At 41.1% G+C, this 72,089-nt stretch overlaps 5 protein-coding genes across 5 annotated transcripts; 4 read left to right on the top strand and 1 right to left on the bottom strand.

Annotated features, from left to right (window-relative positions):
• The first annotated feature begins 26,160 nt into the window (after positions 1-26,160).
• Positions 26,161-27,119, top strand: LOC116758331 (olfactory receptor 51F2-like). Its single transcript, XM_032641158.1, is given in 2 exon segments — positions 26,161-26,371; positions 26,374-27,119. Coding segments are annotated over 2 exon segments (957 nt in total).
• Positions 27,120-33,985: 6,866 nt separating this feature from the next.
• Positions 33,986-35,089, top strand: LOC116758255 (olfactory receptor 51E2). Its single transcript, XM_032641092.1, has one exon. It carries the CDS (start codon positions 34,029-34,031, stop codon positions 34,989-34,991), a length of 963 nt encoding a protein of 320 aa, XP_032496983.1. The 5' UTR covers positions 33,986-34,028; the 3' UTR covers positions 34,992-35,089.
• Positions 35,090-47,126: 12,037 nt separating this feature from the next.
• Positions 47,127-48,074, top strand: LOC116757418 (olfactory receptor 51I2-like). The gene is given in 3 exon segments (XM_032638926.1): positions 47,127-47,194; positions 47,196-47,833; positions 47,836-48,074. Coding segments are annotated over 3 exon segments (945 nt in total).
• Positions 48,075-57,068: 8,994 nt separating this feature from the next.
• Positions 57,069-58,035, top strand: LOC116757428 (olfactory receptor 51I2-like). Its single transcript, XM_032638957.1, is given in 3 exon segments — positions 57,069-57,200; positions 57,203-57,794; positions 57,797-58,035. Coding segments are annotated over 3 exon segments (963 nt in total).
• A 4,407-nt stretch (positions 58,036-62,442) lies between these two features.
• LOC116758460 (olfactory receptor 51E1) lies at positions 62,443-63,396 on the bottom strand. The gene has a single exon (XM_032641282.1). It carries the CDS (start codon positions 63,394-63,396, stop codon positions 62,443-62,445), a length of 954 nt encoding a protein of 317 aa, XP_032497173.1.
• Between the last annotated feature and the right edge of the window lie 8,693 nt (positions 63,397-72,089).

Here is a 72,089-nt window from a genome sequence, read left to right as displayed (position 1 = left end):
TCCTACCTTTAAATTATCCATTTTCAAAACTTTTACTGAACATCCATGAAATTTGAATCATGATATTTGTGCTTTTATTGCTTAGATTTGAATGTGCATTCTGTCACTTCTGTTAAACAGTATATTTCTAGGAGCTAATTTGTCTCATTGGGCTAAGAGTTTCCTGGGTTGATGATTTTCCCTTTATTTCATGCTCTTTCTATAGAAAGAGACCACCAACTGTAACTCCTCTTAATATCTGGTACAATGATGTATACACAGTATCATGAATAAGAAACAACTAGTTAAAATATCAATTTAGATATATATAGTCAGATAGTTACTCCTTAAGAATGGACACCGTGTCTTTGTTGTTCACTGTTTCACCCCAGTGCTTCCCACAGTTTTGCCAAAATGAAGATGTTCAAAATATGTTAGAAGAATATATACAAAGTTATACAAAAATAAATTTAATAAGCATATATTAAGTTAGCTATTATTAATAAAGCATTGAGTTTGGGTCTGTGCAAGATATATCATTCCTCAAAGTATAAAGTATAATGCCTGTTTTCAAAAAGTTTCAAATCAGGTATAGCCCAGATGGAGGAACAGGAAGACCTGGAGCTCACCTCCTATCCCCCCAACACCCCCTCCCCACCACACACCAAAATCACAAAAATTTACAAAGTAACTATCAATGAGAACTACCCGAAGACTAGCAGAAAAGATTTTCTACAACTAAAGATATAAAGAAGGAACCATAGGAGTATAGGAGGGGTGGAGATGTGGTGTAGTCAGGACCCATACCCCTAGATAGGTGACTCACAAACAGGAGGAGAATTACAATTGCAGAAATTCTCCCCAAGGAGCAAGGGGTCTGAGCCCCACATCAGGCTTCCCAGGCCAAGGGTCTTACACTGGGAAGATAAGTCCCCAAAATGTTTAGCTTTGAAGGCCAGTGGGGCTTACTTGGAGTTCCAGAGGGCTGCAGGAAATAGAGACTCCACTCTTAAAGGGCACACACAAAACCTCACAAGTTCCAAGGGCCAGAGTAGAAGCAGTGATTTGAAAGGAGCCTAAGTCAGATCCTCTTGAAAAATCTCCCAGAGAGACAGGAGACAATTGGGACTCACCCTGGGGACATAGATCATGGCAGCAGCCATTTTGGGGAGCTCATCCCACCATGAGGACACTGGTTTTGGCGAGAGCCATTTTGGAATCCTCCATCTTAGCTTGTTAATACTGGGACCCAGCCCTGGCCACTAGACCTGGGACACCTCAGGTCAAGCAGCTAGCTGGGAGGGAAACAGCCTCAACAACAAGCAGGCCCCCAGAACCCCCAGCCACCACAGGATCCAGCCCCACAGACCAGTGGGCGAGCACTAGCCCCAGAATCCCTGGGCCCCATAGCCAGCCATCAGATCCCATCTCACCCACCAGGATGCAGGCACCAGCCCCAAGACCATATGGACCTCTACCCTGCTCACTGCAGGCCAACACCAACTCCAGGACCTCCACGGCCCTGATTCCCAAGACCCTGAGACCCAGCTCCACTCAGCAGTGAGCCAGCAGTAGCCCTGAGACCCGGCCTCACCCACCAGTAGGCAGACACCAGCCCTGGGACCACATGGTCCACAGCCCCACCCACTAGCAGGTAGACACCAGCCTCAAGATTACCAAGGATCTGCAGCCAGCTGTGTATCTAGCCCACTCACCAGTGGAAAGACACCAGCTCCAGGAACCCTGAGCCCCACAGCCTGAGACCCCTGGACCTGGTTCCACTCACCAGTAGGCTGACACTATCGCCAGGACCCAGCATCATCCACCAGTGGGTGGACACTAGCCCCAGGATGCCCTGAGCCCCAGCCCCACCCACCAGATGGTGGACACCAACTCCAGCTTGAGAAAGAAGGACAAAACTGGAAGTATCATGCTCCCTGATTTCAAACTACACTACAAAGCTACAGTAATCTAAATGGCATGTTAGTGGCACAAAACAGACACATAGATCAATGGAACAGAATAGAGAGCTCAGAAATGAACCCACACTTATGTGGGTAATTAATCTATGACAAAGGAGGCAAGAATACACAATGGGGAAAAGATAGTATTTTCAATAAGTGGTGCTGAGAAAACTGGACAGCTACATGCAAAAGACACAAACTGGACTACTTTCTCACACCCTATACAAAAACAAATTCACAATGAATTAAAGACTTCAATGGAAGACCTGAAACCATTAAATTTCTACACAAATCATAGGTATTACACTCTTTGGCATCGGTCTTAGCAATATTTTTGTGGATAAGGCTCCTCAGGCAATAGAAATATAAGGACAAAATAAGCAATTGGTACCACACCAAAATAAAGGCTTTTGCACAGTGAAAAAACCAATACAGAAAAACCTCCTACTGAATGGTAGAAGATATTTTCACACTATATTCAACAAGGGTTTAATATCCAAAAATATATATAATTTATACAACTTACCATCATAAAAACAAACAACCCAATTAAAAAAATGGGCTGAGGTCCTGTATAGACTTTTTTCCAAAGAAGACATACAGGTGAACAGGCAAATGAAATGATGCTCAACATGTCTAATCATCAGGGAAATTCAAATAAAACCACAATGAGATATCACCTCAAACTTGTCAAAATGACTATTATCAAAAAGACAACAAATAACAAGTGTTGGAGAGGATGTGGAAAAAAGGAACCCTCATGCAGTGTTGTTGGAATGTGAATCAGTGCAGCCACTATGGAAAAAAAATATAGAGATTAATTTTTTAAAATTAAAAATAGAACTACCATATGATCTAGCAATTCCACACCTGGTTATTTATCCAAAGAAAACAAAACACTAATTTGAAAAGATACATGTACTCCTATATTTATTGCAGCATTATTAATAATAGCCAAGGTGTGGAAGCAACTTAAATGCCCATCAATGTTTGAGGGAATAAAGATGTAATGTATATAAATGAACATTATTCAGCCATAAAAAAGAATAGAATCTTGCCATTTGCCACACACGGATGGACCCAGAGAATATTATGCTAAGTAAAATAAGTCAGCTAGGGAAAGACAAATACAGTATGATTTCATTTACACGTGGATCTAAGAAACAAAGCAAATGAACAAACATAATGAAACAGAAACAGACACAGAGAACAAACAGGTGGTTGCCAGAGGAAGGCTGTTTGAGGGGAGGAGATAAATAGATGAGGGAGATTTCAGGTATAAAATAAATGAGTCACGTCTGTGATATATACAGAGCAGGGAATATAGTCAATAATTATGTAATATCTTTGTATGGTAACAGATGGTAAGTAGACTTATCATAGTAATTACTTTGAAATCTATGGAAATATCAAATTACTATGCTGTGTAACAGGAACTAACATAGTGTTATAGGTCAAAAAAGTTCCTCTATATTGGTTCTTGTCCTAAGTTTTCTGACGCCCTATTTTTATCTGTAGAAAGAATGCTTGGTTTTTATCGTATGTATGCATCCTCTTTCTCTCATTCATGCATGCATTCTTTCAAGAAATATGTAAATAACTGACAAAATGCCAGTGTGCAATGAACAGAATGAGAATGAGAATGAGAACAGAATGAGACCATCTAGTACTCCAAGATGGTCTATACATGACTTGGGGAAAAAAGCCTCTGAGGGTAAGTTAATTTGATGAGTTTCATTCCAGCCCCTGAATGAACAGGGAGTAGCTTCAACCTGAGTGGGAATAACTGGTTACAGGACTTGTGATGGAGAGGGTGTTTGAGAAGAAAAGAAAAAAATGTTCAATACAGGTAACCTCTTAAGGACTTACTAAAAATAAATAAATAAATAATGGCTGGAAATTTTGAATTAAGAGGGAATGCAGAAAAAACTAAACTCCATGGGTTGTGATTTGGCCCTTGGACCTCAGTTGGAAAAGAGGCCTCATTGTTTTCACTTTTGACTCACAGGAATTAGAATATGTACTAACCTCTGCATTCCCAACAAAGTGACTCCTGCCCTGATAGTAAGGTTTGAGAGTTAAACTGATGCCTGGGTTGAAGTCACAGGAGTGGTGAAAAACATCTTACAGTAATAAAATCTAAGGGGAAGGAGGCCTGAAAAAAAGGACCTGGGGAATAGCGGTATTTAGGGAAAAGACAGAGTAGAACCTACTAATGAGACTGCAGAGGCATGGCCACTGAGGTGCAAATGAACCCCAGGCAAAAGCAAGGACCTCATCAGTTTTCCTCAGACATTTGATCTCAGAGCCAGGAGAAATGCCTGGTACAATAGTGTTCAAGAGTATCTGTTGAATAGATGAACTGAATTGCATCTGTGACAGACCCTAGACACAATATCAGGCATATATTGTGGTTCCTGATATAGAGCCCCTTCAAATTAGAAGTAAAGTTTATGTAAACATACTGGTATATATTAATATAGGAGATAAGCTGACAATTTTCTTGTTAATCTGGTGTTTATCTTGGGTACTAGGACTTTGCTCAAATTTAGATCTGGTGATAAAAACAAATTTTTCTGGATGAAGTTGTAAGGACCCTTAATCGTATCCTCTTTATTTTTTTTTTATTTTTATTTTTTTTGCGGTACACGGGCCTCTCACTCTTGTAGCCTCTCCCGTTGCGGAGCACAAGCTCCAGACGCGCAGGCTCAACGGGCCCAGCCGCTCTGCGGCATGTGGGATCCTCCCGGACCGGGGCACGAACCCGTGTCCCCTGCACCGGCAGGCGGACTCCCAACCGCTGCGCCACCAGGAAAGCCCCATATCCTCTTTATTTTTAAGATGAGGAAGTGGAACCGAGCAGGATCATATGGGGCCTTCCCAGGACAGACCACTCCCCCATATCCTCTGCTTTAGCACCTCTCTGAAATGCCCAGATAACAGTATCTAATGCACATTTCCTGAGTTTTTTGGTTTTTGTTTTTTTTACAGATGCTAAAACCCCCACCAAATGGAAGAACTTAACTACTTGATGACGATGAGCACATAGCCCCCAGACCCACTGGAGCCTGAGGATTGATAATGTTAACACCTGTGACACTGCCCTGCTCCCTCACGGTCAACCAATCAGAGAATTGTGCCCAAGCTGATCACAGACCCTGGGATGCTCCTCCCTCACCTTGCCTTTAAAAATGCTTTCCTGAAACCCACCAGATCTGGGAGTTCATGTGTTTTGAGCACTAGCTGTCCTGAACTTTTCGCGTGGTGCCCTGCGCTAAGTGCTGCATTTTCCTTCACATTGTAAGTAGATGGGCTTTACTGCACATGGGCAAGCAGACCCAAGTTTGGTTCTGTAGCAGAAGCAGGCTCTCAAGTTAATGTTCTTTTTATTATAGTAAATAAATTAAGAGACCTCAATGGATTATCCAAGTGTCCAAACTAGCCTTCTCCTTAATAATAGTGATAATATTTCAGTGTCTCCTGTGGGCCAAACAATTTACGCCATTTTATCTCTTTTTCTGAATCGTTCTTTCCACTGTTCTGTAAGCTTCTCATGGTATCGTTTTTCAACTGATATAATCAAAGGGAAACATAGTAGGGCTATTCTAATTCATGGAACTCCATTAGTAAAACTTGTGGGCAGAAATAGCTTTCCTTTTTTTAAATTCTGTGATTCTTAAACGACCCTTGGGCATCCTTGCACTAAATCTAATGAGCTAATAGTAAATAACTATTCTTGGAAATATATATTTAAATATCTCTCCCCCATGGAGAAATCTTTAAGACAAGGGCTATGACTTAAACATCCTTGTAAGGAGGCCACCAAGAACATGTAAATATTGCCCCCATTACAAAGGTTCAGATCCATCATTATCACAACATGCACTGGGTATTATTAGCTCCTTTTTACAGATGAGAACATTGAGGCTAAGATTAGAAAAACAAGGCTTAGAAGAATCATGTTACTTTCTCACATTTATCCACATGGCAAATCTAATAATTGAACTTTGTTCTCTCTGACTTCACTCTGCTCTCTTCACTTCTTATTTTTAAAAGAACTTAATTTTAAAGAAAAATGTGGAATGAATGATCACATACTCATGTATATATAGATATACTCATGTATATCTGTAATATACAAATCTCTTGAATATGTACTACTGAGTTCACAAATTTCCTCTGAACTGTTAGTTTTATAAACTATCTGAAGATTATACAGTCCCTGATGTATTCAGAAAATACTTTAATGCACTAAAACACTGACCTCATGCAAAGAAGACTTTTTGAGTCTGGAAAGGGAGGTCATTTGACCCTTTGAAAGTCATCCCAGGCAGCAGCAGAGAGTCTTTTAAAGAGAGAGAGAGACAGAGAGAGAGAGAATTATCTCAACCTCATAAAATTACAGGCAGAAATGTCTTCTGTTCTAAGGCTGGAGAAACAGTGCCTGATCAGTCTTGCCCCTTTAAACCATCCCCAAAGAAGTTCTCTTTTGTCAGGAGAACTCACTGGCATTTTCAGGAATGAGGGAACACTCAGATTTGAGAAAGAAAGACTTTATAAGGAGCCCAGGAGCTGCCTGGTGAGAGCCATTTACTCAGCAGGAAAACAACCAATTCCTAGGAGAGAACTCCATACAGCTGTGTCCTGCTAACCATTTATGCCCCAAACCACTGATTATGGAGGGCAATTTCTTTTCAGTCTAACTTCTCTTCTTTCTCCAAAAGAGAATCCTGGAGATTGATTATGATTATAGTTCTCATTTAAGAACAATTTTACCCCTGTACAACTTACAAGACAGCAACTCAGCAAAAAAGCATATGAAAATAAGCTCCACATCATAAGTCATCAGGGAAATGAAATTAAGACAATGAGCTATCACTACACACCTGTCAGAAATACCAAACTCCTTGACACTGATATCCAATCCTGGTGAGGATTTGGAGCAACAGGAACTCCCATTCATTGTTGGTGGGAATTCAAATTGGTACAGCCACTTTAGAAGACAGTTTGGTGGTTTCTTACAAAAGTAAACATACTCATACTACACAATCCAGCAGTTGTACTCCTTAGTAGGAACCCAAAAGAGTTGAAAACCTATGTCTACACAAAGATTACACATGGCTGTTTATAGCAGCTTTATTCATAATTGCCAAAACTTGGAAATAACCAAGAGACCCTTCAGTAGGTGAATGGATAAATAAACTGATATATGCAAACAATGGAATATTTTCAGTGCTAAAAAGAAATTAGCTGCTAAGCCATGAAAAAACATGAAGAAAACCTAAATGCATATTTACTTAGTGAAAGAAGTCAGTCAGAGGGGAGAGGGGAGGGGAGGATAAATTACTCTAACTGTATGATTCCAACTATATGACATTCTGGAAAAGCTGAACTATTGGAGTTAATAAAAAGATCAGTGATTACCAGGGTTTGGGGGTAGGAAGGAATAGGTGGGGCATTGAGGATTTTTAGGACAGTGAAAATACTCTGTATGATACTATAATGTTGGATACATGTCATTATACATTTGTCCATAACCATAGACTACACAACACCGAGTGAACCTCAATGTAAACTATGGACTTCGGGTGATAATGATGTATCAATTTAGGTTCATCAGTTGTAACAAATGAAGGACTCTGTGGGGGGTGGGTGATAATGAAGAGGATACACAGGTGTAGGGACAAGAAATATATGGGAAATCTCTGTACCTTCCTCTCAATTTGCTGTGAATAAAGCCTATTTTTTTTAAAGAAAAAAACTAAAGAGGACTACAAAACTTTGAGTCCCTTGTGTGTCCCTTGCTAGCTTACAAAGGCACTAGACTGTTCTGATAACTGGTCTGAAATTGACACCAGTATAGTTATCTCTGGTGGATATATTAACCATGTTTGACAGACAGCCTCTGTCAAAACTGTGAAAACACGTAAGTGGCTTTCAGCCTTTGTCCACTTAATACAGTTTTCGACAATTTGTGATGAACTGAGAGGGTTGGTAAGTTTTAAGAACACTAATTAATTAAACATGCTTCTTGGCATAAAAGGCTATGCCAAGTGGACATTACCTTGCAAAGAGGTCTTCTATATGGAAGAAGAGGATGAGGTAACTATTTCCATTAGAGTTACTGAAGAGCAGAGACCTTACTTATACTGTTTAACTTTTTTCCCTTTGTCAAAAGATTCTAGATCCCCAGGAAAGTCTGGAAAGACACGTTTCTTTTCAGGAATTCATCAAGAACCTGATAAAATATGCTGTTGTTTTGGATATCTTCTGGACTAATAGAAGCATTGTCTTCCTACAGAAAGCACTTCAGCAGATGGGGGAGACATTTTCACAGCCCTGGATAAGTTTGCCAGGAAATGTTTGAGACTCGGGGTGGGGGGTGGGGGGGAATTCAAATAGAAGCTTCCAAGGTATAGAAGAAAAAGGAGTTGGCCAGGCTGTTATAGGGATATAAATGGGAAAATCCTGCTGGCCATACTAAGGATTCCATTCTGAACAGTGCTGGCCCATGAGCAGGGCTGCAGGAGATGGTACACAGTTAGCAGAACCTCAGGCTCTTCTTGAGCACAAACCCAAGGGATTTAAATTATTCATCAGCCCAGGTCTAATAATCAGTGGATACACAAAGGGTAAAATGACCAGTGTCCCTTCTGATGGGGAGAGTGTCTTTTCTAATTGACCTGTCCCAGGACTTGAATACTTTGAATAACTTCTCTGCACTCACCTACCCATTTAGAGTTCTATCCTGAAAGCACTGTCTTTCTACTCTTTCTGCTTCAACTCTACTGAACACATCTTCAATTCCATGAATATGACATGCTTTTCTCGTTCTCCTCTGAGCCTTGTCTCATTCTGTCCTCCAAGGCAGTATTAAGGTGTTTTCTTTTCCAAAATTCTGCCTCAAATGCAACTCAAAAGAGATTTTATTTTCTATGGACACAAAATTTATTTATTTATTTACTTGTTTATTTGCTTGATATTCAGATTTCCTTTTAGTTTGAAAATTAACTGTAAGTTTAGTCACATGAAAAAGGTATTATTGATTATGAAAAGAAGGATTTTCTGAAGTTACTACTTTTTCTTTTTTTATTAATTTTTATTGGAGTATAGTTGCTTTACAATATTGCGTTACTTTCTGCTATACAGCAAAGCAAATCAGTTATACATATACATATATCCACTCTTTTTTAGATATCCTTTCCACTTAGGTGACCACAGAGCACTGAGTGGAGTTCCCTGTGCTATACAGTAGGTTCTCATTAGTTATCTATTTTATACATAGTAGTGTATATATATCAATCCCAATCTCCCAATTCATCCCACCTCCCCTTCTGCCTTGGTAACCATAAGTTTGTTCTCTATATCTGTGACTCTGCTTTTGCTTTGCAAATAAGTTCATCTGTACCATTTTTCTAGATTCCACATATAAGCAATATTATACAATGTTTGTTTTTCTCTTTCTGACTTACTTCAGTCTGTATGACAAGGTCTAGGTCTATCCACATCTCTGTAAATGGCACTATTTTGTTCCTTTTTATGGCTAAGTAATATTCCGTTATATATATGCACCACATCTTTTTATCCATTCCTCTGTTGATGGACATTTAGGTTGCTTCCATGTCCTGGCTATTGTAAATACTGCTGCAGTGAACATCGGGGTGCATGCATACTTTTGAATTATGGTTTTCTCGGGATATATGCCTAGGAATGGAATTGCTGGGTCATACAGTAGCTCTATTTTTAGTTTTTTAAGGAACCTCCATACTGTTCTCCATAGTGGCTGTACCAATTTTCATTCCCACCAACAGTTTAGGAAGGTTCCTTTTTCTCCACACCCTTTCCAGCATTTCCTGTTTGTAGATTTTTTGATGATGGCCATTCTGACTTGTGTGAGGTGATACCTCATTGTAGTTTGGATTTGCATTTCTCTAATAATTAGTAATGTTGAGCATCTTTTCATGTGTTTGTTAGCCATCTTATGTCTTCTTTGGAGAAGTGTCTATTTAGGTCTTCCACCCATTTTTTGATTAGGTTGTTTGTTTTTTTTTGATATTGAGCTTCATTTGTTTATTTTGTTTTTATTTCCATTACTCTAGGAGGTGGATCAAAAAATATCTTGCTGTGATGTATGTCAAAGAGTGTCTGCCTGTGTTTTCCTCTAAGAGTTTTATAGTGTCTGACCTTACATTTAGGTCTTTAATCCATTTTGAGTTTATTTTTGTGTATGGTGTTAGGGAGTGTTCTAATTTCATTGCTTTCATGTAGCTGTCCCATTTCCCCAGCACTGTTTATTGAAGAGGCTGTCTTGTCTCCATTGCATATTCTTGCCTCCTTTGTCATAGATTAGGTGGCTATAGGTGTGGGGGTTTATCTCTTGACTTTCTATCCTGTTCCATTGGTCTATATTTCTGTTTTTTGTTTGTGCCAGTGCTATACTGTTTTGATGACTCTAGCTTTGTAGTATAATCTGAAGTCAGGGCACCTGATTTCTCCAGCTCTGTTCTTGTTTCTCAAGATTGCTTTAGCTATTCAGAGTCTTTTGTGTTTCCATACAAAATGTAAAACTTTTTGTTCTAATTCTGTGAAAAATGCCATTGGTAATTTGATAGGGATTGTATTGAATTGATAGATTGCTTTGGGTAGTATAGTCATTTTACCAATATTGATTCTTCCAATCCATGGACATGGTATATCTTTCCATCTGTTTGTGTCATCTTTGATTTCTTTCATCAGTATCTTATACATTTCTGAGTACAGTCTTTTACCTCCTTACGTAGGTTTATTCCTAGGTATTTTGTTTGTTGCAGTGGTAAATGGGATTGTTTCTTTGATCTCTCTCTCTCTGATCTTTTGTTGTTAGTGTATAGGAATGCAAGAGATTTCTGTGCATTGATTTTTTATCTTACAACATTACCAAATTCATTGATGAAACTCTAGTAGTTTTCTGGTAGCATCTTTAGGATTTTCTATGTATAATATCATGTCATCTGCAAACAGTGACAGTTTTACTTCTTCTTTTCCAATTTGGATTCCTTTTATTTCTTTTTCTTCTCTGATAGCTGTGGCTAGGACTTCCAAAGCTATGTTGAATAAAAGTGATGAAAGTGGACATCCTTGTCTTGTTCCTGATCTTAGAGAAAATGGTTTCATGTTTTCATCATTGAGTATGATGTTAGCTGTAGGTCTGTCATATATGGTCTTTATTATGTTGAGGTAGGCTCCCTCTAAGCCCAATTTCTGGAGAGTTCTTTTTTTTTTTTATCATAAATGAGTGTTGAACTTTGTCAAAAGCTTTTTCTGCATCTATTGATATGATCATATGGTATTTATTCTTCAATTTGTTGATGTGGTGTATCACATTGATCAATTTATGTATATTGAAGAATCCTTGCATCCCTGAGGTAAATTCTGCTTGATCATGGTTTATGATCCTTTCATTGTGTCGTTGGATTTGGTTTGCTAGTATACTGTTGAGGATTTTTGCATCTATGTTCATCAGTGATATTGGCCTGTAATTTTCTTTTTTTGTGATACCTTTGTCTGGTTTTGGTATCAGGGTGATGGTGGCCTCATAGAGTTAGTTTGGGAGTGTTCCTCCCTCTGCCATTTTTTGGAAGAGTTTCAGAAGAGTAGGTGTTAACTCTTTTCTCAATGTTTGATAGAATTCACCTGTGAAGCCATCTGGTCCTCGACTTTTGTTTGTTGGAAGATTTTTCATTACAGTTTCAATTTCAGTATTTGTGATTGATCTGTTCATATTTTCTATTTCTTCCTGGGTCAGTCTTTGAAGATTGTATCTTTCTAAGAATTTGTTCATTTCTTCTAGATTGTCCATTTTATTGGTGTATAGTTGCTTGTAGTAATCTCTTATGATCCTTTGTATTTCTGCAGTGTCTTTGGTAACTTCTCCTTTTTCATTTCTAATTTTATTGATTTGAGTCCTCTCCCTTTTTTTCTTAATGAGTCTGGCTAAGTTTTATTAATTTTGCTTATCTTCTCAAAGATCCAGCTTTTAGTTTCCTTGATCTTTGCTATTGTTTCCTTTGCCTCTATTGCATTTATTTCTGCTCTGATCTTTATGATTTCATTCCATCTACTAACTTTGGGTTATGCTTGTTCTTCTTTCTCTAGTTGCTTTAGGTGTAAGGATAGGTTGTTTATTTGAGATTTTTCTTGTTTCTTAAGGTAGGATTGTATAAACTTCTCTTTTAGAATTGCTTTTGCCACATCCCATAGCTTTTGGATTTTATAGTTTTCATTGTCATTTGTCTCTAGATTTTTTTAATTTCCTCTTTGGTTTCTTCAGTGATACATTGTTTATTTAGTAACATATTGTTTAGTTTCCATGTGTTTGTGTTTTTTACAATTTTTTCCTGTAATTGATTTCTAATCTCATAGCATTGTGGTCGGAAATGATGCTTGATATGATTTCAGTTTTCTTAAATTTACCGAAGCTTGATTTGTGACCAAAGATGTGATCTATCCTGGAGAATGTTCCATATATACTTGAGAAGAAAAGTGTATTCTGATGCTTTCAAATGGAATGTCCTATAAATATCAATTAAGTCTATCTGATCTAATGTGTCATTTAAGGCTTGTGTTTCCTTATTAATTTTCTGTCTGGATGATCTATCCAATGGCGTAAGTGGGGTGTTAAAATCCCCCACTATTATTGTGTTACTCTCGATTTCCCCTTTTATGGCTGTTAGCATTTGCCTTATGTATTCAGGTGCTCCTATGTTGGATGCATATATATTTACAATTGTTATGTCTTCTTCTTGGATTGATCCCTTGATCATTACATAGTGTCCTTCCTTGTCTCTTGTAATAGTCTTTATTTTGAAGTCTCTTTTGTCTGATATGAGTATTGCTACTCTAGCTTTCTTTTGATTTCCATTTACATGGAATATCTTTTTCCACCCTGTCACTTTCAGTCTGTATGTATCCCTAGGTCTGAAGTGGGTCTCCTGTAGACAGCATATATACGGGTCTTGTTTTTGTCTCCATTCAGCCAGTCTGTGTGTTTTGGTTGGAGCATTTAATCCATTTACATTTAAGGTAATTATCAATATGTATGTTCCTATTGCCATTTTCTTAATTGTTTTGGGCTTGCTTTTGTAGGTCTTTTTCTTGTCTTATGTTTCCTGCCTAGAGAAGTTCCTTTAGCATTTGTTGTAAAGCTGGTTTTGTGGTGCTTTATTCTCTTGGCTTTTGCTTGTCTGTAAAGCTTTTGATTTCTCTGTCAAATCTGAATGAGATCCTTGCTGGGTAATCTTGATTGTAGGTTTTTCCCTTTTATTCCTTTAAATATATCATGCCACTCCCTTCTGGCCTGCTGAGTTTCTGCTGAAAAATCAGCCAATAACCTTATGGGGATTCCCTTGTATGTTATTTGTTGTTTTTCCCTTGCTGCTTTTAATATTTTTTCTTTGTATTTAATTTTTGTTAGTTTGATTAATATGAGTCTTGGTGCATTTCTCCTTGGGTTTATCCTGTATGGGACTCTCCATGCTTCCTGGGCTTGGGTGACTTCCTGTCCCATGTTAGGGAAGTTTTCAACTGTAATCCGTTCAAATATTTTCTGACTCTTTCTCTTTCTCTTCTTCTTCTGGGACCCCTATAATTTGAATGTTGGTAAGTTTAATGTTGCCCCAGAGGTCTCTGAGACTGTCCCCATTTCTTTTCATTCTTTTTTCTTTATCGTGTTCCAAGTGTCCTTGCCCCCATGGTGAGCCATAGCCAACCTCTGCCTCTCCAGGAAGCCCTCCAAGACCTCTAAGTAGGTCTCTGGACCCACTGTGGGGGCAGCTCAGACTCTGATCTGGCCCAACTCCCACGTGTACATGTCCCCAAAGTCCATAGCTGTTAAAGCTAGACTAGTCTCAGTTGAAGCACTTCTTGTCTATTCAGATATTCCACAGAAGCTGGGTTTACCAAGCCGATTGCAGGGGATTAGTCCATGGCTTGTATAACTGCACAGAGAGATTTCAGTTCCTTTTCCTTCGTTGCACAGCCATTGGGGGTCTGATTTTTTGGCCTCACCAGTGCATGTAGGCCACCCTCAGGCTTCTGTTCCCTGCCCAGACAAGATGGGATAAAGGTATCGACTGACTGGGGCACGTTTGCTCACTTAGGTGGGAGCAGCAAGAGGCAGCACCTGAATGGGATGTGTGTGCTTCGTCAAGCGGGAGAGGGATAAGAGGGCCATGACTGAGGTATACGCACTCGCCCCGATGGGATCCCCCTCTAGGGCCTGCAGAGGCAGGGGCTGGCAGGAGGCTGCGACAGACTGGTGTACTTGCTCTGGTGGGAGTCCCTCCCAATGCCCATGAAGGCAGGGGCTGGCATGTGGGGAGAGAGTCCACGATGGTGGCCCTGCACCTTGTGCACCACTCAACAATGGCGCCTCGCTTCCAAGGTAAACCGCACCTCTTCCAGGAGCATTACCAGCTGTGGAGCTCCTCGTTCCCTTCCCCTCAGGCTGTCTCCATGCAGTCAACATCAGTCCTTTCCCCAGGTCTGCTCTCCTAACCCCACACTTCAGCACCCAGTGCACACCAGCATTGGTGAACACCCATCTCAGGCTGGGGCACAGACCATTTGTGCAAATCTAGTTCTGTCCTGCCTGCCACAGCTGGCTGCTTCACTTTCTTCCACTAGTCCCTGAAGCCCCCCCCACTTCTATTTCAGCATATCTCACCACCAGTGAGGGGGCCTTCCAGGTGCGGTAACCTCTCCTCTTCTTCAGCTCCCCGCCAGGGGTGTGGGTCCCATCCCATTTCCTCTTTTCTTTTTCTTCCCTTTCTCTGCTTCGTCCTACCTGGTTACACTGGGATCTTTTCTTGTCCTTTTAGGTGTCCGAGGTCCTCTGCTAGTGCTCAGCAGGTGCTCTGTGTGAATTGTTCCACTTGTAGATGTATTCTTGATGTACTTGTGGGGAGAGGTGAATCCCAGGTCCTTCTATTCTGCCATCTTGACCTCAACTCGCCAACATAAAATTTACATATGTGTTAAAATAGCTTTTTTTCCTAGATGCTCAGATTTCAGATTTAAAGATAAATTAATGGAGGCTGAATACTGTGGGTTTTAAAAATTTTTTGCTTTGATTTGGTTTTGTTTGGGGTTTGTTTTTTAGCTCTCCTGCTTCATGGTTCCCTAATATTGTGCTCAGTCTGCCTATGGGATAAAACACCACAGCTGTTGCCTATGTCTGCAAGATTTCTTTAACCTTCTATCATCTCCTCTCCTCACCTCTCTCTACCCCCTACTCTCCTGCTCTCATCCCTAACTCCTTTGGGGAAAATCCTCATTTCCTAAAATCTCATTTTAGCAATTATATTTGGCTAGCCTCCCTTGATCTACCTCCCCTTGGCTACCTAGCCTTGGGGCTAGGTTGTGCCAACACCTATGTGATCTACATCAGTGCTCCTTAAATGTGTGTCACATGACTCTCTTAAAGATCTTGCAAAAATGCAGATTTTGATTCAGTTCATCTGATACTCTGCATTTCTAACAAGCTTCCAGGTGATGCCAATACTATTGTTACCAACCAGGGTTCTTGGACTCTTTAATCAATAGAAACTGATAAGAGGCCAGATGAGAAATTCAGGCAAGGCTTTACTGGGACTCATGCTGCAGCGAGGAGGAAGCAGTGAGCTGGTTGCTTAAATGGGGCGAGGGTAGGGGTGGATGAGTGAGCTGGGCCAGAGTGGGTGCTTAGGTAGTCTGCCCACCCCCATGGTGGTGCTGTGTGCAGGGATCATGGGCAGTGCCCTGCTTTTACTCCTAGCACCTCAGAAAGTGGCAGTTGGTTTGTGGCCTTTTTGTATCTTATTGTTCATAATTGACCCCACCTGTGCATGCAGTTATTTTTAGTCCCTTATAGTTTCTTTGTATTCTGTTGCTTGAGGAGAAGTTTGTCCAGGTGAAAGCTCTGCAGCAGAGGGTCCCAAGTCCCAGATCCCAGCCTGTCTCACTGTTAGTATTTTAGTAGCAAAGATCTCTATCATTTCCCCTTTTAGGATAATTATAACATGATATCATAATTTCCCACATTCTTAACTTATATCCTCCACTAGAGTCTGTAATATCTGGGGCAATGTTACAATCAGATCTTGCTCAATAACAGACATATTGTGCATACAATATTTTTCTGAAGATGAATGAATGAAGAATGTTGATGGAAACACGTACAAGGCATGGTGGGAGCAGAGAGGAATTAAATAAATAGGAATAATAGGAATAGTAGTGTCCTAAATGGAGGGGATATATGTATATGTCTGGCTGATTCATTTTGCTTGCATAGATGCTAACACAACATTGTAAAGCAACTATACTCCAATAAAAATTAATTTTAAAAAAGAGAAAATAGGGGCTTCCCTGGTGGCGCAGTGGTTGAGAGTCCGCCTGCCGATGCAGGGGACGCGGGTTCGTGCCCCGGTCTGGGAGGATCCCACATGCCGCGGAGCGGCTGGGCCCGTGAGCCATGGCCGCTGAGCCTGCGCGTCCGGAGCCTGTCCTCCGCAACGGGAGAGGCCACAACAGTGAGAGGCCCGCGTAACGCATAAAAAAAAAAAAAAAAAAAAAAGAGAGAAAATAGGAAGAGCTATTGATACATTTCTTTATCCTCTAAAATCAAATAGTTAATGTTGGCCAAGTTAGCAAGGGAGGAGAACTGCTACTAATTCAACAGGCTTGAATCGAGGGGAAGAGGAGAATCGGATTTTCACCAGACCATGTAGGGCCAGTGGGCATTGTAGGACCTTAGTATTTTTTGTGAATAGTGGCCCAAACAGAACAATGATTGAGGTAGCAACCAGGTTTTGCTGCTGTTATTATTGTTTGCTTGTTTTTAAGTTTATTTCTACAATTTGGATACATTAACTCTAGACTACCTGATTTGCCTCTGATCTCTTGCTTCTGTCTCAGACTTTCTGTTTCTTTCAGAACCTGTACTGTTTACTGACTTATAAAAACCCACAGCCCTGATTCCTGCTTTCCCATTTCCTGATTCAGGATGACCATCCACAACAGCCACTACATGCATGAATTTTAAAGGTTCTATAACATCCTATGACTGCATATAAATACTTTATTTCTGCAGCATTGAGAATTGCCTACATTTTTTACTAGTGAATAATGCTGCAATAAATGTTCTCCTACATATAAAGTGGCTGGCATCTGATACTTTTCCTTTGAATAAATTTCTAGAGATGGAATATTATGGACATTTTAAAACAATGATGTACTGGAAGATTCACTTCCATAAAGTTTATACAAATATTGTAAAATAGTGCTTAGTATACCCTAACACAGCAACACAACACTGTGTACTATGTTTAAAAAAATTTGCTGATTTGATAGGTAAGAATATTTTACTGTTAACTGTAGTAAAATGTTGATACTCAAAAGTAATATTTATTGCAAGTACCTAAGGCATAGTTTTCTTGTTTTTAGTTCTACTTTTTCTGTTTGGATTAACAAGTTTGAGAAACATTAGTATGGAATCCAATGACATCACAGACTGTGGTACGTTTCTCAGGCTCAATGTTATTGATATTGATGTATCAATAACAGAATATTCCTGTTGCAATTGATTTTCTTGAGAGACATTTTGCTCAGGTTTTTCAGAAGGTTGGATACAATTACCAGCTGCTCTTCTGCTAGGCTGGTGTGAGAGCAGGGCAGTGAGAAGGGCCATATTTTGAAAGTATGTTCACCTGTATGTGGATCAATGCTTCACCAGTACGCACACCAATTCTCTGCGTATGTGCCAAGCTCTGGCACAAAATGCACATGATACTACTATAGTAACTCTACTACCTTGAGAGAAAAGTAACATTCTTTTGTCCAGGCGAAAAGTAACTGTGTTCATTGTCAAGTAGTTTCTGAGACCAGTGAGAAAGCAGTCACTGCTCTAGAATTTGCCCAGCCTGGTAGAGAAAATGTTTTCAAAGGTCCCAAGGAGTTCACTGTGAGGTGACACAACACAACAAAACTTCATATGCATAATATAAGCATACACAAGTGACAACGTGTTAACATCCAGCCTGGCACACAAGCATTCATGCGTGCTATGTGTTTAGAACATCTTGAATTGGAATCAGTGGTGAATGAATGGTCATGTGAAAATTCTCTAGGGAATGTGTTTGAAACCTGAGAGGGTGTCCAATAGCCCAGGCTTTGAATACTGGTTATGCCACTTATTAACTGAGAGACCTAAGTATGTTACTTAAACCCTATAATCCTTGCTAACTGCATAAATCAAAGTAATAATGGATCCTCCTACCAAATGTATTATCTTATAGTTGTGTAGGTCAAAAGTCTGACATGTCTCACTGAGCTAAAATCAAGGCATCATCAAGGCTGTATTCTTTTCTAGAGGGTCTAAGAGAGGTCTAGGGAAGAATCAATACCCTTGCCGTTTCTCCTTCTAGAAGCTGCTCACCTTCGTTAGCTTACTGTATCCCTCTGCCACCTTCAAAGCCAGCAACAGTGGGTCAAGTCCTTCTCATGCTGCCATCTCTCTGTCTCCACTTTTCAGGACTCACATGATTAGACTGGACCTACCCAGATAACCCAGGATAATCTCCCATCTCCAGGGATTCAGCTTTCATCACATCTGCAAAGTCCCTTCTGTCGTGTAAAGGTAACATACTCACAAGTTCCATGCATTAGGACACAGTCATCTTTGGGGGCCTTATTTTGCTTACCAGAAACATTTGGCATTATATCTTGGACAAAGAATGCATAATCAAATATTGCTGTTTTTGTTTTGCTACATTATAAAAAATTAAATACTTCAGGCCAAGACATTTTCTGTGGTGAAACAGACTTGGTGATGGGGATGGAAGCAGGGAGAATGGTTAGGAAACTACTGAAATTATCCAAGTGAGAGATAATTGTGACCTGGATAAGGAAGGCATTTTTGGAGGTGATGGAGAGTGATTAAATTCTGGTTATAGGGCTTCCCTGGTGGTGCAGTGGTTGAGAGTCTGCCTGCCAGTGCAGGGGACACGGGTTCGAGCCCTGGTCTGGGAGGATCCCACATGCCGCGGAGCAGCGGGGCCCGTGAGCCACAGTTACTGAGCCTGCGCGTCTGGAGCCTGTGCTCCGCAACGGGAGAGGCCGCGATAGTGAGAGGCCCGCGCACCGCGATGAAGAGTGGCCTCCGCTTGCCACAAATAGAGAAAGCCCTCGCACAGAAGTGAAGACCCAACACAGCCATAAATAAATTAATTAATTAATTAAAAAAAAATCTTAAAAAAAAAAAAATTCTGGTTATATTTTCAATGATATTGGCATGATTTGCCAATGGTCTGTATACAGAGTGTAAGAGGTAGAAATCAAGGATGAGTCTAAGACCCATCTACCCAACAGTGGTCCAGAAATGGTGGAAATATCTGGGGATCTAAAGGTACCATAAATAGACAAGATGGATAGCCCATAGAAATCTGTGGTTACTATTTACTAAAAACTAAAGAAGACTATTCACCTCACATCAGATGTACTCAGATGTGTAAAAATGGTACAGATGAACCTATTTGCAGGGCAGGAATAGAGACACAGATGTAGAGAATGGACATGTGGACACGGCGGGGGAGAAAGGGAGGGTGGGACGAATTGGGAGATTAGGATTGACATATATACATTACCATGTGCAAAATAGATAGCTAGCGGGAACCTGCTATATAGCACAGGGAGCTCAGCTCAGTGCTCTGTGATGACCTAGATGGGTGGGATGGGTGGGGGTGGGAGGGAGGTCCAAGAGGGAGGGGATACATGTATACATATAGCTGATTCACTTCGTTGTACAGCAGAAACTAGCACAACATTATAAAGCAACTATACTCCAATAAAAAAAAATCCTCCAAATTTGAACACAAGTAGGGAGAACTCCAAATTATTGTGATTACTTTTCTTCCATCTAGTGGCCTGGGACTTTAAAACAGAATACAGGCTGAATTATGAAAAGATAAATAAACTTTATTTTCTGCACACTTAAGTGACGGACTAAGATTATCTACTACATTTACCAACACTTGGTTCAGTCTCTGAGAAAAACTTATCATTGGTTACTGATATTGGTAATTATTGGTTAACCTGTCTGTTTTCTACAGTAAACTAGGAGTCACTGGACAGTAAGAACGATTGTTGTATTATTTCTTTTTTACCTCCAGCCCTTTGCATGATGTTTGGAATACAGGACACTTTTATGAAATATATAGATAAATAAATAATTTTTTCTTAGTTGAAAGAAGAGACTGCTAAAAGCACAGGTAGGTTAATGAAACAGGACTGCTGTTAATGATAGATACTAGGGTTATGGGGTGGAATATGATTTACACTCACAGTAGCAGAGGCCTTTTAGCAGTCAGCTATAAATTTTCATTTTAAAAAATCCTCTTCATGGTGATTGCAAATGGGCATAGGGTTTCTTTCTGGGGTGATGAAAATTGTCTAAAATTAGACTGTGATGATTGTTGTTGCATAACTCTGTGAATTTACTAGAACCTATTAAATAGTACACTTTATTTTTTTTAACATCTTTATTGGAGTATAATTGCCTTACAATGGTGTGTTAGTTTCTGCTTTATAACAAAGTGAATCAGTTCTACATATACATATGTCCCCATATCTCTTCCTTCTTGCATCTCCCTCCCTCCCACCCTCCCTATCCCACCCCTCTAGGTGATCACAAAGCACTGAGTTGATCTCCATGTGCTATGTGGCTGCTTCCCCTTAGCTATCTATTTTACGTTTGGTAGTGTATATATGTCCATGTCACTCTCTCACTTCGTCCCAGCTTACCCTTCCCCCGCCCCATGTCCTCAAGCACATATATACAATGGAATATTACCCAGCCATAAAAAGAAATGAAATTGAGTTATTTGTAGTGAGGTGGGTGGACCTAGAGACTGTCATACAGAGTGAAGTAAGTCAGAAAGAGGAAAATAAATACCGTATGCTAACACATATATATGGAATCTAAAAAAAAAAAAAAAGTACACTTTAAATGGGGGAATTTATGGTGTGCGTCTTCTATCTCCAAACTGTTCTTATAAAAAATCCTTCAATAAAAGGGCTCAGGACAAAAAATTACATCAGCTTATAAAGCACACAGCCACAGAAAGCAATTGCATAATGGAAGATACAAAAATACTGTATGAAGCAAAATAAGCCTTGTGGGAACCTCTAGACCCTGGAGACACAGTGAATGACACCACTGCCAGGAATTGGCCTCTCAGCTCTGTGACTGTCTCCAACCAGGCGGGCAAGAAGTCTCCTCATAAGCTTGGCCCTCCCCTGGATCGAAAGCCTCCTCAGCATTCTGGGTCAGCCTGAGAGGGACAGAAAAATTGCTGCACAGGTCCTGTAAGTAAAATCATTTTGTTCAATGAAAAAGCTCAACTCTAGACAAGCCAAACTTTCTTACCCACAGAGGAGAGTTTCCTCACCCTGTGCAGAATTAGATTAGATAATGGGATGGTGGGCTGAGGCAGATGGTAGAATTTGTAGAATTATTTATTCTTGGGGAATCTATAGAGAAAGGGCATTTTGTTCTGCCAGGTGTGGGTGGGATACCCTGTTGCTCATTAGTCAAATGACTTAATCAGTTGCTAATATATTTATCCCCGTCAGTGGTTTGGTGCTCAAGAAAACCAAAGAGGTCTTCAGGGACTGAAAACCTCATTTCTAAGCCCAGTGATTCTTATTAAAAATGGAAAAATACCAATTTTGAACATCTACTGCATGCCAGGTACTGTACTAGACACAGTGTCTATTTTATCTCATAGATAAGGAAACTGAATCAAAGAAAGTTTACATTACTTGTAGGTTTCAGTGCATGAGCATTGGAATTAAAAAGAAATAGGTCTAGAATCCCAGCTCTGCTCTTCACTAGTTGTATTGATCCTGTATATGTTTCATAACTTCTCTGAACTCAGTTTCTTTAACAGAAAAGTGATTTAATAATACTTGCCACATGGTATTGTAGTAAGAATGAAAAGATAAAATGTTTATAGAGTTCTTGGCAAAGTAACATTCACAGAACAACTTACTAAATGGTAGCTGTTGTTATAATATTTTTTGTTATTGCTGCCATACAAGATCTCAAAACTAGTTGGTTTTTGAGCAAGGATCTAAACCCAGATCAGTCACACAATAGCCGTGCCATTGGCAATGACTTGGACAATACTGATAACGCCATATGTTCTAATTCAGCAGTTAAAGACATAGCCACAAGCTACAGCTCATGGCAGTGCAATGAAAGAAGAGCATCATTGTGATCTAAGTGGACAGGAAAATTAGTGGAGAGACTATAGCTTATTTCTCACGAGAGAAAATGAAGGTTGTGCAGTGATTGGAGAGGATGAATGGGGATGATGTGCAGGGACTGAACAGATTCGATTGTGATGGCTGCAAAAAAGAATAACTTGGGGGAACTTCTGTGCTTCCTCCTAATAATATCCATTAGTCCTCCTTTATTTGTTGATATGAACGGTTTTATGTTCTCAATTTAAGACAATTGCAATGAAATACAGCTTCAAGGTCCCACTACCAACCAGATTGGTATTACTTAGCCTTCATATATAGACCTCCTGAGGCTCCAGTTTTTGACATTTCTGAAGTAGAATCAATACAAATGTAACTACAATTTGTATGTTGAGGATGAGAGAGAGAGGGAGAAGAGTGTGTGGTGTGTGCGTGAGGGAGACAATTCTAAGCCGATGATTTGCTAGAATTTGATGTCATTTACTGATAAATGAAGCACTGGAGAGAGAGCCAGGTTTGGAATTGGACAGGGAGTGAGGTCTTTGTGGCTTACTGAGGTTGAGGTGTCTGAGGATGTATGAGTAGAGATATCCCTCAGGTATAGATAAAACAGTTTATTCACATTTTATTCACTGGCACTAAGCAGTGAGCTTTGATTTGTTCTCCAAACTGATGGAGATTAGTTCTTTTCTAAATTATCAATTTGATCTCCTCACTCTAGTTCCATGATTCATTACTGCCTTCAAGTTTAAGCCTAGAAATCTTGCCACAGCTTCAAAGATTCTATTAACTTTTGAAATACAGAACTCAGGAGAGGCCATAATTAGATTTAAGGTTTGCAAGTCATCTGGATATAAGTGCTATTTAAAACCATGGGAATAACTACTATATCCCAAGGAGAATATATGGAGAGCGAGAAAAAAAAGGAACTCCTTGGAAGAAAAACAGACTCCTAAAGAACAGCAAAATTACAAGACAGAGAACAAAAGTATTATTTGATGGGTTTCCCTGGTGACACAGTGGTTGAGAGTCCGCCTGCTGATGTAGGGGACACTGGTTCGTGCCCCGGTTCGGGAAGATCCCACATGCCGCGGAGCGGCTAGGCCCGTGAGCCGTGGCCGCTGAGCCTGCGCGTCGGGAGCCTGTGCTCCACAACGGGAGAGGCCACAACAGTGAGAGGCCCGCGTACCACAAAAAAAAAAAAAAGATAAGGTTTTCAGCCTTATAAAGATGAGGTCCTGACAACCTCTCTGGTTTCCTCAGGCACCAAACCACCATTATTTTACTTGCTTCCTACCCTTAGTGCTGACACAATACACACTGAGCTCCCAGCTTGATGTTGGAACGAATGAAGTGTTTATGACGGATGATCAAGTGCTTAGGTGGGGTTATTGGCTAGGAAAGGAATAAGGAAACCTCTGTGTCTGAGCCCAGCATGGATGATGAGAGGGTGCAGGGATTTATGGTTGTAGACCAGTGAAAAAGAAGGAATTCAAGGGAGTTCTCTTCTGCCAGGCTCAGCACAGATCAGTTCAACCTGCACTGTGAAAGGGAAGGGAAAAAATGATAAGAGGAATGAAAACGAGCAGTGAATAAATTGAATTAATGAAATAATGTAAGGGGAACCATGAAGATGTTCGGGTGAAAGAGAAATTGTTCAGATAGCAATTTATTGTTTTAAACTGATCTCTTATAAAATTTCCTAGAACTCAATGACAAAAAGTGCAACTCAGTTGTTGCATATCACCGTGAAAATCACTGTGATAGGCAGAATTAATTGACAGAGGCCTTCTGCACTCTCATAGTCGTTTTTATTATTCATCATAATACACTGGATATTGGAGTTATTTATAGACAGCAACATTCATTCTCCCTTACTTGATTATAAACTCTTTAAGAGGGGTTTTGTTTGTATTATATCTTAGCTTCTAACACAGCACTGTGCACAGAGTAGGTGCTCAGAAAATGTCTCTGAGAGTGTAAGGCAAGAGCAAAGGAAGAGATATTACAAGTTCATTCTGGCTCCACATTTTCACATATGCCACTCTAAAAGCCTTGGAATACTTCATCTTGACATACACAAAACATAGAAATCTTTCAAGCACTGATTTTCTTGGAAAGCCTTCTCCACATACCCCAAACCTTTGGTACACAGAATTGAAGTGATCCCTTTTTCATGATTACTCTGCTACCCAGTAACCCCAGGAAGTTGTTAACTTGAAAAACTGAATCCCAGGTTCTGTGAATTCATAATAAATAAACAGGTCAAAGCCTTGTGGAAAATGAGAGGTGAACTCATTCTTTTAAATTATTATAAGTATCATTCATTTGAGAGGTTTTTAGTTTATCTTTCTGATCAAGACATACTTTTTAAAAGTAAAAGCTATAAAAATGTTTTTCAGAAATCAATCTATTTATGAAAAGTACTAATAGAACTTGTTAATCTTTCAAATTTTCAGAGTTAATTGTGAAATGCGTGCCAGTTGGGCAAGACCATATCTACTTCGTTTCTATATGTTTGTCAAATTCATGACACTCAATAAACAATCATTGGAAGTAGTGTCCAAATAAATTCCCTTTTTAAATAAATGTTCCCTTTTTTGTTAACTCTCATTTCCATTATGAGGTTTGCTAACACATTTGACAGTAATTTGATTGGTTCTCTGAGGACACTCTCATTATTCTAAACTGGAAACTCTAAAGTCATAGTTCACTGATTTGGTCAACTCATGTAACTTAACACTCTTTTTTTCTCTAATTTTCCATTAATTTGAATTAAAAATTTCCCATTGTTAAAACTAAGAGCTTTATTTAGGGAATTCTTGAGGTTGCACTTTGGGTGAACTTGTGAGGTCTGGAAACACTTAGGTTCCCCTGAGGAACATTAACATTGGCTACAAGTTCATTCTTGTAAGTACAAGTTCATTCAGACTCAACACTCTCACATATGCCATTCTAAAAGCCTTGGAATAATCTAATAAACTAATCTCTGTTTTCCCCCAGACCCCCTCTTCCAACTCATACAGACCCATTTACCCAGTCTGCAATTCTCTACTCAATGAAAAAAGAAATACAATGTTTGCAACAAAGTTTTATATTCCCCTCCAAAGCGAAACAGTAACATTCTATTAGGTGTCACCTGAGAAGTATGTCTTAACAAAATGGAGAAAATCTGTTCTTTGCTAATGGAGGAAAGCTAGTCTTCAAGCAGATTGAAGAAAGAAATATATTTGAACATGGCAGCACATTATAATAAGTGGGGGCAGAGGCCTCTGTAGGTGATAGGTCTGAGTTCTAACTCTACATCTCTCTCAAATGCAATTCCAGATGCTGTACTGCAAGAGTCACTTGAAAGGTTAGATACTGTAGGCACCTGCTCATGGCTGCACTGATGCCTAAGCCATTTATTATCACTTCATATGTGTTGCTTTGCATTATAAGTATCTCTTTCTCAATATTTTCTGGCTTCCCAAATTGTCTGTAAGCTTCACTGCTTTCTGTTCTCATGGCCAATGTAATATTGCTGCTCCAAAGCCCCAATCTATTTTTCTCTGATGCCAACTATACAGAAAAACATCCCAAAGAAGATGGAATATGATTGGCCAATCTTGGGTAAAGCGTCTTTTCTTAGTCCAGGCATCTTTGGCTAGAGGAAAAGATCACATAGTATAAACCTAGCTACTAGCAAAGGGCCCCAGGGAAGAAAAATCATGGGCTGGGGAAAATACAAAAAAAAAAGAGTACCTATTACAACAGTTGAAATCTTACAATTATTTTATCAATTTAAATGAGCCATTCATACTTACATAATATATAGATATTCCTCTGTGGTTATTTTTTGGTTGAATAAAATTATTTGTAATTGGATTAATTTTTTAAAGGTAGGTTTTTTTTGGTTATTCCAGAATTTCATCTTGGAATTCAGTACTTTTAATCCAGCATGTCAGACTTCCAGAATATCACATCTTTTTCCGTTATTTTCCCGCTAACTGGTGTTCCTGGGCTGGAAGCCTTCCACACCTGGATCTCCATTCCCTTCTGTTTTCTCTATTTAACAGCTCTCTCAGGAAACAGCCTGATTCTATTTGCCACTGTTACTCAGCCCAGCCTTCATGAGCCCATGTATTATTTCCTCTCCATGTTGTCTACCACCTTGGCTTGTCCGTATACACTCTGGTCGCCATGTTGGGTATATTCTGGTTCAATGACAGGGAGATCAGCTTTACTGCCTGCTTGTCACAGATGTTCTTTGTTAAACTCTTCACTGTCATGGAATTGTCAGTGCTGTTGGCCATGGCTTTTGATTGTTTTGTCGCCATCTCTAATCCCATCAGGTATGCCACCATTTTAACTGACTCCAGAATAATTCAAATTGGAGTGGCAATTGTCATCAGGGGGACACTAGTGCTGACACCAATGGTAGCAATTCTTATGAGACTGTCCTTCTGCCTCAGCCACGTGCTCCACTACTCTTACTGCTTCCACCCTCATGCGATGAAGCTCTCATGCACAGACACCAGGATCAACAATGCAATTGGGCTGACTGCCATGACCTCTAATGTTGGTGTGGACTCAATTCTCATCGCCCTTTCTTATGTTTTGATCATTAAGACTATCCTCAGCATCACATCCCCAGAAGAGAGGAAGAAAGCCTTCAGCACCTGTATCTCCCATACTGGGGCTATTGCTATTTTCTATATTCCATTGATCAGTCTCTCCTTTGTTCACAGATTTGGGAAACAAGGCCCAGCCTATGTACATACTATGATTGCTAACACCTACCTGCTGATCCCCCCAGTCATGAACCCCATCATCTATCGTGTGAAGACCAAACAGATACGCAGAGCTGTGATAAAAAAATTCTCCATTCCAAAGGCCCATAGAATCATAGAATTCTAGAGACAGTCTGTGTCAGGTCATATTATCAATAGAAAAGTAAATCTGGTGTTTGTTGAAGCTAAGTGTGCAAATATTTAAAATCAAAGATGAAATATATTTAGAAAATCAGCTTGACTGACCTCTGTATTTTACAAATGAGGAGACAATAGACATAAGAATGGGAGGAATGAAGAGCCTGTCTAGAATTTCTCCTCTGATCACTGTTTGTTCTAAAGAGTTTATCCTGCTTATGCTTGTTTATCCTGCCAGTAGTCTTTCTCTTTTTACTTTAAACATTCACGGCAGTTAGAATGGCACAGTATGAAAAAGTGACTCCTTTTTGAGAAATAGGTAGTATTTTCTAACTGTAATAATAATTGTAACTAGCATTTATTATTTCCTTTGACCAGTCATAGTTCTGTTTTTTACATATATTAACACATTTTTATATTCAAAACATTTACAAGGTAGTTACTTTTACTATCAATGGGAAAGTTGAAGCACAAAAATGTTAAGTAACTTATTTAAACAGCTAGTAAGTGACAAAGCCATATTTCATATCCACATGCAAACTGATTCCAGGGTCCCCCCACTCTTAACTTTAATGCTGTATTGCTGTATATAATATAAACTATATATATATTTATATATCTAGACTATATTTATATATAATATAAACATTTATGTATATTATATATAATATAAACAAGATAATATACATTTATACATGAATTAATTAACTTGTACTGGGGGACATAATTTAATCAAACAAACAAAAAACAAAACTCTGTTCTCTAGAAATTTTCAATCAATTTATGGAAGAAAAGCCCCCCAAAAAACTTCAAGCCTCACAAATGTATTTCTACCTGATGTTCTTCCCCAACTAAGCATATTCTAAAATTTCTTTCTGCCCTCTGTCAACATTCTGCCCCAGCAGAAACTGAAAAGTGACTAGAATTGCAAAGGAATTACAACTTGTGTTATTAGAATTGTTTTAACTTGTAGCATATTTTTATGTAATGGCTTAATCCAGCAAGTTAATTATTTTTTCCAAGCTGGGTATATCCAATAATTCTAGAAATTTTAAAGTACATATTTCAATAGCACATTGGTGTCACTCACTAATGATGGGCCCTATAGCTGGTATCAGATCCAGCAAGGAAGTACAAGTAGTCATTCATATCTACAGGGAATTTATTAAGTGACTACAGTACCAGCTACTAAATAATTAGGATGATGTCAAAATCCTCAGCATATTTGACAATAATATTTTTAGTCTCAATTATTGCTAGTCTTTATCTTCCTGATCTTTGTATGTTGGAATGTCTCAGGACTTTGTTTTCAGACCTGTCTTATTCTTTGTTATATTCTCATTTTTGGTCATCTCACCTAGCATCATGTCTTCAAATACCATCTATATGCTGGCAAATCCCAAATTAATATCTACAGTCCAGACTCATATCTAATTGCCTATGCATCACTGTCTTCACTTGAACATCTAACAATCATCTTAGACTCATCATGTCCAAAACCATATCCTAATATTCACATCAAGGAAAAAACATTCTCAACCACAGTCTTCCATAACTCAGAAACTCTGCCTTTCAAGTTGCTGTGATAGAACCCTTGGAGTTATTCCTGACACCTGTCTGTCTCTCCCATTCCACATCCAACCTTTTAGCAAATGCTGACGACTCTTTCTTCCAGGTATTCCAGATGTTGCTATCTGGAGTACAACTGCTTTCTACTACCTCAACTGCTACCCCCATGATCCAAGCCATCATCATCTTGAACTTGAAATATTATAGTCTCCTGGTGAATCTTCCTTTAATCCACTTTTGCTTTGCAGTACAGTAAAATAAAGTAAAAGTACAGTAAAGTAAACTAATCCCCACCGTAGTTAGATGGATTATTTTAATACACAAGACAAATCATGTCGCTTCCTCTGCACAGCATGTTCCAGAAGCCCCCTGTCTTACCCAGGGAACATTCACAGTCATTATAATATCTTGTAAGGATTTATGTGTTCTGGCTCCTCTCCATAATCTCAACTTCATCTCCAACTACTCTCCCCTTTATTTACTCTACTACACCTACACTAGCCTCCAAATAGTCCCTTAAACTCACCAAGCATGCTTCATCTTCAGACTTTGCACTTGCAGATTTTGCACTTGCAGTTCTCCTTACTCGGGATGTTCTTCCTCCAGATGCCCCCTTGGCTTACTGCCTCTTACCATGCAGGCTCTGCTCATGTGTCCCCTTACTACAGGGCCCTTTATATTATAAAAAATAATAATGACAACACACCTCTCCCTCAATTCCTGCCTGATTTACTCTCTCTTCCTTACCTACCTTGTTTTAATTTCTAGCACTTTCACCCTCCCCCCAACATATTACATACCTGTTTATTTCTTGTCTCGTTTCCCCATTACAAGGTAAGTTCTTGGAGAATAAGAACTCTTTGTTTCATTTGCGTTATCTTCCAGACCCTAAAACAAGGCCTGCCAGATAGAAAAATCATAACATCTCTGGATGCTGTGGCTCCATTTGCCTCTCAAGTTTCATTGCTTCCTCTCTATGCTCCAGACACAACAAACAACTTGCATTTCCTTAACCCTGATTGCTCTATCTCACTTTCAAGTCTTTGCACAAGCTGTCACCTCCACCTACAGCACCCTCACTCGCTCCCTTCTCCTGACTTAGAATAGAAGTGACTTTCCTTCAGAGATGTTTTCACGACTTCTCAAGTCTGTCTGGTGTCCTTCTGAGGTACTCCTACAGCACCTTCCTCCTGACATCCCTTTTTAGACTCTACTGTAACCATTCTCCCCACAGCAGACTCTGCCCACTTCTCAAGACCAGGGACCACGTCTTAGTCACTATTGGACATAAGTAAAAAAGTGCAGATAATGTGGACCTACAGACTGGATTTTTGCTTGTTTTTTTCTACACGTGACATAAGATGGGTCATGGAGAAAGGGAGGAGAGAAAGAAAGAGGGGCTTGGGCTAGAGAAGAAGGATGGGGTACCCAGAGTCCTAAACATGGGAAGGAGAGGGAGCTTCAGTTTTAAGAACTGGACAGTCAAGATGTCCTCACTACTTCTACAGAGGTTTCTCCCCCAGCACACCTGCCACCCACTAACGTGTGAAAAGCCCCACTGTCCAACAATCCTAGAAACTTGTAAGTTTCCATTCCTAGGAAGTGAGTGTGTAATCTGGACACTTGGGGAATGGGTGTTGCAGAGTAAATGTCATCTGTGACCCAAGTGGACAAGCTCACCATGAATTGGAGACTTCCCTAAAAGCCAGAACAGTGGTGGATACATGGCCACTGTTGCAGTTACCTGAACCCAGAGTCCAAGTGAAAATCCTGTAAGTCCTTTGAGGCCCTATATTATCCAATTCCCCATTACCTCTCTGATTCTATCTGCCTACTATTCTTGCCCTGGTTCCCTCTGCTCAGGAACACTGGCCTACCAGGTACTTTCCCTTCTCAGGAACTTTACTTGCAGTTTCTGTTCCTTCTTCCTGGAATGGTCTTCATCAAATATCTCCATAAATATATTTCTCACTCCCTCGGGCTCCTGAAATGTTTTCATCATGTGTGGCCTTCTGCACATAATGTTGTGCAGGAGCTTCATTTAAAATGTCAACTACCGGGCTTCCCTGGTGGCGCAGTGGTTGAGAGTCCGCCTGCCGATGCAGGGGACACGGGTTCGTGCCCCGGTCCGGGAAGATCCCACATGCCACGAAGCGGCTGGGCCCGTGAGCCATGGCCGCTGAGCCTGCGCGTCCGGAGCCCGTGCTCCGCAACGGGAGAGGCCACAGCAGTGAGAGGCCCGCGTACCGCAAAAAAAAAAAAATGTCAACTACCCCCTTGATATTTATCTGCTCCCTTCTTCCCTTTATTTTTCTCCATAAGACTACCTAACATCTTATTTCACTTTTTATATCAACTCCATTTATTGTCTGTCCCCCTAACCAGAATACTGCGTGAGGATGGAGGTTGGTGTGTGTGGCATCTATTTTTCTTATTACATTGTAGGCCCCTGATCAATATTTGTTGAATGTGAATGAATAAAGAGTCAGAATACCTGGTTCTCAGGCCAATACTATAACTCACTAACTGTGTGATCTAAGCAAAGAGACTTTCTGTCATGTATTCTTTATCTGTGACCCAGGTGCAATGAAAAGTGGCTTCCCTACCTCAGGGTCTGTGTCATCAACTGAAGAAAAGAAAAGCTCGAGAGGTGCACGACCTTCTTTTGAATTACGGGACTACATTTTTGTGTACCCATCTCGGTAAAGAGGTTGTGAACTCCTAGAGCCCAAGGACCTAACTATATACCCACGTTGTGTCTAGCAAAGTAGCTGATGAGGAAAAGCACTAACCACTGTGGCTAACTGGAGTTTGAGTTACTTGGAGGAGCGGAAATAGATTGTCTAGAGCCCTATATGTGTAAGTGCGGGAGTCATGGCAGAGGCGGTAGGTCCCTGGTGATCGCCCTCCCACCCACCAGACTGAAACAGTGGGAAGCCTGTGGGAGTGACACACGAGTGGCCATGGAGGTATTGTCCCCTGTCTGGGCCCTCAGTCTATATTCCCCTAGCCTGTCCCCATGGGCTTCATGGGCAGAGTTATAAATAAACCTGTACTTGAAAGGAAAAGTCAGATTCAGCCGCATCTCAACAGGACTGTACCATATTCAAGTGAGTGCATCTTCACTGGGGTCAGGCAGACCAAGGTCTCTGCCATCCTGAGGGACCTCGAAGGCCCCACAAACTGTCTCATGGCAGGGGAAGGGGAAGCCCTTGCATCCCCATCTTCACGGGCCAAGACGAAATGTTCCAGAGCATTAGCTGACATCCAGAAAGGCTAGTGAGAGTAAATGCAACAACCTCATTCAGACCCAAATTGAAGCTGCAACTGGGTCTGGCCAGGGGTCACTTTAGGCAGAAGGCCAGAGCACATAGGAGGGACACATGAGGTCTTCTGGGATAGGTAACTGGGGAGATGTGATGATGGCCCCAAGTCTTAGGCTGTTACCAGCAAAGCAGAAAAGGGGCCCTGCGGAGAGAAGAGTCAGGGAGGTATCTGACCCTGAGACAAGCAGCGACCCTCCTGTCTGTCAGTGCTGATGCAGTAGCGTCAGAGGCCCTGAGAAAGGGGAAGTGTGTTACTGTGCTCCCCTTGCTCCCCTCCATGCCTGTGAGCATCTGCATCTGAAAAAGGCTGCTCTGAGAAAGGAGAAGAACGAAGAGTAAACAGAGGTGTGGATTTTCTGACCTTTGAACCTTGGATCTGTTCTTCCTTGCTTATCCAAGATGAGGATAATCCAATTTAAAATTTTAGTTTTCATTTTATCGTATTATATTCTAAGACCCATGTTTTCCAAACTCTCTCCACTAAGGCCAAATAGAAGAGTATGTCCCAGTAGCAGAAAGGACCCAGGTTAGGAGTGAAGAAGAATCCTGGCGGGGGGTGAACAGGTTAACCTGAATATCACTGATGAGGACACCTGCAGAGTTTATTCTCAAGATTCAGAAACTCTTCTTGAAGCTAAGCCCCTAGCTCTTTAGAGACAATTAGCTCTAAATACCAGGGCACCTAGGGAGCCTATCAGGGAGACAGTTTGACGATAGGTCAGAGAACAGGGTGAGGCAGAGCGACACGGGCTTCCTAAAAAAGAAACGTCTCGCCTAACATGAATGGTCAGCAGAAGTTCCAAGAAAGACAAAGCTCTAGGAGTATTAGGACTCAATCAAGTTCTCTTCGTGGCAGTGAGAGCGGCCTTAGAGGCAGCTTTTAAGTGTGGAGGAACCCATCGCCAGGAACAGAGAGAAGAGCCTTCACAGAGACCATGCCTGGCCGCTAGGATCCTGCCAGCACCTCCATCTCCCAGGAATTCATTGGAGGGAGCTACTGCCTTTCATTTGATGACCCCAGAGAAGTTTCCTTGTTACCTTAAGAGATTGATTTTGGCCTTTTTTTCTTAGTTTTTATTTTGTGTTTTTATTTTTTAATCACAATTGTGTTTTTTTCCTCTTCCACTGACCTTAGACCTGGGGACCTGGAATCCTGAAGATTTGCAAACAAAACAAAACCAAAAACCTCCCTATTCCCACTGTTTGGAACACCTTTTATTCCCTTCTCTGTCTGCTTAATTTTTACTCATGTTTCAAGACTAAACAGAAGGACCATCTTTTTTCAGGAAGGTTCCTCTGATCATGACTTTCGCCCTCCCATGCATTAAATGCACATCTTTTGCTTACACTTATCCCAAGATTCTAATATTTGGGTTACTTGTCTATCTTTCACCCTAGACAGGGCATCTGAAGGGCAAAAGATGTGTCTTTGACTCTGTATCATCAGCATCTATCAAATAGCCTCCATATATAATAAGTCCTATAAGTAAATGCTTACAGAACCGATGAGTGATCGAAGGGAAGGGAGGGGAAGGGAAGAGTAGGGAAAGGAAGGGTAAAAGGAAAACACAGCCTCTCAGGAAGAGTTTCCAGGTAAGGTATCTCTTAACACCTAGCTGAGAAAAGGGCAGCCCAGTATGCAGACAGTGAAGGTATGGGCCAGGATGAGTCATCCAGGGAACTTGGGAAGGATAGATTTTGAGATAAGCATTGTGATCTCCAGGTTCCCTTTTACAAGTGTAAATGGACTTAGAGAGTAGTGAATGTTAAATGAATTTGAGCTGTCACTTTCCCATTTGGCAGGAGGCTCCAAAGAGCCTTCGTATGAGAGAGCCCAAATGACTTGGAGAAGCAGAAAGAGAGAGTAGGGGAGGGAGAGCTAAGGTGCGTTCAGTTCCCAGGTCTCCAGGGCCAGCCTCTCTGATTGTGCTCCTTATCCTAACAGGCTAGCAGGCTGCCAGTGTGACCTCACCTGCTCCAGTGCCCCCTTCTCCGTGCCAGCTATGAGTGCCTGCAACTTCACACATACCACCTTTGTGCTTATTGGTATCCCAGGACTAGAAGAAGCTCATTTCTGGATCGGCTTCCCCCTGCTTTCTATGTATGCCGTGGCAGTGTTTGGAAACTGCATCGTGGTCTTCATCGTAAGGGTGGAGCGCAGCCTGCATGTTCCCATGTACCTCTTTCTCTGCATGCTGGCAGTCATCGACCTGGCCTTGTCCACAGCCACCATGCCCAAGATCCTAGCCCTCTTCTGGTTTGATTCCCGGGAGATTACCTTTGACGCCTGTATGACCCAGATGTTCTTTATTCATGCTCTCTCAGCCATTGAGTCCACCATCCTGCTGGCCATGGCTTTTGACCGTTATATAGCCATCTGCCACCCACTGCGCCATGCCGCAGTGCTCAAAAATAGAGTGACAGCCCAGATTGGCATGGTGGCCGTGGCCCGTGGATCCCTCTTTTTCATCCCATTGCCTCTGCTCATCAAACGGCTAGCCTTCTGCCAATCCAACGTGCTCTCACATTCCTATTGTGTGCACCAGGATGTAATGAAGTTGGCCTATGCAGACACATTGCCCAATGTGGTCTATGGTCTTACTGCCATTCTGGTGGTCATGGGTGTGGATGCCCTGTTCATCTCTTTGTCCTATTTTCTGATTCTACGAACAGTTCTGCAGCTGCCTTCCAAGTCAGAACGGGCCAAGGCCTTTGGAACCTGTGTGTCACACATTGGTGTGGTACTGGCCTTCTATGTGCCTCTCATTGGCCTCTCAGTGGTGCACCGCTTTGGAAACAGCCTTGATCCCACTGTGCATGTTCTCATGGGTGATGTCTATCTACTTCTGCCTCCAGTGATCAATCCCATTATTTATGGTGTCAAGACCAAACAGATCAGAACGCGGGCGCTAGCTGTGTTTAAGATCAGCTGTGACAAGGACTTTCCGGCTGTGGGAGGCAGGTGACACTTACCATGGCACTTTTATCCTTAATGGCTTGATATAATGATTTCCTAATGTTAGCTTAATCCCAGTTGCCCATAAACACATCAGTGCTTTTCTCTGGTTGGCTTCCAAACACTTCCTCTGCTTGGGGTGAAGTTGTTGAGGCTACCGTAATTCTTTTCCACAGGTAAAAATACTATTGACATCCTTATTATATAAAAGGCTTAAATAATAAAATAGATCAATAGTTAAAGAACATAAAGAAGAGTGACAAAAAGTACAATTGGTTTTGAAACAAGGGAAAATTTGCTCTGACTAGTAATCCAAGAACTCTATAGTAAGACAATACGTAACATTTTTGCCGATTAAATTACAGTTTTTATTAATGAAAATTCACAATGAAAGAGTTTGTGTTGAAACACATATCCTCGAGCATCACAGCTGATGGTGTAATTGGCAAAATATAGCAAGAACTTTTTAAAAGTTACATGCTTTAGGGAATTCCCTGGTGGTCCAGTGGTTAAGACTCTGCGCTTCCACTGCAGGGGGCACAGGTTCAATCCCTGGTCAGGGAACTAAAGATCCCATATGCCTTGTGGAGTGGTCAATAAATAAATAAATGTTACAGGCTTTAATGCTGTAATCTCACTTTTGAAAATTTATTCTAACGAAATATCTCTACCTATGGGGTAGGTACTCTTTTTGACCCCTGTTACCAGTGAAAGAAATGAGGTTTACATTAACAAGAAAGCTAAGTCACACAGCTTGTGGGTGCTGTGCCATGATCTGAAATTAAATTTCATAACCAAATACAGTTATTTAATATCCATGCTATCTTGCTTCCTGTTTAACATCTGCCATTTATTTCCTCAGCCTGTGTAAATCCTGTTTTCTCTCTGCTGTGTGCCTTATGAGGTGAATGACTGCATCTGTATTGAGTGGTAACCCTGCCCTTGTTGTGAGCAACAAATCTAGGTTACTCTTCATGTTTTACAGTGACCATTCATGTTCTACAGCCTGCTTCTTTCCAGATTAAGGGAGAAGATATCTTCTCAATCATGTCTCCCTTTTTTTAAGTGTATTCTGTATCTGTCAAACATTTCCAATGTCTGAGTTTCAACTTAAGTGTAAGATATTATAAATTTTATTTAAAATTTTGCTAAGTGTAACACCTATTTCTTTCATGTTTATCGAATCCCATAAACTCAGATTTGGAGATGTGAGAAGTTCCCTGGTCTTCTTTCCCACCAGTGCAGAAATCTGAATGCATCTTTTCTCAAGATGGGCTATTCCCATTGTATAGTTGAGAAGGTCTGATGAGAAGCTAAAATCTGAAGGCAGTCATTGGGCCTATGTGTGCCCTCAGTAGCTTCACCGAACAAGTCTTAGGTGGGGGATTAGGGTGGATAAACCATGGGGAGACTCCAACCTGTGGGCTCTTTCTCAGGAGGAAGGAAGCTCGGACTCTTAACCTCTCTTCTGGAGAAGGGTCTTCCTAGCATATGTATCTGTGAGCATCCAGTTGTGATTCCCTGCCCAGAGGCAGTAGAATAGGCTTCAAAGTCTTGCAGCTAATCAATGCAAAAAGACCAGGGCTGAGAGAAAGAGACAAAATGGAAGAAATGGATGATTTCCCTAAAGAAACGAAGGGGTGCTCAATGCTCTGCAAAAGTGGAGATTCAGGTATTAGGCCTCACCCCAAATAATGAGGTCAGGAGCCTCGTTTTATGAGATTGAACCACCTATGTCTCTCCTCACAACTTCCATCCTCTTTTATTTTCCTGTGCATTACTCTGCCTCGAATCATACCCTCCTGGCTATTGCCATATACCTAAGAGGATGACAATTTAATAAAGTGTGTATCTCATGCTCCCAAATTCCTCACTGTTCACTGCCATACAATTTATTCATAGTCTATTGCAGTCTCCCCTACCCCTCCCTCTGCCCTAAGATTTTCACTTTTTTAAAAGTAGTCAAACGTCTTATATTCATAGCAACACTATTCACAATAGCCAAAAATGTGGAAATAACCCAAGTGTTATTCAACATATGAATGGATAAACAAAATTAGTATATACATACAATGGAATATTATTCAGCCATAAAAAAGCACAAAATAATGATACGTTCTACAACATGGATGAATCCTGAGAACATGATGCTAAGTGAAACAAGCTAGACACAAAATGACAAATATTGTATGATTCCACTTATATAAGGTACTAAAAATTCATTGAGACAGAAAGTAGAATAGAGGTTACCAGGGGCCAGGGAGAAGGGAGAATGAGGGGTTATTGTTTAATGGGTACTAAGTTTGGGATGATGGAAAAGTTCTAGAAATGGCTAGTGCTGATGGTTGCACAACAATGTGAAAATACTTAATCTCACTGTATTGTACACCTAAAACAATTTGTTAGAATAGTACATTTTATGTATGTTTTGCTATGATAAATAATTACCAAAGAAAGAATATAAAACATATCACCATCAATTTAATAACAAGAACATATTGAAATGATTGCATTTTGGATACACTGGGTTAAAGGAAATATATTATTAAGATTTTTTAAAAAAGTATCCCAAAGAGGAAGATACTTAATCCCCATATTGGGAGGAGGACAGATCCTTGGGATGAGATTTAGGAGCTCAGAACCCCTCTTCTGCCACTAAGTGGTGACCTTGTCTAAATCACATCACAATCTCTTTGAACGAAGTTTGTAAACTTGATGATTAAGTTAGATAAACTCTAAATCCCATCTCTATCCTAAATATTATGTGCTCTGAGCATTAAGAAGCCAGGAACAATTCTAAAGGTCCTCCAAGTCTGAAGCTCTCCAGGGTCTCCTTGGGAACTGCTTTCTGACCCACATAAGAAAACCAGCCCCCTTCCCTGAGGCCACACATGCTGTTTACCCAAACACAGTATTTATCAACTTGATCTCCTACTCCCCTATTCTGCCAATTATAGCTCTTTCCAAAAATCAAAACTTCTCTCAAAGACTGAGGCTTTTCCACACAGGAGATATTCACGGGCTCTCTGAAAGGAAGCCCCGTCCAACAGAGAGAGCAAACCATTCTGATTCGTCAAGTCAATTCACTCCCTGTGAGGTTCGTTTCCCTCTTCTGTTTATTAGGAGCAATAATAGAATCGACCACTCAGTGATTTTGTGAGGATTATGTGCAATTATCCAGCACAATGCGTAGTGCAATATTTAATACATAGTATGAACTCAATAAATACTTATTATTATCATCATCATCAGGGAGGAGGTGGATAATAATTCCTGCCTCTCAGGGACATTGAGGGGATAGAAATGTGGGTTTCTGCCTTTGGCAAGCAAGACACACAGATTTTTTTTAAACACTCATCTGATCACATTAGCCTGGGAGCTTGGAGTTTAGGAACTGGGCTTTTTTCCTCTCTTTCTCTTATACCAGTACCAGGACTAAGATTTGGGAGATGGGATAAAGAAGGGAGTGTAGTAGATAGGGGAGGTGGGACTTACATGGGATTCAAATTGGATTGAAATGACTGATTTTATGCACTACAGGAGGAAGATCAACAGAAGGCCATAGTTTCAAAGTTGTCCCTGGAAAATGTGATTGCATCCTAGAAGGTGACAACTAAAGGGGGGTTATGACCATTGCTTATTGCTTGTTCACACAGACTAGGGTCCTGGGAGAGTGTTTGCATTTTGTTTCCCAATGACCTGGAAGGGCTTCCAGGAGGAGGCCTCTGGGTGCTCAGGGAGCTGAGTCAACTCGTCGAGGTAGTTGCAGGCAGCCCCTGCATGAGAGACCTCTTGGTCTCAGGCAAGTGCTCACTGTAGTCAGAGTATCTTTCCAGTGAAAAAGGGTCTCCAGGGACTGAGGACCATAAAAGCACTGCCTTGTTCCCAGCCATGTTTATGTTGGCCTGGACAGTGGACAGCACCAGTTTAGGTAGCCAGTTCCCCATGAGAGCCAACGTGTCTGAGGTTGCCCTGTAATCAGGACAGCTCCCATCACTCCCCAGTAATTAAATGTAGCCCCCATCTCTGAACAGCACATCATTTATCCCACACTGGACTGACAAGAAATAAGGACAGAACATAAGTTTGTATTTTGTTTTGAGGGATAGAGATTTCCTCAGGCTTTTTTTATTATTAGAAGAAAATATTTACTCTCAATACACATTTAGGACCAGAGATTACCAGAATCAACATATCTGAGATTCTTTCCAATGATGATCACCACGAATTCTCCCAACTGATGCCAGAATCCATGCCCAATGCCTATTTTTTAATGTCATTTAACATTAAACGTTCGAGGATAACTTACAATGTTCTAGGCTCTGTAAAAAAATGAGGAGGATACAAAAATAAACAATAGTGGATACTGTAGCCTATGTCAGATATTATCCGAAAGAAAAGAGATAACAAATGTTGGCAAGGATGTAGAGAAAAAGGAACATTTGTGCACTGTTAGTGGGACTGTAAATTGGTGCAGCCACTATGGAAAACAGTATGGAGATCACTCAAGAAATTAAAAATAAAAATGCCATAAGCAATCATTACCTCAAAGAGATATCTGCACTCCCATATTGATTGCAGCATTATTCACAATAGCCAATGTATGGAAACAACCTAAGTGTCTGTCAGTGGATGACTGGATAGAGAAAATGTGATATACATATATATTACATATACATATTATATATATATATATATATATATAATATACGGAATGTTACTCAGCCTTTAAAAAGAAAGAAATCCTGACATTTATGACAAGATGGATGAAACTGGAAGGAATTATGCTAAATGAAATAATTCAGACAGAGATAGACAAATAGGGCACATTACCACTTATATGTGGAATCAAGATGAAAAAAAGTCAAACTCAAAGAAACAGAGAGTAGAAAGGTGGTTGTCAGAGGCTGGAGTAGGGGAGGTGTAAATAGGGAAACATTGGTAAAAGAATACAAACTCTTAGTTATAAGATGAGTAAGTTCTGAGGATCTAATGTATAACATGATGACTGTAGTTAATAATACTATATTGTATAATTGAAAATTGCTAAGAAAGTATAACTTAAGTGTTCTCAGTGAAAAAAAATTCATATTTGAGTTAATTTGTTAATTAACTTAATGGTGGGAATCCAATTCTTTCACAATGTATATGTATATATAATCATCACATTGTACATTTTAAATATATTGCAGTTTTATTTGTTAATTATATCTCAATACATTCATAAATTAACTCAAAGTCAATCACTGACCTAAATGTAAAACTTTTTAGATGTACGCATAAATCTGTAAAACTCTTAGAAAAACATAAAAGAAAATCTTCAGGATTTAGGGCAAAGCCTTCTTAGTCTTGACACCAAAAACATAATTCATTTAAGGAAAAACTGATAAATTAAGCTTCACTAAAAATAAAAAGTGCTGTTATGTCAAAGACTCAGTTAAAAGGATAAAAAGAAACTATACAGAGTGTGAGAATATGTGTATGCAAATTACATATCCAAAAAAGGCCTAGTATCTAGAATATAAAAAACTCTTAAAATTCAACTAGAAAAAAATTTTAATTACAAATTGGTAAAAAACATAAAGTGATATTTCATGGGAAAAGATACATAGATGCAAATAAACACATGAAAAGATGTTCAAAGTTATTAGCCAGTAGGAAATGAAAATTAAAACCATGGTGAGATATCAATACATATCTGCTAGCATGGCTAACTGTTTTTACAAATATGAAAACATCAAATGCTAGCAAGGATGTGGGGAAATTGGTTACTTAATTCATTGCTGATGAAATGTGAAATGGTATAGCCAGCCATTCTGAAAAACATTTTGGTAGTTTTTAAAAAACTAAACATGCAACTGATATATGGCTGAGCATTTGCACTCTGGTATTGATCTCAGAGAAATGAATTATTTGCACTGAAAGCTTGTACACAAATGTTTATAGTAACAATAAAATAATAGCCAAAAACTGGAAACAACACATATGTTCTTCAACAGATGAATGGTTAAGCAAACAGTTTAACATGCCCTACAATATTGTTCAGCATTTAAAAAGAATAAACTATTGAAGATGATGGACTAGGAAGAAGACCCTGAGCTTAATTCCTCCCACGGGTAGACCAAAATTACAACTATTTACAGAGCAACTATTTATGAGAATGACCTGAGGGCTAGCAGAAAAGATTTTCCACAGCTAAAGATATAAAGAAGAAACCGCAATCAGATGGGTAGGAGGGGCAGAGACAGTGTAGTCAAGACTCACATCCCTGGGAAGGTAATGCACAAACAGAAGGATAATCACAATAGAGGTTCTCCCGATGAAAAAAAATATCCAAGTCCTACATCAGGCTCTCCAGTTCAGGGGTCTTGTATCAGAAAGATGAAACCCTGGAACATCTGGCTTTGAAGGCCAGTGGGATTTGCATATAGGAGAGGTAGAGGGCTGTAGGAAACAGAGACTCTGCTCTTAAAGAGCACACACAAAATCCCCATGCTCTGAGTCTCAGCAGAAATTAAGGAAATAATCCCACTTACAATTACATCAAAAAGAATGAAATAACCTAGGAATAAATCTAACCAAGGAAGTACAGTAACAGACTTTTACTTGGAAAACCATAAGGCTGATGAAAGAAATTGAAAATGACAAACAAATGGAGATATATGTGTTCATGAATTGGAAGAATTAATATTGTTAAAATGGCTATACTACCAAAGGCAACTTACAGATTCAACACAATCCCTATCAAAATGCCAGTGGCATTTTTCACAGTACTAGAACAAATAATTCTAAAATTTGTATGGAAACACAAAAAAGACCCCCAATAACTAAAAGAATCTTGAGAAAGAAGAACAAACCTGGCAGTATCACACGTCCTAATTTCAAACTACACTACGAAGCTACAGTAATCAAAACAGTATGGAACCAGCACAAAAACAGACACATAGATCATAGAACAAACTAGAGAGCCCAGAAATAAACCCACACTTAAATGGGCAATTAATCTATGACAAAGGAAGGAAGACTATACAATGGAGAAAAGACAGCCTCTTCAATAAATGGTGTTGGGAAAACCAGACAACTGTATGCAAAAGAATCATACTGGACTACTTTCTCACACCATATACAAAAATAAACTCAAAATGGATTAAAGACTTAAATGTAAGACCTAAAACTATAAAATGTCTAGAAGAAACATAGGCAGTACACTCTTTGACATAAGTCTTAGGAATAATTTTTGGATAAGTCTTTTCAGTCAAGGGTAACAAAAGCAAAAATAAACAAATAAAACTACATCAAACTAAAAAGCTTTCCTTTGTACATCAGAGGAAACTATCAACAAACCCAAAAGGCAGCCTACTTAATGGTGAGAAGATATTTGCAAATGATGTAACTGATGATGGGTTAATATCCAAAAATATACAAAGAACTCATACACTCAACATAAAAACAAACAAACAAACTTATTAAAAAATGGGCAGAGAACCTGAATAAACAGTTTTCAAAAGAAATACAGATGGTCAACAGACACATAAAAAGATGCTCAACATCACTAATAATCAGGGAGAAGCAAATCAAAACCACAAAGAGCCACCACTTAACACCAGTCAGAATGGCTATCAACAAAAACAACAAATAACAACTGTTGACAAAGATGTGTAGAAAAGGGAACCCTCTTGCACTGTTTGTGGGAATGTAAATTGGTGCAGCCACTATGGAAAACAGTATGGGAGTTACTCAAAAAATTAAAATTAAAACTACCAAATGGTCCAGCAATTCCACTTCTGTGTTTTTATTCTGAAGAAAACAAAAACACTTATTTGAAAAGATGTATGCACCCCTATGTTCATTGCTGCATTATTTACAATAACCGAGACATGGAAGCAGCCTAAGTGTCCATTGATAAATGAATGGATAAAGAAGATGTGGTATATATATATATATAATGGAATATTACTCAGCCATAAAAAAGAATGAAGTCTTGCCATTTGCAATAACATGGATGGACCTGGAGGATATCATGCTAAGTGAAATAGTCATACAGAAAAAGAAAAATATTATATAACTTCACTTATATGTGAAATCTAAAATACAAAAGAAACAAACAGAAACAGAGTCATAGATACAGAGAACAAACTGGTGCTTGCCAGAGTGGAGAGGCGTGGAGGGATGAGTGAAATAAGTAAGAGAGATTAAGAGGTATAAACTTCTAGTTATAAAATAAGTAAGCCAGGTTTCCCTGGTGGTGCAGTGGTTGAGAGTCTGCCTGCCGATTCAGGGGACACGGGTTCATGCCCCGGTCCGGGAAGATCCCACATGCCGCAGAGCAGCTAGGCCCGTGAGCCATGGCCGCTGAGCCTGCATGTCTGGAGCCTGTGTTCCGCAACGGGAGAGGCCACAACAGTGAGAGGCCCGCATACCGCAAAAATAAATAAATAAATAAATAAATAAAATAAGCCATGAGGTTGTCATGTACAGCATAGGGAATATAGTCAGTAATACTGCAATAACGTTGTATGGTGACAGATGGTAACTAGATTTATCATGGTGATCATTTTGTAATGTATAAAAATATCGAATCACTATGTCAGACATCTGAAACTAATACAATATTGTAAATCAATTATGCTTCAATTTTAAAAAGACATGAACTATTAATACATGGAATAAGCTGGATAAATCTCCAGATAATTATGCTGAGTGAGAAAAAATCCCAAAAGATTATATACTGTATCACTTCATTTATATAACAGTCTTGAATTGACAAAATTATAGAGATAAAGAACACACTAGTGATTGCTAGGGATTAAAAAGGGGATGGGGAAGGAGGGAAGTGGGAGTGGCCATAAAAGAAAAAAATGAGGGAGCCTTGTGATGATGGAAATTTTAAGTATCATGACTGTAGCAATGTCGATATCCTTATTTTGATATTGTACTATTGTTTTGCAAGATATTAATTTTGGGGGAATTGAGTGAAGGATACATGGGATCTCTCTATTAAGTCTTACAACTGCTTATGAATCTACAACTGCTCAAAAAGATTTTTAAAAAAATCTTGAAGTGTCTCAGGTTCTGCTATGGCATTCAGAATTTTTTGCTGTAAGTGACGGGCAGCCAACAAAGAAGTGGTTAAAAGGATGGAAATGGGGTTGACATGAAACACACATGCCTTAGAATGGTCTCTCTGGCAGGGTGTGGCTGTAGGAGTGGAAGCAGGTAAGAGAGCAGATGGGCTGGGCAAGACTCTTAGAGATGGCACACCTGATGGCCTTTGTTTCTCACTGTGAAGTTAGGAGCAGTAACAAATTAGCTACGGAGAGTAAGATGGCAGGTTGGATAAATAGCTTGAGAAGAATGGTGACAATTTAAAAACTGAAAGGAAAATTATGGAGTACTGCTGGAGTCTCAGCTCAGGTTATTGACCATGACTTTGTTTGGATGTAAGATTTCAAAGTTAAGTAATTTTTCCTAAGTTTACTGATCACCTCTGGAGGAGAAAGGGAGACAGACTGGGCCCAGTTCAGATGGGAGAGTGCAGCCAAAATCAAAGAGGAGAAAAGTCAAATGTGTTCATAGAAAGCAGCTCCAGGTGAATGACTGTAGTCCAAATTGATATAGGAAAAAGCTGAGGTCAGAGCTATTTTGGAGTAGAGCTCTCAAGAAAGTGAGAAAGAAGGGACATAGAACTTGTACGTGGTGAGAAACTGAGCAAGAAACAGAAGAACTTGAACCAGTTCTTTCTTTCTTTCTGGCTGCGTTGGGTCTTCGTTGCTGTGCGCAGGCTTCTCATTGCGGTGGCTTCTCTTGTTGCGGAGCATGGGCTCTAGGCACACGGGCTCAGTAGTTGTGGCTCACAGGCTCTAGAGCGCAGGCTCAGTAGTTGTGGCGCACGGGCTTAGTTGTTCCGTGGCATGTGGGATCTTCCCGGACCAGGGCTCGAACCTGTGTCCCCTGCATTGGCAGGAGGATTCTTAACCACTGCGCCACCAGGGAAGCACTGAACCAGGTCTTAATGGCTCTGCAGTTCATATACTTTCCACTAAGTTCCCTCCTTTTTGAACCTGTTGGATTCAGCAGGTCAGCCCCAGGATAGGAGTGTGAGCAGAGTCTGTGCTAGCTCCAGTCTGGAGCTACAAGCCCAGAGTCTTGGAGTCTGTCCCAGAATGAGACCTGAGAGTTTAGAACAGGGTCTGTGGGCCTTTCAGAAGTCTGCCCTCTCCCCACTTGCTCTAGGAAGGCTTCCCTGATTCCCTCTGCCTGGGTTAGGCCAACACTACTAGGCTCACAACACATCATTCCATAGCCCCCACCCTCTACAAAAACTGGCTGCTCCTGCCAGATTCATCCTGGGGCCTGGCTAAGAGGAGACTGTCTTCAGGAATATTGTCTTGGAAGGATTTCAAATGCAAATGGGCTGTTGAAGCAGATAGTCTTTGAAGATCATTTAAACTTGGTGGGATATTGTAGAATCTATGAGTCTGTCTCATTTTCCCCCTTATTGTTTGGTTCCTCCAACCACTTCCTGGTTCCAAAAGCTAGTTCAACAGGAACCTGGTTCCTGAACTTGTTCACTCCTCAGGGACCTGAGTGGAGTGACTCCTCTGTGGCTCAAGCCTGGCCTTCCCTGGAGATAGGCACTGCAGCTAAACATCCCAAAGACATCCTGGGCTCTTGCAGGATGTGGAGTGGCAGAACAGCTGGGGACAACAGCCAGGTTGAGTAACCTGGACCCTCAACACACCCTCTTCTCCACTTCCAGGATGGGTGGCCACCAGCACCTCATCCTCGACCATCCAGGTGGAGATAACAGTGAGAAAGGTCTGGAAGTCAGGCAGAAGAAAGAGAAATAACCAGTCTTGAACAACAGGAGACAGTAGTGCCATCTTGAGAAAAGGGGCTGAAGGAGGCTACCTTCCTGAGGGTCAGGAAGCTTACAACTCAGAGAAGAAGTGGAATCCCAGTCCACATTTCCAGGGAGAGCTGTCCCTCGTAGTCTCTGCAGAGAGAGAGTAGATGAGGGGAAGTGTCAAGTTCTCTCGGCATCTGGTATTCATTTTCCTTATTTATTATCAACCCATTTTATACTCTAATATCAAAAAAATTAATTTGGTTCATGATTTCTTTATTTCAAAAAATTTTATAAAGAATTTTCCTCTCTTTTGAATAAGTCCTTATCTCAAAGAGTATTTTTACATATCTTCAACTTGTTTTATCCCTTATAATTGTTTACAAAATATGTCTGCCCAAGTTCTGTGTTGGAACTTCTCTGTTTATTTGTTTTTGAATGGAATGAGTTCCATCAAGTTTTGATGTGCTTAGAAATAGTGTCTGAGAGAGAAGGGATGGAGGACTCCAGAACTACACTGTCAGCAACTTTACTTCACTGCATTTTCTTTAAAAGGCTTCTACCAGAATATGCACAACCCTCTCTGCTCCAGAGGGACAATGCTTGTTACCCTCCTAGAATAAAGAAAAAAAGAGAGGTCAGTCCTACTTTCAGAGTGAGTTGATTATGTTGGCTAGATATGATGTAACTGTAGACCCCAGGATTCAGACTAAAGCCCCTTGTAGTTCTCTGACCTATTTTTGGTGGATTTTTCATCTCTGCTAAAAGATATTTGTGAGGCTGTTTCCCTTACATTCTTTTATTAACCTACCTTTAAAGAGTTTTTTGTTTGATTATTTACTTGTTTTGTTTTATATTGAGATTTAAAAGAAAATCCAAGAAAAACAGTTATAATAAGCCCATGCTGTCAACCCTTCAGGCTTCCACAGTATGTTTGCAATTTATTTCCATGAGGCCACTGCTTCTTGTTTAAAAATAGAGCGTTTTTTATTAGACTCTTTACGATCATCTCACATTTTTAAAGAAAGCACTGCTTTCTTCAATATGTGAAGAGATCAGCATTTCACATATGAAATGCTACTTTTGTAGTCAGTGGGTTTAAATTATACTTATTCTCTAGTTTGCTTTTAGATGGAGTACATTTTTCAATCTCTTTCACATTTCATATTTGCTGTTGTGTGTGAACCCATGTCACCTAATATCAGAGCTGGTGTTTTCCCAATGCTTTTGTCTTGTCTTATTTTTCTGCCCAGATTGAAGAGGTCCCCTCTTTCTGAAGAACTCATCCGTGCCCCAAGGATGCTCCCTTCCCAGTCCTTTGCCAACATCTTCTTCTTCCAGCCATCTGCTTTCTGAATGATTGGCATCAGGGCTGGAGGCCATTCATGGCTGGATCTCCATCCTCTTCTCCCCCACGTTCACTGCAGCCCTCACTGGAAACTGCCTGATCCTCTTGGCTGTGAGGAGGACCCCCAGCCTGTACCAGCTCATGTACTACTTCCTGTCTATGCTGGCCCTCATCGGTGTGGGCCTCACCTTGTCCACAATGTCCACCACGCTGGCTGGGCTCTGGTTTGACCATTGGCTCATCAGCTTCAATGCCTGTCTGGGCCAGATGTTCTTCTTCCACTTCTCTGTGGTGGAGTCCTCAGTGCTCCTGGCCATATCTTTTGACTGCTTTGTGGCCATCTCCAACCCCCTGTGCTATGCAGCTGTCCTCACAAACAATGTCATCATCAGGATGGGGCTGGCCTGTGCTACCCTGTCTCTCTTCCCAGTGCCATTCCTACTTAAATGTCTGAACTTCTGCCCTAATAAGACCCTCTTATCCCATTCATTCTGTTTCCATCCTGACGTGATGAGAAGAGTCTGTGCTGACATCACCATAAACATCCTCTATGGGTTCTACGTGGTACTGTCCCCTGGGGACATAGTTTCCCTGCTCATTGTCCTGTCCTACACTCTCATCCTGCCCACAGTCCTGGGGCTGGCCTCTCCCAGGGAGCTCATCGGGCCCTCAACACCTGTGTCTCCCATATCCTGGCCATCTTTGTCTTCTTTATTCCAGGTATCACCATGTCCATGATCCACTGTTTTGAGAGGCACCTGCCCCCCATTGTACATGCCCTTGTTGCCTATGTGTACCTGCCGGTGCCCCCTGTGCTCAACCCCATCATCTACAATGTCAAGTCCAAGCCCATCAGGGAGGCCATGCTCAGGGTCCTGAGGGGGAAAGGTCAGAGTTGATGATGCAGGATGCCTGCAGGATTGGGACCCTGAAAAGAGTTTGGTAAGCCAAAAAAATAAACTTCTGGATAGCTCAAGTCCCACCCATAGTTTCATTTTGGGCATCTGGGAAAAAAAATAATAGATAATTATGAGAGACTTTCATTTATTTAGTCTCTCACTTATTTCACATATATTTTCTCAATGTTAACTTCTTTCAGGTCCTATGTTAAGTACCAGGAACACAGAAATGATTTGTAAATGGTCTTGCCCTTCAAACATCTCACCTTTGAATATATATGAAAAATACCCAAGGGGGACTTCCCTGGTGGCACAGTGGTTAAGAATCCGCCTGCCAATACAGGGGACATGGGTTCGATCCCTGGTCCAGGAAGATCCCACATGCCGCGGAGCAAATAAGCCTGTGCACCACAACTACTGAGCCTGCGCTCTAGAGCCCGCAAGGCACCATACTGAGCCCATGTGCCACAGCTACTGAAGCCTGCATGCCTAGAGCCTGTGCTCTGCAACAAGAGAAGCCGCTGCAATGAGAAGCCCATGCACCGCAACGAAGAGTAGCCTCCGCTCACCACAACTAGAGAAAGCCCGCGGGCAGCAACGAAGACTCAATGCAGCCAAAAAAAAAGCCCAAATAAGAAAGTGTTTAATACAGTGTAGTAAGCTCATTGTTAAAGGTTTGTGCAGAATTCTGGGTAAGCAGAGGAGCAAGTTATTTACCTCAGTGTGCTTTGGCTTTCTCTACAATGGGAATATTATAATGTCTATCTTATAATGTTGTTATAAGGATCAAGGTTTGGACCGTAATGTACAACATATAGAAAATACCAATAAAAGTTTTCTCTTGTTGTTATTGTATTCATTACTCATTTATTCATCAGAACCAATGTTTGATCTCTGGCTAATTTCTGAGACCTCAGAAATGAACCAGACTCAAATTTTTGCCTTTGAGAACCTCATAGCTTATTTGAGTAGAGAGAAAAATAAGTAGGCAAGTATGATGACAAATACTAAGTTATTGATGCAGGGTAAGCACAGGGATGTGTAAGAAAAAAAAAAAAACAGTAGACCTGTCCGGTTTATGAGTTTTCTGGAGGCTCTGTCTGGGCAAGATCCTTTGAAAAATAGAGTATATTATGCAGATACGGGAATACGGAGTAGTTTGGGGCAAGTGGAGAAAGAGTAGGAGAGGATACTGCAAATGGAGGAAACAGCAAGTTTGCTTTCTTAGAAGAACAAAGGGTTTAGTGTGATTAGAGAAGAGAAGTGGCAAAAGATGAGGCTGGAGTAGAAGGCAGGGCTCAAGCAAGCAGAACTTTTAAAAATATAGTATATGCAAAGGGAGTTGGGTCTCTTCCTGGGTACAAGTATGGTGCCGCTTCCAGTGGGTCATGCTCCACTATAAAGAGCAAATGGGATTTTGAAGTGAGATCTTAAAGGGATCTTTGTATGTTTATACAGCACTTACTATCTTCTACTTTATATTCTAGTGATAATGACTCCCATATCAAGGACTTTTTTTTTTTCCTATTTGTCTCCTAGAAGTAAAGGCCCAGCAGAGAATTTGTGCTTGGTGACGATTTGCCAGAGTGAATTTTCCAAAGACTAAAAGGGCAGAACCACACCCAGAAGAGAACTCAGTATTCTAGGTCTGCTGAAACTTTAGAGTTTTTTATTAAGTTGAAATAGGCTGTGAACCGATGGAAAGAATATTAGACTAGACATCAGAAGACTTAGATTCTAGTACTGACCTTGATATTATCTTCTTCCCTGTGTTCTTTTGAAAAACACTTTCTTAAGTCAGAGTATTAGTTTCTGCATTTGCAACATAGGGATAATAATACTTCCTTCATTCCACCACAGGAGGGATAAGATAATAAAATGAGGAAAAGGAATAACAAGGTTCTTGAAATCCAAAATAAAGTACATTTCTTTAAGCAAATATAGTTCCTAAAGTTTCATTTCTTCCCCTAGTTTTTATAGTTTGTGATGAAATTTAAAGAAAATATCCCCGTGACCATTGGTCAAAGTTCGGGGGACTACCCTTAGAGGAAATCAAGGTGGATATAAGAAGAGGAAAATTGAGAAGTTTAATGGCACAGTTTGGCAAATGCCTTCTTCCTAAAGTCTAAAACTCTTAGGGCTGTATGTAAGACTCTTAGGTTGATTTCTCCCAGAAGCAAATTTTGAGACAAGACTTAATTACAAGTAGTTTATTCGAGAGGTTTTTCCAGGAAGTATTGTTAAAATATAGAGAGAGAGAAGTAAGCAAACCAGTAAGGGTGAGTGATTGAACGTGTTACCTGTGTGAATAAGAGGGGTGAAAACTCAAGGAGTAATTTGGAAACACAGTGTAGCATATACTTCAGTTATCACCACTGTGGAGCCAGGAAGGTGAGATATTTACCCTTCCGTTTGTCATTGGCTGAAAGCTGCTCCCTAGCACTTCATGTCTGCCCCTGTGTGATGGAAAGAAACCCTCCAAGTGGGGACTCATAATTGGGATGCAGGCGGATGCTGTCAGGATAGAACAGCGAGCACTGAGGGTTATGGGAGGGGTACTCAGTGTACACCATACTCTTCACCTGGCATCACTCTGATCACAGGTTTACACTAAGTTAACTGCATCCATCACTCATCCTTCACGGTGGTGGCAATTTCAGAAAGAGAAGGAAAGGAAAAAGATTTATAACTAAATGTATAGAGGAACAATCTAGAGGTCCCATTACTCTGACTGGTCCCAAGGTAAAATTAATATTCATAATTTCCCTCTTTTACCACCCATTCTACATTCCACCCTTTCATGGTCAGACTTCTTACCCAACAGCAAGCAACCCAGACCTTTTCCTTAAGGAAGGCGCCACCTTTATAAGCAATTTATTCGTGTTGGTCTCTAATGTTAACAAGTCAGACATTCAGCAGTGGCAGTAACTAGATTTGCCTCGGGGAAAGGGAGTTTATTTCACTGGACTGTTGCTTACCCCCATCTCTGTCACCCTGGTCACTCAGTATAAGGGCCCATCATGCAGGCACTGGGGTGAAGAGGGACAGAAGCTTGTTGGGCACTGGATGTGTCATTCTGTCATCCTGTTTACCTGGTTGTTCAGTGCTTCCTTTAGGATGGAGACTCTCTGGTGAGCATTAATGTGAGACATAGATTTGCACATTTTAGTTACATTCTCATATAGCCATTCACATATCTTCCCCAGACTTTTGTTTTCAATCTTCCAATATTTCTTCTTCCAGGCCTCCTCACTATTCTTCAGGACCACCTCTGAATAAAACTGTAGTGAGGCAGCACTATTTGTTTTACTTCTACCTACATATTAAGCCACTCCAACCGTGAATCAGGCCCAGCTTACTTCCTCCTCCATCAGTTAGACATAGAGAAATCCCCATGAGACTGTAGGTACAGCTGAGGAAGAGGCATTGATGCAAAAGAGACAGGTGACAGGAAGTCTAGGCCACCTGTTTATGTAACTCACTTGTGCCTGCTAAACTTGTACCAGTATAATTCATAGTACTGTCCGTACTCACCCTTACGACATGGGTAGGCCTGACAATAGCCATTTAAAATAGGAAATTTTAGTCACATAGTCACTTGATGTCCCATGATCAAGTGTTTAATTCCTATTAGGGTCCAGTAACATTCCCATACCTGTCTTTTGAACAGAGAGGACTCTGCTGGAGACAGCACGGCCTTGCTCCAGAATCCTAGGAGTCTGTGCTGCACCTCTCCTATTAGGGCTTTATGGAGACTTCACACATATTTATCTACAACAGGCATCATGGTTTTACCAAGTTATATGGCCCAAGTGACATAGATTCTTGCATCACAGACTAAACCTGCTGCAAAGCCCTCTCTTGTTCTAGGCCCTCTCAAAACTGACAGCCTGCTACACACCTGTTGAATTATTCCTAAGGGTATATGTGCTCTCTCTAAAATCCAAGGAAGACTAACAGGTGCTGTGCCTCTTTACTGACAGCAGGAAGGACAAGGTGCAATAGCATGTCTTTTACCTTGGAGAAGGTATGCTGACAGGACACAGAACACTAAACCTATAAGAACTTCACTGATGTGTCAGGCGGCCTAATGTTTGAGGACTTTATCTCCCACTCCGTGATGTGTATATGTGTTACCAGGGTATTCAGAGTACTTACCACTTCCTGGTTTCCAAAACCTTGGTTAGTTATCTCAATATCCATGTCCAAACATCATGTTCCTTCAGTTCTTAAAAGCCCTTTTGGTGAAAAGCATCTTTCCTTCTGTGACATAGGCATTGCTTCTTTTCTCATGACCTACTGAGTGTTCCATCTAGTTATTAGTCACAAGTAGTCTCACCCCCATGTTGGCTAACTCTGTCTCTTTCCAGAAAATAGAAAGATCCTCTTTTTCAAAATGAGGTAAACAGTACAGATGGGTCACTGAAGCATGTCAGTGAACCTTTTGAAAGCATGTCTTAGAGAGGGCTGGGCTAGATAACCAAAGAGTCTCTATATTCCAGAGTTCTGATGGCTCATGTCTCTAATCTCCCTGGGTCTTCCTTTCTCCTGAGAGCTCCCTTCAGCCTCCTCCATCTTCCTTACCCTCTCATCACATGTTCCCATCCCAGGGGTGAAGCTCAGCAGAGAGTAATTTCTCTGTGACTCAAAGCTTGGTGTCCCTGGAGATGGGCTGCATTTCCCTGCAGCAGCATAAAAGGGGAGTGTCTTGGCTGCAGGGTCTTCCTGGGCTTCTATAGGATATGGTACAACAAAACAGCCTGGGGAAGCAGCCAGGGTGAGTAGCCAGGACTGAGTGAGACTCAGACCCTTCTCTATGCCCAGAGTCCTGGAGGGCACCTCTTTTACCTCCTCCTCTCCTCCTCCAAAATAAGAGTCAAATAGAAATAAATGACAGAAGGCAGAGGTAGCAGAGAAATATGGACACAGGGGTACTGAGTATCCTCAATGGTAGTTTCATATTCTGCATAAGGGAGAGATCAAGGAGAATCTCTTGCTGAGGCTTCTGATTCGCTCAGAGAAGGGCTCAGAGTCCCAGACTTTACTTCTAAGAATGACGCCTATATTAATGATCTGAATTGGTAATGGTTAAGGATACAGAATCTTTTCTGGGCTGCCATTCTAGAAAAATAGAAATGTTCGTGCTTGGCAACACCCAAGTATAGTCTGCAAATCTCTCTAGTAAAATTTTCATTCATTCATTCATTCATCAAAACAACCAAATTCCCAAGATATGCCATACATTGTGCTGAATGGAGCCTTATCAATATAAATCAGAATTACTGTTCTTGGGAGGCTCAAGCTAGCTGAGAGGAGAGAGAAATCAGAAATTACCATGTAAGCGACTGAATGATTGAATGGGGTTTCTAAGAGACATGAATGAACAAGCAGGGAAGAAAGAAATGGTTGGGGGCTTCCCTGGTGGCGCAGTGGTTGAGAGTCCGCCTGCCGATGCAAGGGACACGGGTTCGTGCCCCGGTCCGGGAGGATCCCACGTGCCGTGGAGCGGCTGGGCCCGTGAGCCATGGCCGCTGAGCCTGCGCGTCCGGAGCCCATGCCCCGCAACGGGAGAGGCCACAACAGTGAGAGACCCGCGTATCGCAAAAAAAAAAAAAAAAAAGAAATGGTTGGGTGTGGGGGAGGGTTGTTTAGCAAAAACAAAAGGTTAGGAGCAAGAAAACCTTAGGGCAAGGGTATTTAGAGGAGGGGAAAAAAACAGAATAAAGAGGTGGGAAATTAAAAAATAACTCTATTTCAGGACCACTGGATCTTGCAATCATAGAATGCCAGAATTAGAAAGATGGATAATCTAGTCCAGTTCCCTTTTACAGGTGAGGAAATGGAGCAGCATAAGGAGAAACTAACAAATTTTTAGTAAGCCTGGCACCAGGGTGCAATCTGTGACAAACAGATTTGGAAGAACAAGGTATTTTCTGGCAAACAGAACCAAGATTAGATCATTCTACACTCTCTCCTCACTAGACACTTGACTTCTCCAAGCCTCAGTGTCTTCACTGATATACATGGAGAAAGATCTGTCTCACGATGTTGTTTCAGAGTTGAGGGAATTCATTGTTCATCAAAACTTGACTAATTTCTAATATGTGTCTTATATAACAAGCACAACTCAATGATATAGTGGCATAGCTGGGTCCAGAAATCTCTTCTCTAATTCTCTACATTAAAATGAGTTGAAATGCATCATGTCTGTTTCATGCTGTATGATAGTTTTACTCCAGCAATTACAAACCATGGAGAGAAAACCAAGGGTCTCTGCCATTGCAGTTGCCCCAGAGATGCTAGAGCCTTGAAGGAATATACATCCAAGTGACAGTACAGAGCTCCAGCTGAATGCACTGATGGACTGGCCTAGAGAATGATTAAGAAGTTCAGTGGAGCAGGGATATGCCAATTTCAATGCGGTGCCTTAGGAAAATTGAGCTGATTAAAGCAGTTCAAGAAATCTGCAAGAGGAGGGGACTGGTGGAGAGAAATGATACCAGCCAAGCAGCCACCCTAAGAAAACCATAAGAGAAATGATGAGATTATGAGCAATTGAATTAGGGGCTGAAAAATGGGAAGGAGAGCATAGATGTAAGGCATATTGGGCAGATAGAATGAGTTGATGAAAAGACATCCATTATCTTTAATTCTATGCAGATCATCCAATGGTAAGATTGTAAGTACACATAATGTCTGTGAGAGCCCCCATCACACTTCTCAAAGCAGAGTATGGATAGACCCAAATACTTGAGATTCATTGTTGACCTGTTATAAATTCATTTTTTCACGCATTTAACCAAACACTTCATTGGAAATTTCTTCTATGCCCAGTCATCCATAAATCAAATATGTTTCTGATTCTATGATGCATTATTGTCTGGGAAGACCTCAACCACACTCTTCTTCAAAATCAACCACTGATCCTAGTATCTGGAGGATAAGGAAACAGAAATTTTCTTTTATTTCCTCTCTTTCATGAGTTTGTAGATTTGATTATTGATTCTGTCATTTATTTATTCAAACAAGCAAATATTTGAGAATCTGCTCTGTTCCAGGCATTGCACTATGCAAGAGCTATGTGTCAGCAAATAAAACCATATGGCTGATCTATTCATGGCTCATACCGTCTAGCAAGAGAGAACAAAAGATTTCAAGGAAAGAAGCAATCATAAAATTATAAAATGTGTAGAATGGTATAAAGGAAATTAAGAACGTGTGGGGTAAGGATAATGGGCTCTGGGCACCTACTTAGTGAAAGTCATCCCAAATGGTCTCTGGGAAAATGATACTTAAGATCTAAAGACTGAGGAGCCAGCCATGAGAAAAGCAAACTGAGGGATATTGGATGAACAGGAAAGCCCCAAAGTGAAGAAGTAACTTGGCTTTTTTAATAAACTGAAGTAAGGTCAGTGTGGTTAAAGAATACTGAGCAAGCGTTAGTCCGTTATGTGATAAGGGTGGAGAGTTAGGCAGATACAAGATGATAGGAGTTGGGAGGGATAAACTGGGAGATTGGCACTGATGTATACACACTACTGTATATAAAATAGATAACTAATAAGAACCCTGATAGCACAGGGAACTCTACTCAATACTCTGTAATAGCCTATACGGGAAAAGAATCCAAAAAAAAAAAAAAAAAGAGTGGACATATGTATAACTGATTCACTTTGCTGTACACCTGAAACTAACACAACATTGTAAATCAACTATACTCCAATAACATTTTATTTAAAAAATGATGGGTCAATATCATCATATGTCATCATATCACAAGCATTTTATCAGAGTGCACTGGGGAATGATTGAAGGGCGTTAAGCAGGGGAGTAACATAAATCAGTCTCTTTCCTGAGCCTCAGTTACATCATCCCTAAAGTAGGGATAGTAATCCCTTCGGGGTCTACATCACAGGATAATCGTGAAGATTAAAGGAATAATATACAGTGAAAGATTTAGAGATATACAACATGTTAGACAATAACAACAAAAATCATGTCTGTGGTGCTTTGCACTTCAGATAATTTTTCACATACTTTGTCTCATTTAAGGAAGAGGTCACAGAAAAGAATATTGGATTTGGAATGAGAGAGACTCAGATTCAATATCCAGGACTACAATATATGAGCCGTTCATTCAGAAGTCAGCCACTAGAGTTGAGTCTCAGTTTCCTCATCTGTATAATAGGAGGGGGAAGATGGCCTTGTCCAAAGTCTCTGTTGATTCTGAGATGGAGAAATTCAGTCAAAAATGCTTAAGTGCAAATCAATTTATTATACTCAAAAATGTATCATACAAGAGCAAGAAAAACATGTGACCTTAGGAAGACCTGGTTTCAGGAAGTGCAAAGCCATCTCCATGGGGGAAAAAAAGCAGCTTCTCACTCTTTCAGACACTCTCTCTATGGGACTACAGGAACTCTCATCTTTGCCTCTTTCTGCATATCTGATTCAATGATCCTTATCTCTCTCCAAACAGGTATTCTCCTTTTCTCCCTATGCACATGGAAATAACACATCCTCAATTTGGCCAACAAGTAGACAATGACCAGTTTCTCTGAACTCTAATCACTGTTTCCTGCAGAGAAATTTCATTTCATCAGCTCATACCAGAGCTCAATGTTAAGGCTGATGAACTTTTGCAGGATAGATAAAATAATGTAATAATGACATGACTCTTAGGGCCCAATACTGTGGCTGAGAGGGAACGGCCTTAAAAAGAAATTTATGATTTTTATAATAAAGTGAGAAAATCTAGGCAAATGCATTAACATAGTATATGGAATATAATATAATAGGGAGTCAGTGAAGATTTAAATTGTTATCATTATTAGGTTTTAAACATATTGGTGAATAGTATAACCAGTTATGGAATTGATTTTTAGAATTGGGATTCAATACTAGATTTTTCTTTCCTATCATCCTGGATCCTCTAAGTGTCTGCCCAGATTGAAGAGACCACATCTTTCTGGAGACCTCATCTATCCCACAAGGATGCTCCCTTCCTGGTCCTCTGGCAACATCTCCTTCTTCCAGCCACCTGCTTTCCTGATGATTGGCATCCCAGGGCTGGAGGCTGTTCATGGCTGGATCTCCATCCCCTTCTCCTCCATGTACACAGCAGCCCAGCCCTCACTGGAAACTGCCTGATCCTCTTGGCTGTGAGGAGGACCCCCAACCTGCACCAGCCCATGTACTACTTCCTGTCCATACTGGTGGTCACCGTTGTGGGCCTCACCTTGTCCACAATGCCCACCACCCTGGCTGTGCTCTCGTTTGACCATTAGCTCATTGGCTTCAATGCCTGCTTGGTCCAAATGTTCTTCCTCCACTCTTTCTCCATGGTGGAGTCCTCAGTGCTCCTGGCCATGTCATTTGACCACTTTGTGGCCATCTCCAACCCCCTGTGCTATGCAGCTGTCCTCACAAACAATGTCATCATCAGGATGGGGCTGGCCATTATGGCCTGTGCTACCCTGTCTCTCTTCCCAGTGCCATTCCTACTTAAATGTCTGAACTTCTGCCCTAATAAGACCCTCTTATCCCATTCATTCTGTTTCCATCCTGACGTGATGAGAAGAGCCTGTGCTGACATCACCATAAACATCCTCTATGGGTTCTACGTGGTACTGTCCCCTGGGGGCATAGATTCCCTGCTCATTGTCCTGTCCTACACTCTCATCCTGCCCACGGTCCTGGGGCTGGCCTCTCCCAGGGAGCTCATCGGGCCCTCAACACCTGTGTCTCCCATATCCTGGCCATCTTTGTCTTCTTTATTCCAGGTATCACCATGTCCATGATCCACTGTTTTGAGAGGCACCTGCCCCCCATTGTACATGCCCTTGTTGCCTATGTGTACCTGCCGGTGCCCCCTGTGCTCAACCCCATCATCTACAATGTCAAGTCCAAGCCCATCAGGGAGGCCATGTTCAGGGTCCTGAGGGGCAAAGACCAAGGCTGATGTAATTATGAAATATCGCAGGGTCTGGGTACCATAAAAGACACTTTCTATAGCCTCATAGGAACCTGCTACCCTCAGCAAACACTGAAAATTCTTAGTCTATGCTAATACAGTGGGAAGACCATCAGGCTTCTTCACAGTACAAATGGATGTTCACCATTTACTTTGTACTAGAAGCAGTGCTGTGGATTAAAGACTGAGAAATATGTTAAATATGGTCAGTTCTTTATAGAAACTCACAATCTTGTGCCAGGATAAAGGCATGTAAATACACAGTTGACTGTAGACTTACACATACCATAATAAAGTTCAGTGCAAGAGATTACTAGGGACTGCAAATCCGTTCTTGCCAGAACTGTCCTGGGAAGATCGGACAAACCTCTACAAAGGGGAGAATGTTTTTATTTCATCTTGAAAAAATATATAGGGTTTTTCTAGGCAAATTATGAATTAACAAAGAGGAAAATCTAGGGCAAAAATACATGAAAAAGGCATTTTTAATTTTTTCATGAAGTTTTATTGAACAAGTGAATAAATAAATGTGTTGATCATGTGATATGGTACCACCCACCTCAGCGCTAACTCTTCTTATAACCCCTCTCAGGAATGTCCTTTTCTCCAAGAGATCCCCTTGCTTGACAGATTCCATAATGAAGTCTGACACTGACAATTGCATCCTCTTCTATAACCCCATTTCAGATCTGCTCCAGATTATCCACACCCTCATTCTTCAACTGTGTTAGAGTTAAAAGCCCTACATCCTTGTTGGCTCCCTTAGGAAGGGAAATGGCAAGTTCTGCATCAGCTTCGTTCCCTTTGGATCAAATCTAAGATGAAAAGCTGAGTTGCCAGGGGAGTGGACAAGAAGTTTGAAAGTACTTTGTTTAAGAGATGAACAATGAGTATCAACTCTGAAAGCCTAAACCAATGTTATAATATAATCCTTTCCCAAGTTCAGATCTGTCTATGTCAAGAAGGCCAAAAAAAAAAAAAAAGGCGGCGGCCAGACATAGCAGAAGGCAATGACTCTTCACATGTATGCCTATTGCATCCAAGGGAGTCTTATCTTAATGTAGTTAAAGGAGTGATATAAGATACCTTATTATCTTAAATAGATACAACTCAGAGGTCTCAGTCAAACCTTTCTGAACTGGAAATGGTCCAGTTCTAAAGGTCTTTCAAGAAGTCTGGGAACATTGAAGAGGGAATACTTCTTTTGGCCTGACAAAGCATAAACAGCTTCATTTAAAAATGTGTTACTAAAAAGAAAAATGGCAAAAATCAAATCAGACAACAGAAATAGAGTGAAACAGAGGCTTTAAAAGTACATAAAATCAATGAGAGACACCAAGTAAAGTAGCTGAATAATATGGTATGTGGAAAAATTAGAGATATTATACTGGAAAAGTAAGATGGGAACAGGGGGAAAGGAGGCTACTGTCATTCTGAGAAGTGCAAATTTTTATGGGAAGTAATAAAAGATCTCTGATGATTTTTAAGCAGGGAAGTTAATCAGAGTCGTGCTTGGAAAAACTCTTATAAGCTATGTGGGATTTAGGACTGATGCAAAAGATGTTTAAGGCAAGGAGACCAGTGTGGAGATTTTGACAAGTGTCCAAGCAACAGGGGAGTATCTTGACTAGAGAATAGCTAGTCAGAATTGAGAACACAAGACATGTTTACGAATCATTTCTAGGTAAAACCTAAAAAAAATGAGTAAGGGACTTGCAGATTGAAATTTCATATTATGCAGACTTCTCTAGGGCCCAACAAAGTTCCAATAGCTGAGATGGTGGGGCCAGAGACGAGAATATCCAAATAAAGGAAATGGGGAAGGTAAAATGATGCCCATGTAAAACGTATATGATGAAGGTCTTTAAACATACCCTAACTTCTAGCCAAATCTCCTACAAGAGGCAGCCTTTTCCCCTTATCCTAGTTCTTAACTCCAGGCTCTTCTGGATGACCCAGTAAGTGTTTATGAAGTAAATGACCAGATATAGTTTTGTCTCTGTATATGGCATTTAGTACTTATTGAGAAACACAAGAAGGTGGTGGTGGTGGTGATGTGTATGTGGATGTGTGTGTGGATGTGTGTTTGTATTTACATTTACCAAATGGTTAATCCATTTAGGATCAAAACCGTGAAACTTTATCCTGAGCATATAAACTATCATAGACTTGGAATCCCTTTTGAAATCTAAGATAGTGGCAGCATCCCCAGGAAAAGAAAACTATATGTGTCTGTCTGATTTATCTCTTTATTATCCACCTATCTATGTCTCCAATGGGATTTCAGACAATATAATACAGATACACACATTCATCATATGTGCATACAGAAGCATGTACACAAACACTTATTAAAAATCTGGAAGAATAAACACCAAAATGCCAACAATAATTTTTTTAAGGTGACAAGTTTATTGGAGTTTTTATTATATTTTTATTTATTTTATATTTTCAGAGTGTCTAAGATTTTTGTTTACAGTGGTCATATACTGGTTTCCTAATATGAAAAAAATCTGTCTCTTTCTCCCTCTTCTCTCTCTTTCATTCTGTTTCTTTCTTTCAATTTCAATGTCAAGGCACTATCAGGAACTGGGATGACCCTCCAAATAGTTCAAAGTGACCAAAGCCAGCAATGACTCTAGTTTATGCCCTATGTTCTGCTGGCCATCACTCACCTGGGCATAGCAGGTTCCATACTGCTCACAATTCTCATCTTCTGGATTCCAGTCCAAGAAATTAGATATGCTCTTCCCATATCCTCTGTACCAAGTAGTCCTGTGCTACTAGCTATAGCTGGAAAAGTCTGGCTGGCCATGTGCCATGCTCTCTACTATACTACCTGCTTCTCACACTTACCTACCTCTCTTTTGGATGGAGATCTCATTCCTCCCCCATTCATTCCTACTGTACTCCTATAGTGTCCATACCCTTCCTTCCCATTCTGCTTCTTCTGGGAGTGCTGTGCTTGGCTTGTAGGGCTCCTGGGTGGGCCTCTGGAACCATACTCAGGCTAAGTACAGCTATCAGGGATGCAGTCTTTACTGAGCTCTCCTATGGTCTTGATCTCTGAGCTTTGATGCTGTGGGCATTCCCTGAAGGGTAGCTCAGAGCCCTGGGAATACATGGTGTTCACTTATATACTCTATTCACTTTCTGTGGACCTATGTTTGACTTAGCCTTGCTTCCTGGCTAGCCACCCGGGCCACTGGCCCTACTCAGTCTCACAATACCTCCTGCTCTTGACTCCCTGGTCTATAACCAACCCTGCTCTTTCTGCCATGAGCTTCTAGGTTTTCTCAGCTGCATCTCTCCATGTAGTGTCTCTCCAGATATCCAGTGAATGTCCCTACTGTTAATTATACTATTTCCCAAACTAGCCACTGTTGGGGAATTACCCAAACATACTCCTGTTGCTACTACACAAGTACAATGGCAAATAGGCCAGGAACTATTGAGATTAAAGCCATCAGCAACATTAACAGGAAATTCCTAAATACAATACTGGATGAGTGAGAAAGGAACTTAAATACCTCCCCTAGAAAATGCAAGACTCTGGAATGTCTAACTCACTATCCCACTAGTCTAACATTCCCTCCTCACAATATGGGATTGGGCATCAAAAGACAATTTTTTTTGAGCCTACGTGATCTCATTGAACATCAGTTCCCCCACTGGTACAATGGGGGTAACTAATCATATTCCTGCCTAAATCAAAAGGTTGATAAGAAAATTGGAAATGAAGGAAAAAGTTTCACAGTCTATGAAAATGCTCAGAATACAGTATACCATCTTTCATTAATGTAGATAAATATAATATTTTGTGAATTTACTTTCAATCCTTTCTTAAGGATTGCTACTCAGAAGAAAAGAAATTATTTTTTCTCTGTGGTCATTTTGAAGAGGGAAATCCAGGTATGTCTCCTTTCCTAAGATCCAAAATGGTAGGGCATTCTGAAGAGGAAATCATGGTTTTAAGCCAGATTATCTAATTGTATTATATTCTCATATTTATTTTATTTTTGCCTTGCCTAAGCCTTTGGTAAATGTCTTTTAGAAATATCACCCTTATCTCAGAATGCTAGAAACTATCAGTGCAAGCAACCATATGAATTTTTTGGACTTGAGAATTGGACTGAATGGTTAAGTGGGAAGTAATAATCCTCCAACCACAACTACCTCAAAGAACTAAAGGGTAAAATAATATTGAAAAGTAAGGATTGGGAATATACAGTTCTGCTGCCCCTACTCAGATGGAGATTCTCCAATCAGTTTCATCTTTGAAGGATCAGTTGTGCTTTCATTAAGAATTCTTTTCCTAATACTGTCTTCCAAAATGTTGAAATTAAAATCTGAATTGAAGGACTTCCTGTGAAAAAGAAGTTTGATCCCTGACACCTAGGGATCCGAAGTGTGGGTGGTCACATGGAAGAGACGAAGGATACGCTGCCGGATCTCCTTTGTCTTCACTCCATAGACAATAGGGTTGAGCACGGGAGGAACAAGCAGATAGGTGTTGGCCATGATGACAGGCAGGAGGGAGTCATGCCGCTTGTCAAACCGGTGCACCATAGACAACCCAATGAAAGGTACATAGAATATGAAAACAGCACACACATGAGAGACACAAGTACCAAATGCCTTTGCCTGGGCTTCACGTGTCAAGCCCAACACAGTCTTGAGGATAAGCAGATATGACAAGGAGATGAGAAGTGAGTCCAGGCCAATGGCAGAGATGATGACAATGAGGCCATAGATGATATTGACGCGGATGTCAGCACAGGCCAGCTTCATGACATCTTGGTGTAGGCAGTAGGAATGGGAAAGGATGTTGGAGCGGCAGAAGGGCAGATGTTTGATGAAGAAAGGCAGGGGTGCCATAAGTGCAATACCCCGTACCACAGCAGCCATGCCGATCTTGGTAACACGAGGCAATGTTAGCACAGTGGCATGGCGTAGTGGGTGGCAGATTGCCACATAGCGGTCAAAGGCCATGGCCAGCAGCACCGTGGACTCCATGCCAGATAAGGAGTGGATGGCAAACATCTGTAGCAGACAAGCATCAAACTGTATGGTAGTGGAATTGAACCAGAAGATGGCCATCATTTTGGGCATGGATGAGGTGGAGATGAGGACATCAAGGCCAGAAAGCATGCAAAGAAAGATATACATGGGTTCGTGTAGGCTATGCTCCGTCCACACAATGTAGATGATTGTCAAGTTACCTAGCACAGCGATAAAGTAGAGGGAGCACAATGGGAAGGCCAACCAGAACTGAGCTTCTTCCAATCCTGGCAGGCCTATTAGAATGAAATATGTGGCACTGGATTCGTTGCCACTGGGATCCACCATAGTGAAGATGCTGAGCTGAGACCAATGCCAGGCAGGTAGAGGCTGGAATACAAAGATAAGCCATTGTCAGATCCTCCAGAATTCCACTGCCATTTTTCTTTTCCTCCACCCTGATGTCCTGTTCTCTGACCAGAACTCCAACTTCATTGCCTATCCAAACTCTGATTCTATTCTAAACTCAGCCTAACTATCCTTCATAACTCAAGGCCCAAATGAGCATTCATCTAGTCTTTCTTACTAACCCCACCTCTGAAGTTAATTCTGAAAACAAATGAAATACTAAAGTAAAAATTCTAAGCATTCTAAATCTTTTAGTTCACCAAGGATAGGTTACTGACTAAGTACACATCAGACTTAGATGATAAAAATTCCCATCGCTTCTATCTTATCCTACTTTATGCTCCCCTATGCTAAATACCCACTGTAATTCTAATTATATCATTAGACTATCATTAAGACTAATCCCAGTCCAATGTAGCAATATTCTAGTAACATAGATTAATGCTGAAATCTAACCTTACCACTAATCCTAATGATCTCACCAATTCTAGCCTTAACCCTAACTTTAACAATAACCTAAGACTTAACTCTAGTTGTTATTTAAAACTTAATGTAAAACTTCATACACCTATTTTATTATGATAACCCTTAATTTAATTTAAAAAAAAAAGACACTAACTTCATCCTGAACTCTAACTCTACGTTTCACTCTTGCCCAAATGTCCACCCAAAGTCTTACACTTGTTCAGACTGCCCAGATTATATCATAAAAGGAACAATGACTGCAATGAATGCCAATGGTGTCGCACTCGGATTCCCTTCACCAAGTCAATGCATCTATGTCCCATTTGCAGTGGGTGTTGAGTACTAAAGACTCAGAGTTCTCCCTTTCTAGAGAAAATTTTCCTTGATCAAATGAGAGGCACTTCACCCAGGAAGTTATGTTATCCCCACCAGAGCACATCTAGAAGTCAATGAGTGCCTAACACAAAGATACAAAAGGCCAGCCTTCTTGTCTTCAGGTGGGACCAAAGCTGTGATGTAATGTGTGCTTCAGAGCTTCTTGAGGAACCAAAGCTGAAGCTGGTCTCCAACTGAGATCACAGCCTCACATAATTTTCTTTCCCTGCTCTATCTTATTTCCCTCACTCATCTTCTCATGACAATATATCCTTTAAACAAGAATTTCTACCTCAAGCTCTGTTTCTAGGGGACCCACCAGGCTTAAGAGAGTGGGACTGACACAGAGGACTAAACCTGAAAGATGATGGCATTAAAAGCACTGGAGGAACAATCAATCCTATACCAGGGTTCCAATATCCTTGAATCTGGCTATTAAAGTGATGGATATAAGTACAGATTGCTGAGGTGGGAAATGTCAGATTTGAGTTTTCTCAGATTATATCTCTCCGTTGAAACAATTACAGAGTTAACTAACTTCCTCCCTTTTTTCCTTTCCCCCATTCACAAATATTCACATGCTCCTACTAGTTATTAGATTATATAATTGTAGTTACACACACTATATATGTGTATGTATTCTCTCTCTCTCTCTCTCCATATATATACATATATATATATATATATATATATATATATATACACACACAGCTGTCTCCTCTTCCCATTAGGAAAATAGTGACACTTATCACTAGGGTATATTTAAGATAATTTTATCTTGGTAAGAAAAAAAGAAGGGTTAGGTTCTTAAGATCTGGCCCTTGACAACTGGGGTAGGGGCTTCTGCACGGGCTACCAGACAGCAGTTGAATGCACAGAAGAGCTCATGGGCAGCATCAGGAGGGGCTTACACCATTCACTGGGCTCAGGATGTGTTGATGGTCTTTGTTCCACTGTTGAGCTATCACCCAGAGGGTCCCTCAGACCAGACACAAAGGAGAAGACACTGGGAGCATGAGTTTTAGAACAGAGAGTGACAGAGTTTAAACAACTGGAGGGAGAAGATATAAGGAGCCATGCTTAACCAAGAACTTCAGGCTAAGAGGCCAAAGTCTTCTGTGTCACTTAAATCTTCTGTACTGACCTCTCCGTAGCATATGACACTGTGATCAGTTCCTTCCTTCTTAAAATTTCTCCTTGTTCCTTCTGCTTCTCATCTCTCTCTGATCACTAGTTCTTGGTTCTTTCTGGGTCTTCAGCCTCCTCCACTTGACCCTTAAACATACTTTTAAATGACAATGCTCTCAGAATTTCATCCTCAGATCTCTTCTCTCTATATATACTCTCCCCGGGCCATCTCATCTCCTTCAGTAAACCCATTATTTACGTATAAACTATTGATTCCCAAATCTACTTGGGAAGGCCTGAATTATCTTTTGTGATCAGATCCATAATTCTAGTCACTAAAAGAGTTGTCTCTCAAGCACATCAAACTCTCCATGTCTGAAGATCAAAGTCTTCCAGAGGCAGTATTGTATAGCTTAATGTTAAGAGTATGAGCTCTGAAATCGATCCTGGATTCAAATTCCAGTCAACAACTATGTTAGCTGTGTGATCTGGGGCAAATCATTTAACCTTTCTAAGCCTCAGTTTCTTTTTTGTTAAAATGAGGATAACAGTCACTGCCTAATAGAAGTCAATGTGAGGATTAAATGAGATGAGTGTAATGCTTTTAACACAATGCCTGGAACAAAGTAAATATGCAAAAAATTATATCTGTTGTTGTTAACTGTTTTCCTGTAGTGTTTCTTTTTTTCTATTAAGGTGGCCTAAACAGACACACGAGCTAAATACCCTGATTCTCATGGCCACGACCCTAGTGTTAACTTTATCATCGGCACAATCCCAGTAATCTTCTGCCCACATGAAATCAGGTCACCATTTATTGTTTAAAAAATACCTTTGTAAGCTCCAAATTAATTCTGGAATAAAGACTAAACTACTAGGGTGGGACAAAGCTCTGTCTTTCAGCATTCGGCCCTAGTTTCTCTCTCACCACTCTTCACCATGGTCCCTATGCTCCAGGCACACTGGAATACATGCCATTTCATAAATGTAGCATTGATCCCATGCCTCTGTGTCTACTTGTCTTTTTTACTTCTCTTCCCTTTGTCATGGCCCTCCCAGATCTCCCTCCTTAAGTTCCCACTGGGCAAAATCTTATCTTCCACATCCTGGTTTACTGTCTCTTTCCTATGCACTTTCCTAAGCCTCCTTCCCTTGGGTATGATTAAATGTTTCCTGCTCTGTACTCCCAAAGAAATTTGTTTAGGTCTCTTTTTATGTATTTACCATCCTGAACTGGAATTATTGCTATGTTTATTTCCCACTAAGTTATTAATTCCTTAATGTCAGGGACCCTATCATATCGATTAATTAGTGTTTAGTTACTGTTGGTTGCAAATAAACATTATATTATAAAAGGAGTTTTATCAAAAGAAGAATTCCTCAATAAGTGTCTAACAAGGGTAGCACAGCCAAGGGGTAAGAAAGACTGCCATTTGTCTGAACTATAGAGATTTTTAAGAAGAAGTGAAGACTGTTTGGAAGGTTAGGGCGTGGTGGTCATAAGTTCAGAACAAGAAACTTTAGAGTCAAACAGAAAAGACCTTTCTTACCCAGGGAGCCAGAGGGCATGAGAACAGGGCAAGTGCAAAGCCTTGGCTCTAAATAAATGCAAAGTGGGCATGCAGCATAGTCTGTGCCCAAGAGAGGGGCTGACCTAGGATCCCTGACTGGAGACATTAGCAAAAAGGCTCTAGTGCTCCAGAGGGTCAGATATCAATACCATCCAGAAATTTTACATGGACAGGCAAGGCAAGCTGGGCAATCCCCAGGATAAAAATGTGCTGCCTTAGGAAACACACTGCAGAAGAATCATGGGTTGGCACATTCAACCCTATTACCTAGGAGGGTAAAGTGATGTGTGGAGCAGAACCCTGGGACTAGAAATGAGAGCCTCGGGTCTAAGTAAACGCAGAGGACATTAATAACCTCATTGTGTTGCTGCAAAATTAATGAGGTCAGGAATGTCAAAAGATGTCATAAAACAGCATCACAGGGTACAAAGCACTTTTTTTCATGTTTCCATAAAAATGGGGAATAAGGTCTCTGAAAATGTCTGAAGTTTCCAAAAACTTTTTATCCCCCTTCCATCTGTCACCTTAACCGCCACTTCACCTCAAGCACACACTTATACACACACACATACTAACTAGCAGCCAGTCTCTCACAATGGCAAAGACTAAGCACTGAGATGAAGATACTGAAACACTGAAGCACAAAGCTGAAGCACTGAGATTCAGCCGGCCTGGAAGGGAGGCACGTCCACAGCGCGAAGTGGGCAGTTCTCACTGGAGGTCAAATCAGGATGGACCTCAGAAGGCAGCAGCAGGAGAGAAATGAAGGAATAGAGAGGGGAGCCAACCGGAGGACCCAAGCATCACCCTTCAGACTGTCCAGCCCTGAAGCACCCTAATCTCCCACAGTCCTGCCAGCTGACTACCAGCCTGAGCAGCTTTTAGCAATTAGAACCATAGCACACACTCAGATAACATTTGGAAGCTCTGAAGGAAACTGGAGCGAAATCACTCTATTTTGAAAACAAAACATAATCAAGGAAAAATAAACAAAGAGAGGGGTCTTTTTCTTTATTAGAAAGCCTGCACTTCCTTAACCCCCAGGGAGTAGCCCTGTGCTTGCGATTTTCTCTGAAAAGTCACACTATTTTAGCAAGTCTCAGGAAGTTTCTTGGAGAACTGTGAAGAACATCTTAGCCCTTTCTTGAGGATGGGGCATCGGGAACCTCCAGTGATACAGAATAGAAATCTACGTTGAGGCCTTCAATCCTCCCCATTCCTTCCCCCTAGCCTCTAGGACTCTGTCCCCCAGTGCCCTCACAGCCCCCATACCAGCCCATCCTCACATTCTTTCCCAGAGCTCTCTGAATGCCTTCCATCTCAGACACGTGTGGAAAAGCAGTCAGGGATACAGACCCATAAGAACGATGAGGTCACTGCCAGCATTGATTCTATTGTTTTTATGATTGTAACAGAAATCACTGAATACCTACAAAATGCCAGACACTATATAAATATTATCTAACCCAGGAGCAATTCTGCATAATAGGACTTCTATGTATCATTTCTACATTATAGGTGTAAAAACTGAGTCCCCAAGAAGTTAAATAATATTCCCAGGGTTTAGTAGCTGACTGGTAAAAGAGATATTTGACCTAGACTGTTCAATTCCAACACCTGTACATTCTCCCTTTAACCGGCTTTGTGTCGCAAATTCTGAAAACAAATAAAATCTGCCCAAGAGGCAGGGTAGAAGAAGGGCTTGGTAAGTAGGACACCTGGCCCAGCTAGACTCTTGGAAGGGAAACCAAGAGTGCAGTAAAGAGGACCCTCCTGGACTGGGACTTGGGTGCTCTCCCCTTTTCAGCCCCAACTCCTCTGGCTGTGACTTGGGAAGGGCCCACAGTGGAAAGTAAAAAGGTTTATCCTCTACTGAGTACTTTCTTCTCAAACAATACAGGCCTCTCATCAACCTGTCAGGCAGGTAACATTAATCCCATTTGACAGATAAGGATGTTGAGGGTTAGTTAGAGCTCTCAGCATCAAATCCATGTGCTTTCCAATAGGCCAAGCTACTGCCCTGCCCCTTTCCCAGTTTCCTTTTGAATAAACCAACGGTTTTTAAGGATTATTTCAATGTTAATCTCCAAAGAATCCAAAATTTTGTCCAGAAGGCCTCTCTAAGACTCAGGACACCTGACCAGGTCTCCCCACTTAGGTTCAGTGGCTAAACACACAGAGTGTTCCATGCCGAGAGCAGTGGGGTAGGGGCCTCTGGTGCCCCTGCCAGCCTCTATGGGAACACCTGGAAGAAAATGTCCTTGGAGGGAAGCCCAGGAATACCTGGGAACCTCTGGCTCTTACTCCCAGGCCCAGAGAGGGAAGGCAGACCTCAGGGGTGATGCTGTGGCTGGCAAGGATGATCAGAGCTCATCACTCAATTCATGGAGAGGGAGCCCTTCTCTTAACACTCCATGAGGGTGCTGGCCCCAGAATCATATCCACCCCAAATCATCTGCATCTTCTCTCCCTCGTACCTTGCTTGGATTTGATAATGCGGTTGAGCCCTTATAGGGCCTTGGCCATTCTTTTTAGAATGGCCACGAGGAGATTGGAAAGATGAGAGATTGCAATTTCTGACTCACAAAAAGCAGTGTGAGGTTCCCACTCCCACTCTCCTCACTCAAGTCAGCCTGGCCTCCAGAATCACCCCCAGGCAAGCTCCCGGGGTCCAGGGCCCTGCTGATCCATTTCCCAGGTAGAACCAGAGCCAATAAGATTCCCACACACCTTCAAAGTTTGACCTAGTTATCAGGGCCCTTCTAGGCTTCTCTGAGTGTTGCCTACATGCAGTGGAAAAGCCTGATCTGGGACTTTGATTGGTACACTGATTTCTTTTTTTTTTTTTCCAAAAATTATTGGCTGAATGACTACGCCAGACTCCGTGCTAAGCGCTGGAGATACTGAAATACAGAGTAAACAAGTCATGGTTCAGGCCTCCAGTGGTGGGGAGACATTGAGACAAATATGCAGCTATCATAACATGTTGTGATAAATGCTAGGACAGGGGTAAGTACAAGAGCCTCGGGAACAAAGCAGACAATAGCTCACCAAGTTATCAGGCTCAGAGGGCTTCCCTGAGGAGGTGACATCTGAGCCAAGACTTGCAGGGCCAGTCACAGTTAAGCAGGCAGGGTTGGGGGCATGGGGACAGCAGCATTCAGTGAGACGACAAAACACATTGAGCGCCTACTATGTGCCCAAAACTGGAGATAAAACAGTGGATAATACAGAAAAGATCACTGCTCTCATGGAGCTCAAGAACTAGGAGAGCCATAACAGAAGGTAAACAAATAAGCAAGAACATTTCAGGTAAAGATAAGTGCACTGAAGATAAGACAGAGTGATGGATAGAAAAGGACAGAGGTGGGGCACCCTTATTTGAGACAACGGGTCAGTGAAGGCCTCTCTGAGGCAGTGATATATGAGCTGAGAGCTGGGTGATAAGAAAACACCAGCCATTCTAAGATCGAGGCAAAGAGTGTTTCAGGAAGAGGAGGCAAGAGAAAAAGGTCTTCTGCTTTGGGGGTTCCCAGAAGGAAGAAGGTCAAGGTGGCCCAAGTATCAAGAGCACGGGAGAGTTGTAAGAGATGAGGTCAGAGAGGAGGGCAGGAGCCAGATCGTGTAGGGGCTTGCAGGACATGGCAAGGAGCTTTGATTTAATTCTGAGTGACTTGGGGGTATTTAAGCAATAGACCTGATCTAATTTGTTTTCAAAAGTGCATTCTGGTGAACGCAAAGACCCAGAGAGAAAGAGAACACACGCTGTTTGAAAAGCTGCAAGTGGTTCAGTGGGAGGAGGGGGGTGGGAGGTTAAACGAGTGCAAGGCAGGGGCAGTCGCAGTGTGGACGCAAAATCCACTTTTTAAATGGGCTGAAGACTGAACCCTGATCCTAGACACAGACTGGGTCAGCATCAGAGCCCCGGGAAGATTGCTAAGTCTCAGTCTCAGCCACAGCCTGACTCCTGATGCAAAGTACAACATGAGCCTGGACCCCATTCAGAGCCCACAACCCAAACAGAGCTATGGTCTGACCCCTGATCACAAAGTGAGCTTTGACCGCACTAACGACCTGAGTGGGACTGGCTGCGTTCTCACACTGAACCCCAATCAAACTCTAGCTCAGTCCCAGCCCCATCTGTTCTCTGCCCCCATCACTTTCATTTAGGCCAGTTCCCGCCAGGCTCTACATGGGCACCCCAGTAAACCGATCACTAGAAAATTTCTTGAAAACTGCCGAGGAAGCAGCCAACACCACCCATGCTTCCCTTCACCACACGAACATAGAAATTGCTAAGTCTGTCTGTCCTTTGAGTCAGGGGCCTCCTTTACCTCCCCGGTCCTACCCCTGGACTTCTGGTTCTTCCGGGCCTGGTTTCTCATTCACTCAGCAGGTCTAATGAGGGACCCCTAGCTGCAAGAAACCCACACACCCGGACTCACCCCCAGTCTCCTGCACTCACCTCAACTGCGTTGAAGGAACGTGTGCCCTTTTCTCCAGGACTCTTCCAGAAGCAGTCTGGCAGGCTGCACTGAAGAGCAGCCCTCTCTGTCTCCACCCCCTCCTTTGAACCTCCCACGTCAGGCTTTTTTATTCTGTCATACCTCCTCCCTCCTTTGGCTTCTCCCTGCTTGGGGGCAGGGTGCTGCCAGAGGGTCTATCAGCAGGTACCACTTGTAGCCAACTGTGGGACTGGTGTCCTTCTTGGCTTCTGTGTTCTGGGAAGGTGTGCTTGGAGTATGGGGAAGGAGGGGCAGTGGGTAGAGGGGTCTCTAGAATCCTCCCCAGATGGGCCCTGTGCCAGCTGGGATATTTCTGCCAGTTCCCATGTGAAGTTAGACAGAGTGAATGAGTGAGGAAAGGCTAGAAGAAACTCATGTGTGTGGCCATGGCCTCTGCGAGGAGTTTTCTCCAAGTTTCTTACCAGGCTTATCAAACTCAGCCAGAGGAAAAGCAGGATGTACTTTCAGGGGGACCCCAAGATTAAGTGCCAACTCATTGCCTTCCTGAAGCTTTCCCTGACCTTCTTTCCATTGGTGGTGCCGCTTGGGTCCTTGCTGGGCCTGGATCCCAATGGACCCACCTGCTTTT

Source organism: Phocoena sinus, chromosome 8 (assembly GCF_008692025.1).
Source record: "Phocoena sinus isolate mPhoSin1 chromosome 8, mPhoSin1.pri, whole genome shotgun sequence".
Taxonomy (NCBI): Eukaryota; Metazoa; Chordata; class Mammalia; order Artiodactyla; family Phocoenidae; genus Phocoena; species Phocoena sinus.
This window is presented reverse-complemented; position numbering and strand designations above follow the sequence as displayed.

What these genes read in the sequence shown, in the direction of transcription:
- LOC116758460 (XM_032641282.1), bottom strand. Translation starts at nt 63,396, where the DNA reads ATGGTGGATCCCAGTGGCAACGAATCCAGTGCCACATATTTCATTCTA.
- LOC116758255 (XM_032641092.1), top strand. Translation starts at nt 34,029, where the DNA reads ATGAGTGCCTGCAACTTCACACATACCACCTTTGTGCTTATTGGTATC.